The 72,089-nt window shown below is 37.6% G+C and overlaps 1 protein-coding gene across 1 annotated transcript; it reads left to right on the top strand.

Annotated features, from left to right (window-relative positions):
- The first annotated feature begins 15,135 nt into the window (after positions 1 to 15,135).
- On the top strand, positions 15,136 to 67,635 carry TAFA2 (TAFA chemokine like family member 2). The gene is made up of 5 exons (XM_082062289.1): positions 15,136 to 15,242; positions 44,874 to 45,026; positions 46,066 to 46,190; positions 60,354 to 60,601; positions 67,463 to 67,635. The coding sequence occupies exons 1-4, from the start codon at positions 15,137 to 15,139 to the stop codon at positions 60,363 to 60,365; spliced, it is 396 nt and encodes a 131-aa protein (XP_081918415.1). The 5' UTR covers position 15,136; the 3' UTR covers positions 60,366 to 60,601; positions 67,463 to 67,635.
- The last annotated feature ends 4,454 nt before the right edge of the window (positions 67,636 to 72,089 follow it).

The raw sequence follows: 72,089 nt of genomic DNA, 5'->3' as shown, positions 1-72,089 counted from the left end.
CTGTTGCTGAAGTACTTTTTTTGGGGGGGTGGGGGTGGTGCATTTTGTGTTTGCATTGAGCAAAATATTTGACCAAAAGAAAACATCTTCTTTTACGGACAGTATAAAATAGCAAAACAAAGGTCTACTGTTAGTCTTCAAAAAGGAGAAGAAACAGCTGCTTCTGTACAAAATTACTTTAAGACATAAGTAACCTGTGTTCAAATATCTTTTTTGCCTTCAGAAATTTGATTGTGCAGTGAAGATGTGAATGGCTCACTCCAAAGGTTATCCCTTGATGCTTTTTCTGTTTTGTATCAAACACAGTTATTCAGAGAAAGAGTGACTGCAGACTAGTGGGCGGGACATTCACCTAGGAGGTAGATTTTTGATGTTCCAATGAATAATAAAGGTTTCTAGGAGCAGCATTAGCTAAAGAATCTGAGATTACCTTACATTACCGCATACTCATTGGGATATTTTTCTGGAAGATGAAGGTTCATATTCCTTCAGCTGCCTTCAAGGACTTGAATGTGGATTTTCCATAATCTGGGTGAATGACTTATGCAATATTACCAAATTAAAGTTCTGTTGCCCTGTCCTTCATTTTGTGTATTTAGTTTGATTGTTTTTCCTTCTCACAGCTAAGTGACCTCAATGCAAATTTCTGCATAATTTTTAATCAATGAATCTGTATTTTTTCGACAAGCGAGCTATAGAACTTTCCTCCTGCTATGAAGAAATAAATTCCTTTCCTCTTGTAACGCATTTCACAAGTTGAAAGGAAGAGTTAGGGTGGTTTTGAAATTAGTTTGAACTAAAATTCTCTTCTGGATTTGAAATTTATTAAAGCACTGTGGTTCTCTGATCTCAAGTTCTAACATATCTTTATTTTCATCCCCTACTTTTCAGGTCAGTATGCAGATATACCTATTGGCATCGCTCAAGCTAGAAGACAACAATAATAAAATATAGTTTATTCATTAAGTTTTAAATTGTATTTGGCAACTATCATATTTAGAGGAACAGGCCAAAATAGAACAAAAATTTATACTGGGGCTCACAGAAGAACTTTTTTGGATGTGAAGGGTCATTCTCATACTGTCTGTAGATGAGTATTTCTGAATTACAGTAGTCATAAGAAATGTCCCATTTATCTTTTGCTTCGTATAAAAAGATGTTCATTGTAGCTGAACAAAGAATTAATATTTGATGAGCTTTATCTGGATGACAGTACACTGCAAATATATAGTGGTTTGTATTTATGGGAGCAATATATTTTAGGTGAATTGCTTTCCCACTACATTCCATTGTTTTTTAATGTATATGCTTTGCACATCTTGCAGTTAATGAGATGACCGGTAAACTTTCAGGTCATGACATACAACTTAGGTTCATCCGTTCTATTTTATCTTAGGTGAAGCACAATGAAAATTTAGGAGTGGAAAAATGCCACTTGTCTCATTTATTGTACAAAGAAGCATTCTTTAGGCACTTAGTTTCTTTCAACTAGACTTTAGTCCTGGTTCTACCAAAGAAACGTGAATTGCCAGCATCAAACACAGTATATTAGACTGGATATACAAGAGCAACCCAACTACCACTGAAAATATGTGAAGACAATAACTTCACAGATTCATGGCTCTTCTTTTTTTTTTTCCCAGAAGTATGTCAAAGAGAATTCATCCTCATTCCTGCCAGCCACAGGAGACTTAGCAGCCACAGGAGTCATAGCAGCATTTAGGCTTGACAGTGAAAACAAAATATTCATTGCTCTGATACCAGCAAAAAAGGAAGGGTACCTGCTATCAGCTATTAAAAATGAAGAAAACAAAACAAGCAGTCTTATTTAGCACACTTTTATTTTCTTCTGTCTTGATTATTCCATTTATCTTAATGGCTTTTTGTTAAATATATGCATTTCTGCAGTAGCTAATTTACATTGTTTAGGCAGCATGTTTTAACTGTCTTTTGGGCTAACCCATCTTGACCTTGAAATCTCAACTTCGTTTTTATCTGTGAAATTTCAAAATTACATAGGGAAATGAGGAGAAAAATCCCCTTTCCAGAATTTGGGTCTTGTTTTATGCAAATTCTTTATAGTCCCAGTTGGGCACTTATATTTATTAGATAAGAACAACAATGATGTAAGTGAATTTATCAAAGTTAATGTAGCTATTTAGAATAAGTATCCATGCAATATCTGTGGATAATTTGAAAAAAAGAAGCATAAAATAAATACATAACCCCCACTGGTTATTTCCAAAGCAAAAATTTGGCAATACTTGCCAAATCTGATTGTCCAGAAATTTAGGTTCATCATTCTCAAGTTCTCAAAGCTTTAATCCATGAGAATGGATTCTTTTTTTTGCTGCCTTTAGAAATGACTTTTTCTCCGCAACTACAAAGGATAATTAAAATTGCAGTTCTTAGCTAATTATTGGACTCTGGGAGCTTTCAGAGAAATGCCAAATGTCAAAGAACTCAAGAAACCACTGAGGGAGCTGTGCTTGCTTCACTGTGCAGTATGGTACTGAAATGGAGGCCCATCGTTAACAATCACAACTGCAAATTATACAAGGAGGACTATAAACCCAGAAAAATCCTTCATTGCGTCAATGTCATGAGACAGTTTTCACCTTTTACTGGCAAGAATTGTAGAAAATACAAGGCAGATAGCTATTAAAATAAAATAGAATTAACTGACACAGAAGGAAGTACACAAGTTGGCTTAGACTGCATCTTGTTTCTCTTGGAGTTATAAAAGCTTTGGTGATTTTTCCAAAATTATAACAACGTATAATGAACTACTGATCTCAGTATCATACATACAGTTTCCTGCAAGTCTGGCAAACACATAATCATTTCCTTTGGTGGTGATGGCAGTGCAACATCTACAATTGTGACTGTAGTGGTACGGAAATGATATTATATCAGTTTTTTCTTATTAAGTAATGCATGTACAGTATTATGCCTGTGCTTTAGTAAATTATAATGCTCTGTTATTAAAATTAAATCATGATTTCATAGAAACAACATTCTAAACTTTGTATCTCACCATTTATCTTTAGAAGTTTGGATACTTTTCTACTGTCATTCATTTATGGCTGTTCTTGTGTTGTACTAGCTAATTCTCATTCACATCTAAAGATGCTTTTCAAGACTTGCACATTAAGAGAATAATGCCCTCTTAGTACAGAAGACACATGGAAAGCCTTTCTAAGACAGCAGTAAAAGAATTGTAGTGGACTATAGGGATTACGTACATTACCCAGTTTAGATTGTTACTGACAGCAGAATAGTCATTACTTGGCTTAGTTCCTAGACAGTTCCAATTAATTATTATAAAATTAAGAATTTTTTTAAAAAGGCTCTCTCTAATCATAAGTAGTACAAACATGGGCTGTAACCCCTTTTTTTGAAAGAAAATGCATGGAATCCTGAACATCCTTGTGACTAATAATGATGCTGTTAATGCAATTTTTATGAAAATATAATGATATAACTCTTTTTAATAATGAAATACAAATGAAAGTAATTTTTTTCCATTAAACATTCATATGAGTAGAAATTCAGAGTTTGTTAGAAACAGTTAATCCTGTGGTAAATATGGTAACATCTGAGGATTTTCTCGGCCAAATCTGTATTACGGTACATAAACCCTCTTGAGTCAGATTTAATTTACTCTAATAAACTTCTAATTTAAGGACACTTTACATTTCTAGGCTGGAATAAAAGACTTTTAATCTAATTATTAATATGACCTTTATTGGGCTCAGTCCTTAACTCAAGTCCTGCCCTCCAGGGCGATATGAAGCCATTGCCCTCCCTATAGGCCAGGGGAGGTGGGTGTCCTCATGGGATGGGCAGGACAGGTCCTTACTGGCCAGGGCCTGTCCCACCTCCCACCTTCTTAGGTTTTCCCTTTTGACCTGTCATTTTCTGTTGTTCACCTAAAAGGCTCAACCTACACACCTTAAAAGTGTGGTTATTGGTAGCTTGGCTACTAGACTCAGGGAAAAGCTGTCAATAATTAATTGCCTGAAAATGGCAGATAGGGAGCCAGTAAAGTATTCAGTTTGGCAGTTATACAATGAGTTCTATTTTCCTTCGGCAGTAAACTTGTTTGTAGATTAGGTAGTACTCAGTGTGAAACAAAGACAGCAAAGCTCTTGTCTTCAATTTTCTGCATTGAAAGACAAAGGATTTGCTGTTTCACAAAAAGGAAAAATTCACTGAGTAATTTGAAGTAATTTATTCTGTACTCTGTGCTCTAAATTAGGGGGTTGTACTCTAGGTAGCTGTTCCCTGATTTTGGCACACAAACTGTCCTTCTCTTAGCTGTGGTGTCACGGTAGGAATAATGGCTCTAAAATGCACATCAGAACTTGTTTGAAGGCCTCCTGAGTGACAGGTCCCTTTCAATATGCTGTTGAGTTTTTCTCAGGATCTGAAAATGCTTTTCAGATTAGTCAAAACCAAGAGGGCATCTTATCCAAGCATAAAATAATGATGATAATTATCTCCTTCCTCATGAGATTATAGGCTGCATCTACATTAGCAGTTTATCCCTGCAGAAGTAATTTTCTAGATGTTGTTGTTTTGTTGTTGTTGCTGAGGGCACGATGTCCACATTATATTAATTTAGTGGAGAAGGAGGTTGTTTTCAACTAGCTCTTGTCCCCTGAACTGAACACCCTTAAACTGGTGGAGTGCATTAGGTGTGCTCCCAGGCTCATCTTCTGCTTTATTTTCATCTAAAAGGGATTAATTCCCTGTATTCCAGAATCATTCAGTGATGTGATCTAGATCATACCAGATCATAATAAATGGAGACAACTCAAAAATTTGTTTGAGAAGTAAAGTCCAGCTCCAAGCTAAAATGTTAACATAAATGTACCTCATAAAAGTCTCTGATCCAGGACACTAGAGGAAGAGAACACTATTGATTTGTTTGTCATTCACCCTCCTGTTGTGCTCCAACTGCAGATCCCAAGCTGTGTATCATGCAGCAGGAAGCTGGGTATAGATTTTTAGGAAATGAAGGTTATGACTGGCTTTTATTGAGCTCCTGGCTGTATTAAAATGCCATTGCAAGGCTGGCATAGTACATGCCAAAGTGAGTGCATTGTTTCTGGAGGTACACTCACCTGGATGAAACTCATGACAACATGGTCAATATGGCTTTTGTGTAGCTGCTGGTATCTTTCAAAGGAAGGTGTTTGAAAAGGTGTTGAGAAATGGATTGGGTATTTCAAGGAAGTCTGGATATCACTTAGATACTTCAGTCATCATTAAGCAAATTCTGACCTGACTTGAATCCATTCCTAGCAAGCTGTCACACGAATACTCTGAATTTCTTTTGTGTATGAGCTGGTTATTAGTAATTTCTTACTATATCAGAACACTGATGAGGAAATACTGAGAGGACACTTCAAAATTGTGTGGCAGGATGATTCTTGAGAAAGCATTAGATATTAAAGCCTATGTGACAGATTAGATAGCATGCCAGGGCCAAAACCTCACAGTATTTTTGGGTTTATACCTCTGCTGAGGTATTCCCAGGTACCTGTACCTGGATTAGCTGCTGGACTTTGTCTTCTACTTCCCAGATGGCAGCTGAAGGTTGTTTGTGCAACCTGGCTTCCTTCATTTATCATTTCTCAGAGAGAAAGAGATCTTTTCTTATGCACTAGCTCTGGAGTAGGGATTTGCATTATGTACCAGATCTGTAATTTGGAAGAGTCTGGTCTAACTTTGATCTAACTCTTTTTTTTCCCACAAAAATGGTGCCTGTGGTGGCTGTGATGAATAAGCATGTTATGACTTGACATTAAGAGAGTGGAGGAATGTATGCCAACTGTGTTTCAACTAGGTTTGCTCCCAGTCAGCAATGTGCTATGTGAGCTTTTAGAGCTATTTTGGTCATTGCACAAGCAAGTTTCATATTATTCTGTGATTTGAGCAACCTGTCATTTTTTTATTTACACTTGAACCCTTGCCTTCAAGTATAGCTCAAAATATGTAGGAGACAGTTATAAAACATAGATTGAGCTCAGAACTACCTATTATTTGTCAGAAGTGCTACTATCTATTGACAGATATAATTGTCATGAGAATAGCATGGATGAGCTTCATCTGAGTCTTGCTTCCCTGTTCATCTGCAGAGGTCTGTCACAGTGTTATTTGCCGGAAGAATTTTTTCAAAAACCAAAATTTAACCGTCACTAGGGAAGTTATGCAGTAGAATCTGAATGGTTCCTATGAACATATTAAATTTCAAGTCTGGCAAGATCATATAATATAACCATAGCACTTAATCCATATTCTTACATCCGGGTAAGAATCCCAGAATTAGTCCTCTATTATTGCTTGAAATACATTATGTTTAAGATGATAGTAACTTTAAATGGATTTAATAGCAACAAAAATTTTAAAATTAATATATTCACACTCTTGAAATACTTCTAATATTATTGTTTCTTCTGTTTATATCTTAAAATGTTCAATTTTTGAAAGGAAATAGTTTTTGTTTTCTACAGTTGGACTCTTGAGGTAAACAAAACTCCTTCATAACTTGACAACTGTGATGCCTTCCAGTTTTATTCTTTCATGATGTCAATGTTATAAACATGATGGCAATAAGAAGATTTTCAATTTAAAGCAAGTGTGACAGAAAAGAGAGTAAGTTCCAAAGAAAGTGAGGGAGTGTTAATCATGGAATGGTCACCCATGTTCAACAGTATGACTTCGATTCACTGAGGTTATTAAAAAATAAATTTTCGTACTCAGTTGTCCACCAATACAGTCCTGTAATGCTTTGGGTCATCTCAAATCTTATAGAATTGTACAATCTATGACACGAAGATGGCAAATATGCCTTAAAGATATTTAAAAATAAGGACAAATATTAATCTTAATAAGATGTTCATCAGCATGGCCAATTTTTCTATGGTGCCCAGCATGCGTTCAGGTCATTAGTGAGGACCCTCATGGTTGTTTTCACATAGGATATCAGAGGGAGAAATGCTGTGATGTTTTTCAAGGAGAGTGAAATAACTCCAGAAAAAATCACTACATTAATGCACTTGGAAAGAACTTGCCTATAGTTTTCTTTGTGAAAAAAAATAGGACTTGACTTCTAGTGCTAATGTACAATAGGGGATCATGACATTGATGTGGAGACAAGAATGGAGGAGACTTCCTGAATGATTAATCTGAGCATCTTGATCCTGCCAGTTGGCAAGATATCATCTAATCCATTTCGTATGGATATGTTTCTTGTCCTCACTATGTTTATTTCCTTTCTTCAATCTCTGTTTCCCTTCAGCCTTTGTTTTGTGCCTGTGTTTTGCTCCACAAGCCAAGCTTTTTCAAACTCCTGCAGTGGTAACATCTTTGTTCCCGTGAACATCAGAAGAGACTGTCACTATATGTTTTTTGCGTTTAGTTTTTCTTTTGTGAAGATGTTTTACCAGAATTTTATAGATTATAATGGGTAGTAGTTTAAGAAAATACATACTCATTCTTCTGTGTCTTTATTAGAAATATATAATTTAGTAATTTATAGGATTTACCTTTTTGACAGCCATCTCATGTCACATTGATACTGATGTACTCTAAGTGATCAACTGAAAAAAGTAATTGTTATTACACTTGTTGTTTCAAATGATAAATTCACAACAGAAATGCTATTAATCCCTGATAGTCCCTTTCAGTACTACTCGCTGTTATCACACCTGGATTTACCTTTCAGTTCTTGTAGTAATCCACAGAGTCTCTGGCTTAATGTGTAAGTTCCGAAGTGACACTGTGGTAAATGCTTTATCTAAATCCAGACAAATTATATCTACTTCATTTCTTTGTCTGGAAAATCAGTTATCTTATCAAAAAAGCTGTCAAGTTAGTCTGGCACAATCTACCTTTGGTAGCATTGCTGCATTTTATCCCATGTTCTATTTACTTCTCTGTCTTTAATTTATCTTTTTCTTCAAAGCTTGTTTTAAGCTCTTGCAGACTGAAGAGGTCAGACTAATAGGCTTATGCTTGCCCGGATCATTTTCGTCCTTGCTTTTAAATATGAGCACTTCAGTCACCATTCTCCACTAATATTTGATGCTTTCTCTGCCTTGATAGATTTGGAGGCTTATCTCTGCCACTGCAATGGCCTCTATGAAATCACAGTACACCTAGTGATTCAGGTCTCAGTGAGACATTTTGTTCAAAGCCCATTGAAATGTTAGCTTTTTTTTTTTCTCCCCAGTTAAACTTTTGGTTGGTTATTGAGATATGAATAAGGAAAATTTGAATTACTATCTGCAAGAGGATCACAGGTGAGATATAAGCAAATACTACTGCCACGATGATTAAGTGAATAGATAGTAGCTCCTACAACTTAAAGCTCCCTTAAGCACAGAAACTGGGAAAGAGTTTAAAGTGGCATAGTAATATCAGAGAAAATTATGTGAATTAGAGCCGAAGTACCTTCTAATACTGAGCACTTTAACTGTGAGAGCTTATTTCACAAGGGTGTAAGACATCATTGGGCAGATGAAAGATATCATAATATCTTGGATGTTTAAATATTCTGTAATGTTTTATGTTAGCACTTAAAAACACAATGAATTGGATGTGCAGGTCTGATGCTAGATTATTAGTGTTATTTTAATATTTTCATAAATACATAGAAGTACAGAATCTAAACCCACAAAAAATCATGACATTTTCTTTCTGAGTTCTTAGTAATGTGTCAGCATTAATGCTCATCAGATGAACACTCTTTTGCTTGTCCTGATGAAATGACCACGAAAGCAATTTAATATATACAAAGTTCAATACATCTGTATTGTTTGAGTTGAAGCTGGTTAGGAAGACAGTGCATTTCTTGTTTACTCTTTCTTTGCTTTCTTTATTGCTTTCAGTTAAATGTTGCATCTGAAAATTAATGAAGGTGAAAATTACAATCAATAGTGTTTACAAAGAACTGGTGCTAATCTGGAGGCAGGGGAGATTAACATTGATAGCAGTTTAGAGGGAAGGCCATTCATCAGTATCATGTGAGTTTTCAAGGCAATATCATCACAACCGTATATACTCTTCTGCAAGAAAGTTTTCTCCATAATCTCTCAGGGATTCTGGCTGTGAGGTGGCCTGCAGCTAGGTGGCTAAAGCATTCATACCTCTGGCAATTTAAGCACCCATGCTTATCAGATTTTGGAAACAATAATATATATGTAAATTTCACATCCAAATGCTATGAGATACTGCAGGCAAATGTAATTACCTGTATGTGCATCCATCTCCAGCTTCCCGCTACTGGGAAACTAATTGCACTATGTAAAGAAAAATGGCTTTGGTTTCCTGCATATTTTCATAAATTACATACTTTTTTATTTTTCAGATATTTGAGACATTTTCTTTTCTTGAAACTGTCTCTTCTTATAAAAGCTCACTTGCTAATCATTTTTCAAGAACTCATGTTGTGTAAATACATATCTGTTTGGGAAAGTATGTGCTTAAATTCAAGCATGTACTTAAGTCACATTGATTTAAATAAAAGACAAATCTGGGCATGCATGTCAATCATATGTATAAGTACTTTTGGGAAGAAGAATTCATTTGCCTCAGTGTCTTAAGCCTTTGCATGTAGCCTTTCAAAAGCCCTCCTTCTGGCATTAAGCCTAAAAGTCTCCAATCTGCTTCCATTGGTGCACTTCAGCTGGAAGTAACAGTGACAATCTTATTGTACTGATCTACCATCAATGCTTTAACTATTTCCAAATATTTCTCAATAGTGGGGCTAAGCTTTCTAGGCTACTTATTCTGTTATTAAAAGGTCGACCCTGGTAAACAACAACATTTTGAAGAAAACTGCACCCCTTTTGCTTTGCATACAGAGGTTTCCTGTGTGACTCCTGTATAAGACCCGTGTGCTTTGCCAGGCTAAATGCCTATTCTCTTTCTTTCCTTACCCATCTAGATCAAAGAAAGGACCTTATGAGAACAGGTTTGTATTTTCTCCCAGCTTTGTTTCAGAATCAGAATGCACTTTGTGTCTGTTACAAGCTGTGATATATGAAGCAAAAAGAAGATTGATTTTCACAGGCTACCTTGTACCTGAAGTAATGAGTGTGACAAATTACTTGGTCACTGAGCAAACATGACAGGAATGTCATAGAGGGAATTTATATATATGCAAACACACAGGGGTCACACCGGTGTTACTTTTACAAAGTGACCGTATCCACCTGAGGAGCATTTTTAAATCTGCATTAGCTTACATAGGAAAGACTAAATGAATTGGCAAATACCTGCACTGTATGGGATGTAGAAACTAGCACAACTGAGAGATAATATAAGATCCAACACAGTGTGAGACATAATTTAAATGGCTGCATTATTTCTGGACAGGAGATGGGGTCAGAAGTGATTTCTACTACTCATTTCCAGTTTCTCTGCAGTAGCCAGTAAAATATTTGTTGCAAAAATAAAAGTAAGAGAATGTGGGACTTATTTTCTATCATGTTTTCTCTCTTAAACATTTCATCAAGATTTAGCGAAAAAAAGCTTATGGTTCTCTTTATGAACACTTGCATTCACAGGGTGTATGTGTTTGCAGAAGACAAATGGATCTAACTGACACTGAAAGGTTCTACATATGCAGAGCAGGAATGTATGAATTTTGAACAGCTTCACAGAAGCTGATGTTTGTAAAGAAAAGAAAGAAGAGAATCAACAGAGAAAAATGTTGTTACTCCTAGGAAACAGATGAGAATTTTATTAGTACGATTTCTTCAGGAAAGAATGAAAGCTATTATTTCCTTACATTTTTTTTCTCCTCAACAATAAAGATTATGTGAGGTTACACTTCACTTAAAATAGTAAAACAAGGCAATTTAACACTTCTCTGTTTCTGAACTGTTGGAAAGGTGGCTGCTGTCAAGCCTAGAAGCAAAGAAGGAAGAAAGCAGAAACTCAAAAGCTTATGGATGCTACATTGCTGCAGTGAAATTGAAAATACACATCCACGCATGGCAGTTTCAGTTCAGCTGCATAGTTGGGTCACACTTGCTGTTGCAGGGGGAGGCAGGGCTGAAGGTGAGGTGGAGCAGCAATGAAGAGAGCCTGTGCAACCTGTTAGTGTATTCACAATTTGCTTCTGATGAGCAATGGAGGCCAGGGAGAAGCAGTTTGTGAAGCTTGTCTACAGCATCAGATGTGGTTTCACCCCGAGGAAAAGAAAAAGCCACTTTTAAACCTTTTTTTTTAAATCACTAATCACCAAACCAGTCTATTCTTGAGTCCGTGATACCAGATTTGTGATGGTCACAAGGAATGCACTTCGGGCAAAAGGAATCCTATGGAGCAAAAGTAACAAATCTTATGAATTTATTAATTGTTTTACAGTGTTAGTGAAGGCCTTGTCACAGCAGAGTCATCTCACACTCAAACTGCCTGTTTGAATTATGTGGGTGACATTTTTTGTTTTATTTTGAATGTGTCTCTGGACCGCAAAAAAAGCCATATTTTTTCCCCTTGCCTCTAAGCACATTGAAAAATGAACTCAAACATGGCAGCCTCTCATGTCCTCTTTTGCATGAAAGTGCTGAGAATTCTCTGGGTTTATTTCCAATGTGTTTGGATTAGAAACTGAAGGAAATTTCTGTTGCACATAAAGTTTGTATTTCTGTGTAAAATTGATTTTAAATGGAGGCATGTCCTATAGCATGGCTATTCTCGGTTTTGATCACCTTTGGCTGATGTGGCATTATTGAAGACTGTAAGGATCACAGCAAGGGAGATGTTCTGCAGAAAGGAAGGTAAATAGAAGAAGAAAATGTCTCACAGAGAAAACCATTCAAGTTAATAGCTATAGTTTGTGAAGCTCTGCATCACCTCTAGTAAAAGCAGACCTCATTTCAGAGCTCATTTGTTCTGTTTAACACAGCCTGTTATGTTAGCGTAATAACAGTATGATAATGGACTGAATTTTATTTCCTGGATGTATTTACTTGACATGGATCAGGGTTGCAAACTGTGTTTCAGAGCTGAGGTCAAATGCTATCTAGTTCCAGTGTCTTCACAGTGCTATATCACAGCCTGTTTTGCCAATCGACAAAAAATAACCAGCATCACAGTTTCTGAGCCCAGGTGATAATGCGTGCACCCAGATAGTGAGCATATCTCATGGTCTTCCCTTGTTATCCAGCTGTTTGCCTGCTTTGCTGATGAGACACATCTGTCCCTACTCCCTGAGTTTCCTGGACTATAAACCCTTCAGTTTTTATTTCTGGGGCTGTATTCCTACAGTGCGACTTCTGTGCATGTACCACCACTGCTGGGAGCAGAGTGCTTCCTACCTTGTTTGTGCTTACGCAGCCACTTGTCTGTCCTCGGACTGAGCATTGTTGAGTGGCCAACGCACACAACTACAGGTCTAGTGTTATACTGCATAATTTGTTTGAAACGTAACATCATTGTCCAGCTTTTTATTCGAGCTGCTGTATGTTATGAATGCTTTAATGCCAAGATTTTTTTTGTACTTTTGCTGATGGCCTCTGACCTATTAGTCCCAAGGTAGAACCGCTACTTACACTGACTTTTCTGTCAATCGTGCCTGTTATGGGGCTGCTAAAAGAGAAAGTTTGTTTTTTTGTCCTTCTAAAGGTGAAAGCCACAAATAAATAACGCAGAATAGTGTAACAGACTTGTGGTAAAGAAATGGTGTATTTTTTTTTTTCTTATGATTGTAAAACCTGGCAATGGCATCGAGCCCAGATTTTCTGCGTCAAAGCTGAAACCCTTCCTTTACTTTGCATAACAGTCTCTTCTGTATTCAGTGCTGGCTTACTCCTTTTTGGTATGCGGGGCTGAGGGCAGAGGTTTGTATCTTCACTCTGCCACCTACCCTAAGGGGCTGCTGTTCACAGGCAGATAGGTTGGTTTTCTCTCTTTCTCCCTGCAGCTACTGTGTTTCCCTATGTATTTGCATTTTCTGCTGAGCATTTGCTGCCAGCCTTGCAGCACAGTGAGTGAATCTGGCATCAGCAGAGTACAGGAAAAAACTGTATTGGATTCAACTTAGCTTAATGGTGCAAGTCCCACTGGGTTTGGAGCACTTTTAGGTAGGTGAGGAAAAAAAATTGATTTTAATGAGAGATGACTTGGCACCAGCATCATAACAGGTGCAGTATGAGAATCCAGGAGTGAAGGAGTTAATTCATATTCTGTTCACAGACATGGCTGTGAAAGAGCATATGCTGAATGTGCATTCCAGCTTCATTTATTTTGTTCTTATTTACAGTGAAAAATAATATACTTCCCTTTTGCTTTGAGTGCTTCATAAACCTGGAGCTGATGATGAATATGCAGTTTACACTCCAAAGGCACTGGAATCAGTGCAAGAAGGCCGAGCTTGGTGTGGTTCATAGCATACTGTGACCTCACTGTGATAATTAATCAGTCAGGCTTTCAGGGGCATATCCACCATCCTAGACACAGCACTTGCTTAGTCCTCTCTCTTTTTCACCGATAAATGTGATATCTGAACCTCTGGGAAACACACTGTATACATGGGACTTCTGTCAAAGGATGTTGAGTTCTGTTTGCTCTCAGCTGAGATTTAAAAGGGCTTGGTACACTCCTCATTGAGTTCTTAATCTGAGTTGTAGTGTTTTGTTACAGACAGTCTGGTGTGGAAACTTACTGGTGCTTAACAAGGTCTCATCAATCTTCTGGATAGCAAGATTGGCAGTTTTGAGGGAAGTGGTCTGGTTACAAGTCTGGAAATCATGAGTGGAGTTGTGGCATGCAGGGGAGGGTTGCCTTATCAGTGTGTGGTGTTCTGTTAGGAAGCAATTTGCTCAGAGGAGTTACTTCGAAGGAATAGAAAGAGATTTGGGATTTTGAACAGACTGCTGGCTAATTCTGTATTAGAACAGTCTGCCTTTCACAGAATTGTGGTTGCCTAAGCCAGTGTTGTAGATGAGCAGAGCAAAAGAGATGTTCTTAAATTCCATTAGTCTTCTTATGAACATAATAGGAGACAAATGTGCAACCATACTGAAGCAATGCATTTTTTTTTCTGTTCAGAAAGGTACTTTTGTTCCTAGCATTACAAACTAGCATGATTTCATTCAAATTATCATATTTGCAGGTTTTCTATTATAAGTGATTTACAGTAGGCATCATCGTCCTATTGACCTATCAGCAGAAACATGACCATTGTGCAGAGCTGTTTCTCAGCTGGCTCCCTAGGGCTCTTCTATAGAGAATGAAAAGTGAGACAAGGCTTCATTATTCTACCTCTTGCCACTCTGCACAATCGTAATCCTTAAGCACTAGAGCCTACATTCTTGAACTTGTCATTTTGGGAGGTGGAGAGGTATTTTGTCTTTGGAGGAGGTTACTGAGAAATAAGTCATGTGTTACCTTAAGCCACCATGGCTAAAGCCATCATGGTGTCTTGCTGTTCACGGCAAAAACATCACTGAGCAAAATGAGAGCAGCTGTGTGCAATTCCCCTTGGTGCAGTAAATCGAATATTTTCATTACTCAAAGATAGACAGGAGAGACACTAGTGAATCTGCCCTGCTCTAGTCCATGTTTCCAAACTACTCGTGTCTTCCTAACAGGATTTCTCTGTGGGAGGGTTGGTATATGTGCTGGAGATCTGTTTGAATATATTATCTCCTTATGGCTTGTGAGCAGAATCCAAAAGGAGTTGCAGTCCCAAAAGCTAAAAACTCCACTGCATGGTCAGAGAGGATCACATTGACCATGACTGGCCCCAAACACACTAGTGGCACTGCTCTGTTCACCAAAACCTGCAGCGCAGTTGCATGGATTCATCCTGCTTGCCAACTTTGGAGTCTGCTGTGGTTACTAACACTACTTGTGCCGTGAGAGAAACATTATGAGTGGAGGTGTTGGATTTTCCTCGTGCTGACCAGGGTGGAGGAACACTCACAGACCATGGAGAGAGGTTAAACTGATGGTCTGTGTGATGTGCCTCATATAGAGATAAGCAGAATTTAACACTTAAGGTTTGTCAGCTGGGCACTTATAGAAACTTCTTGAATTCTCTGTACATTAAGACAAAAAAAATTAAAGAAGTCTTAAGATGAAATACTTATTTTTGTGTGTTTTTCTTTTCAGGATGAATAAAAGATACTTACAGAAAGCAACAAAAGGAAAACTGCTAATAATAATATTTGTTGTAACGCTGTGGGGGAAATTAGCCTCTGGGGCAAATCATCATAAAGGTAAGAAATTCTGTTCTGTTCTGTCCTGTCCCGTCATACTCTTGTGTCTGTGGCTTCTGTTAACAAATTCAAAAGTGTCTAGTCTGTGCAACCTTTTTTCCTTATGTATATTTGTGTCTCCTGGTATTAGTCCACTAGTCAATACCAAAGGAGGAGAGTTTTCAATGGATAGACTTTTATTAATTTTTTGCGAATGTAAGTATTTCAGTCCTCTTTTCAGCATTCTCTGATCGTAGCATCTTGTTGGTCATTTTGTAATGACAATACAGTTGAAAAGATAGTAAAAAGAGATGGTAAAAAAACCCACCACCAACAATAAAAAAACCCAAATAATAACTGCTTGTCTCATAAAAATAGAGATATCAGCACAATGAACACCACAAATGAATTCCTGGAAAGAACCTTGGAAAGAAACAACGGTTAGTAACATACATGCTGCTTACATTGTGTAGTTATCTGTCAAGGCTAATGTTGTGGATAGTCTGTGCTGAACGTGATTGATTCATCACCAAAAAAAGATGGTTGCTTTGCAGTGTTGTCTGTTTTCTGTGCTTCGTTCCTAACACTGAACCAGGAACTCTAGTAACTATGAGATTTGTTTTCTCTTGGTCATTTCAGCCCTTAAAATGTATACACACAAGCAGAAGGTACAGTTGTTTATTGAAACTTCTAAAAAGCTGCCTTTTTTTTCTCTGTGTGTGTGTGCATGCGTGTTTCTGTAACCCTGGGATGCAAGGAACAGGCTGAATTCATGTTCATGTCTTCTTATAAGCTAATACAACTTGAAATGTGATCTGCAGTGTAACATGATTTTGAAGTCCACTCCTCATCTTCATATAGCATCTGTTAGCTGTTTATCTGCTTATTCAAGGTCAGAGTAAACTCTAACAATTTGAACAAGGTTGGTGCAGGACATGAACATTACTGAGAGATGAAGCGTTAAATACTAGGGAAGGATTCCAATAACACCAGTGACTTCATCTCTCCATGTTCATGTGCATTTTATATTATTCACTCTGATGACACAATTTCATAGAATCATGATCAAGTATTTTATATATCCAGCTGCGAGATATTTTTCTGCTGTGTGAAGATATCTTTCTTCAAAATTCCTCCCTGATTAAGGACTTCAGGATGCAGAGACACTTTCTGCAAAGTCTTCTGCGTGTTGCAATTTGGCTGCAGACAAAACAGATTCTGATGTGGTCCTGCAGGCCACCAAAGATGGGCATCATGCCAGACAGGAACTGTGCTGACACCCTTTGCTCAGCCTTTGTTTCCCCCCGAACAGAAATATGGATTTGAGCTGTGGCTTGCCAGTTTAGTTGTCTATTGGAAAACAGCCAAGATATCCTAGCCTGGTTTCAGAATTCTTTGCCTCTGATTGTCTTTAAAAATCAAAAATCCCATCTCCACACCATTTTGATTCCATCCACAGAGGCTCGTCAAACTGTGTTTGCCGCAGTCCAATTCAAACTTTGCCAAGTATGCTCACTACTGTTTTTTAAAAACTAATAAATAAAACATGTCACCAAGTATTTAATGGAAACAAATTATAATCCTAAGGACTATTTGGAGAATCAGTGCTTCATAGCTGAGAATCAAATGATGCCCCACCAATTTTAGCTTTCAAGATGAATTCATGCAATGGAAACTTCAGCAGAACTATACCCCTAATTATCTGGACAGTACTTGGTGTTTAAGCCCCAAAAATAACTTGAGAAATCTTGAATTTGTTGGTTTTAGATAAAAAAAATGTGCACATGAGTACCCTTGCAAAATCAGGTTATTAGCAGTATGGAATTCTTTACATACCTGCAAGTTAACAAAATACTTTGGCTCTTCTTTTTGTTTAAGCTGTAACTTTCCGTGCCTCTAGCAAAATATATGAAGAAGTCTTGCAGGGAACAATAATACGAAGAAGCATGACTTTAGTGTTTAATTTTGGAAAGCAGCTGTTTGTACATGTTCAGATTCTTTTGGAAAAAAAAAATCAGAAGGATTTTGGCTTGTGGATTTAGTAGGTCTGCAAATCAGCTGCACTCACTGTATATGGGGGATTTTTTTAAAAAGCAAATCAGAGTTAGGCAGCTCAACAACCATTGATTTCCACAGAAACTGGGAGTTTAACTTCCTGTTGTGTCAAAGAAAATCTTTCCTCTTGTATAATAGAAGAAACAGAGCTATGGTGCATTCGAGGAAAACTTGACACTGTTCACCTTTGCGCGTAGTTTCCAAATATTGAGAAAGGTGTGAGTTTCTTCACTGATAATTATCTCTAGCATCATTAATCTTCATTTATAGAAGTCTTTACTAATATATTGACATGACAAACTCTAATGACTTTGAAGGACCCCCTGCAATTTCAAAGATCAATAATCTACGTTTAAAAAAAATCTTTAATTTCCTATTGACTTAGTCATACTATGCATCAGTTGCACCAACTCTTAAGCCCATCTCTTTTTCTGAAAGTGATTGTAAAAGAAAAGAAAAAGAAGGAAAGGTCACCAATGTGTGAAAAATTGTTTAATGAGCATTCTGCTCTCCAGACAGACTTCAACAGGGATATAAACAGCTAACTCTGACAGGCCATCTCTAGGCTTGTTGCACTCATTTCAGTGCTATGGCACAAGTGAGAAATCCCAAGTCAGCAGCAAGAAAAACAGAAGCTGAGGTAGGGCATAGGGAACCAGTTGAGCAACCACCGGGTTACAAACTGGGATTTCAGATTGCAGTTTTTTGGTGTCAGGTGCGTGGGCACCAAGTCCATCCTTCTTTCTCTTGAGAAGACTAGTATGGGGACACTTCTGCTCTTTATTTTGGCTGATTATTAAAATTTCATCAGTCTGGACAGAAAGTCCAAGAGTAAAAGAGATAAGCACTCACAGTGTTTAAAATAAAACACAAAATTGACTTTTTTTTTGCCACACACGGGATTATGAGTTCTCCTAGTCAGTTCCTATGAGTGCACATACTTATATTCAATTTATCCTGTCTTCTGGAAAGAAACAGGAACTCTGCACTTTTTTTTTTTAATTCATTTTTCCCGGGACCCTGATACCCTGGCCATGTGCGCTTCACCTGAACACATGCACCTCTGAACCAGCCTGCAGTACCAGATCCGTTCGTGCTGCAGTAGCTATGTATGATAAGACAAGTGAAGAGTGGAATATCAATCCCCAAGAGGACGTTGACAAGGTTATGAGTCTAAAAGCTGATAAACCTCAAGGATGGCTGATTTTTACCTCAAGAATTCCATAAGGTTATTTTATTATAAGACTGCTCCTGATCCTCCTACTCATTGCTAGCCCTTGGAAAACAAATAAACCTGTGCAAAACATATAGTGCTCACTGACACATATGGCAGGCAGGCATCAGTTCAGCATCACTGCCTGTTTGCTATTTCTGTCATAGGGAACATGAATTGATTTGATTACTTTTGTACCACAGCCTGTGTTTAAGGTTCTGAGTGATGGACTGGTCCTTTTTAGGAAAAAATATATTGATAGCTGCTTACGAGCATTCCTTTGTAGACAAGAGGCTACTGCAAGACAGAGTTTCTACCCTAAAACTAAAACCTCTGAAATCTCTGATTTCTTTGAGTTTTTTAATGATTACTAATTTTTTATGTTGATAACACAGCAAGGTGATCTAAATAAATTAAGGGTGTCTTTGAGCATAGTTTAATATTCCTAAAAATACAAGCCAATAAACTTTATATTAAATTTTAAATGCCTGGAAAAATAAAAAGCTATTTAAAAATACGGCTAATCATGAATGCTTGCTTGCCAGAAGGAATTTGCTAAGGAACCAGAAAACATTCCAGGTAGATAAACAAAGTAGTTGAATATTTTTGGGCTTACTAGATGAAAAGGCATGATAATTTACTTTAATTTAAAAAATTTCACTCCAAAGCTGAACTTATTAATCTGATGCCTATTTTATAGTTAAAACAAACTAAACTCTTTATGGTTTGTGATGCTGCTCCTGCTTGTCTGTGGATTGGATTAGAAGTGTGAGGGAATGTCTCGCTGTTCACAAGTAGAAAATGAGTCTCGGTTTCCCCTTGCAGAGGAGCATCTGTTGTGAATCCCCGTTGAACAAAGGAGCCACTGAGCCTCTAATGCTGCTGGTTAGGTGACCCTCCCTGGATGAGTGTGCCTTTCTCAGCTGCCTTGCCAGGGCAGAAGCAGTGCTGGCACCATTGTTGTGTTGTAGGACATGTCCTGTGCCACACATGTGCCTGGAGTTTGGGGATGGGCATGACCATGAGAAGCAAGAATCCCAGTGGCAGCAGTGACATGCTTTCAGGTGGTTCTGATGTGTTTATTGATGTGAATGGACTTTCAACAATGGTCATCCTCTTCCTTGGTCACCAGGTCTCTTTTTCTTTATTTTGTGAAAACAGTACAAAGGAAATGTGCAGGACAGTCCTGGAAAGGCCTGTCTGAAGATCTTAAATCTTTGTGGAAGTGAGTTAGAAGTGCAGCTGAATTGTAAACATTGTCCCCAGGTGTCTTATTTTCTTTGGATAACTCATAATTTCTGTTTGCTCAGGAAGGGCTTTTGATTCTTATGTCTAGATTCATCACGATTTCTATCAGTAAAATGAACCAAAATGTGGCAAGCCCTGAACAAGGCTCCATATAGTATAACACACATCTTACATGTGTTTGTCTTTGAGCATGTAATGTTTTTTTTTAGGGGAAGAAATCTCATAGCAATGAACAAATTTAATCAAATGTCCAGTATGGGCAGTAGTGCACCTGGTTCTGGCGAGCAAGTGGAAGGACTCGTAGCATTCAGCGAGGCTCTTTTAGCAAGTGCAGTGATGCTAATGCTACACTGAATAGGCATGTGACAGGCTTCTGGCTCTGCCTGAACCCTGGGCTGTGCAATTGATTTGTTCTGAGGAGAAATAATACAGCACTTTATTAAAAGCTATGGTGATGGCCTGTGTGCTTTGTCGCAACACCTTCATGCCTGTTTTATGCGCAAGGGCTGAAATTCACTGGTGAGTTAGGACACCCGTTTAAACAGCTTAATAGGTGATTTATGTGAGATACATGGTTTGAACACTTTGAGCTGAATAGGACACAAAATGCAGATCTCCCAGTGCCATGAGATGGGCTCTGATATACATGGTAGGCAGCAGCAGTATCCTTTTTTCCTCAGTTTGCAGTTTTTTGAAGTGCCCGTACCATAACATTTGGTAAAGGATCTGACCCCATGGGTAAACTGTATGTGTTCAACGTGCACCCTCTGGATGCATGGGCCCATCAAAGGATTTAAGAGTTTTTTCTGCATATTCCCAGGTTCTTTACTGGAATTAAGTGGGAAAAAACTGTCTAATATTTAGATGAGGGAAGTTGCATGCATGCAGAGAGGTGTCTGTGGATGCCTTAGTAGCTACCGGGTGAGGCTGGAAGATGTCAGTGGGGTCTGACAAAACATTGGATGGAGGCTTCCACTCATCTGTTGTTGATCTGTCAGGCCTGCTTCATCAAGCTCTTTTGTCATATTTGCTAAAGGTCTCAGAGATGGTTAATCTTATCTCTTGTGGAAGTTTGTCCCAGGGATAGATTCTCTTAAATGAGAATGCTTTGTGTGCAGCTTTCACTAACTTAATTCTGAAGTAATTAATGTTTAAATATAGAAACAAAGGAAGATGATAGTCATTTTAGCAGACATGGGGAAGAAAGATATTAGTTCTTATGTTCTTATCTAGCTTGGGCATTAATTGAAAGTTTCAGTTATATCAGGATCAGAACCTGATCCCAAAATTGCCATTTGCTTTAAGATAAAATACAACAGTCAGTCAAACACTTTCATATCAGTATCTGTCAGTGCAATCTAAAATGTTAATACAATATCTGTTAGAATTCAGTAGATAACATTCCTTGGCCTTCTGCCAGGGTATAAAAGAAAATTATTTTCTCTGATTGCCAAGATGCCAGTGGTTCTGATGGTTCACTGGGACAAGGGTGCAGAAATCATGGTGATAGTAGTTATGCCTATTTATTCTTTATGCTTCGAGCTCCATCACGGCAAATGGCTGCCTTCATTTTTGCCCCCTTTCCGATCACCACCTTGGTGATGAAACTTGGTTGTCATGAAGAGAGAGGTTAGAGGGTCACAATGAGATATCATGCATTTCCTTTTCTACTGATCACTTAAAAATATTTCGCAAGTATTATGATTTCTTTATGTTTCACTAAGACAAATGAGAGGGAAGTGCCTAGCTGTTCTTTATTTTGGGCCTGACCTTGTAATCCTAATGTCAAATTTTTATTACCTTTCCATGAGTGAGTACCTAGGATCCTTTCTTATCTTCCCACCAGTGGCCCACCAATTGGCTATATTTTAGCTCACTTTTGTTTTGTAAGATTAAGCTTTCCCTTGCTTTTTTGTTAGGAAAAGATTGTAAGATGTTAGTACTGTAAAAACATTGATAATATGCTTACCCTGCTGTTACTGTTTCCTACCATGAGTAAATGTAATTTCCCTAATACTGGAATAAGACATACTTTTCCAGTTTAACAGTCTTTAGCATTATTGCTGTTGATTTGTTGTGTATATTAAGTAATGCATTCTGCTAAATTCCTTTATCCTTCAGTCTGAGAGAGCTGGAATTGTTCAGCCTGGAGAAGAGAAGGCTCTGGGGAGACCTTATTGTAGCCTTTCAGTACTTAAACAGGACCTGTTAGAAAGATGGGGACAGACTTTTTAGCAGGGCTTGTTAGGACAGAACAAGGGGTAATGGTTTCAAACTAAAGGGGGGGAGATTCAGTCTAGACACGAGGAAGAAATTTTTTACAGTGAGGGTGGTAAAACACTGGCGCAGGTTGCCCAGAGAGGTGGTAGATGCCCCATCCCTGGAAACATTCCAGGCCAGGCTGGACGAGGCTCTGAGCAACCTGATCTAGTTGAAGATGTCCCTGCTCATTGCAGGGGGTTGGATTAGATGACCTTTGCAGATCCCTTCCAACCCGAACTATTCTATGATCTTTATACCTAGGAAAACAAAGTGCTTACATTTGCATGTCACAGTTTTGACTAAACCCATTAAAAAACCAATGAAAGAAATTGTTAGCCCTCTAAATAGTTGTCTTATTCAATTAATTTTGGTTTAATAGTACCACTGTCTTGGATCTGTTGATCAGAATTTTCCTTATTGTTTCATAAACTTGTTAAGTGCTCAATTAATGTCGCATATATTATTATATTATTGTTAGCATTTACAGTTATATTCTGATTTTTCATTTTCCTATATGTATATCATGTCATAGGTAAGGTCTTATATAAACTTTTCCTTAGTGTAGAACAGGGAATCAGTGGATGTTAGATGCTGTTGTGATCAGGGAGGAAAAGAAAAGGAAGAGAAGGAGTATTTAGTGACCCAGAGACTTCATGAAGCAGGATGCTCTGCTGCAGTGAGCTGATGGAGTTGCTGCAGCTGCCTGTGCCCACTGCCCAGTCCCTTCTCCCTTTCTGAAGTAATTTTTGCTCATTGGCTACACCGGCTACACTGTCTTTAAAGTACAGTTAGATAGAATAGGAGCTGTAAATGCGAAGATTATTGCAAAATTTTAATAGGAAATATCAGAGTGCATTTACACAAGTAAAACCTTTTGAGGAAATGCTATTCTCTATTTTTATATAAATACTTAATGCTGGTAACAAGAGGCTACTGAGTTATTCCAGAATGTGAATCCTTATGTGCAGGTTTCCAGCCTCAGAATTTGACATTGTGGAAGAGCTCTGTCATCTGATGGCTTTGGAGCTCAGGCGGTAGGATGACCTTGAGTTAGATCAGAAGGTCATGACTAGTACAAAGTTTATGTCCAAGACTCTGAAACAAGCTTTCTTTGGTGGAGAAACCAAATAAGTTTTTCTCCACTGGCATGACAACTTTGTTTTTTCCTGTCTTTTTCCTCAGAGAAATGCTCATAACATTTTATTAATGTCTGGGACTATCAAACAAGAATATAATTGAAATGAAAATCTGAATAGTTTACAGTTTCCCTTACAGTATGTTTCCTCCAAATTAAACATATTAAGAATGTGTCATTTTATAGGTCAAATATCACAGCATAATTACAATCTGATCCTTAACATTAGCCAGATATGTACGATTATTGTAATAGCAGAATTAGGGCCATTTCTGTCTCCAAAGTCTAGATCTAGTTTCAGGTATGGAAGTCATGTATCCCAGTACAGTTCTTAAGGTTTCCTGCACCGTTCCTCTGGCTTTCCAACATACAATCCATACAGGCAGTGATGGCTGCCCCATACGTATCTACCCTTGTAATATTGTTCACAGGATTTCATGTATTCAGGTTGGGAGGTTTGTACCAGGAAAACTGCATCCCATGTGGAGATTATTTCTCTCGTGTTCACATGATATGTTAATCTAACTTTCATCTGCATTAATTTTCTGCTGATGATGTCTAAAGACTATGCCCTTCTCTCTTGACACTCTTCACTGAATTTACTCTATAGCAATGTTTAGGGATTGCTCGTACAATGTCATATTTTACAACAGCTGTTCTTTAGTCATACAAGTGCCAAGGAAATGTTCAGAAACAGTCAGCTATTCTGGGAAATAGCAGGACAAAAATACTTTATGTGGTTTTGGGTAGCAATTTATAAAGTTTCTTATGGAAACAAAATTTTTGCTTTTATTCTTTGGGGGGGGCTGAGGGAGATTTACCATTTTAAGGCTCACTGGGGCAGTCCTCCACTGTAGTAGAGATTTGTAAAAGAGCCTCATCTTTTCAGAAGATCAGGGAATTGATCTGAGCCCAAGCTGCACAAACCAACAGCCCCAAAGCAGAAAAGCCTGTATCTGTATTGTTAGGGAATATGCATGCATATGCAGGCGGAGATATGAGAGACTTGGATGAAAGAGAAAAATGCAAGATCATCACTGATGAAATAGCTTACGTGGACCATTGGAGTGTTTTTAAAATTCTTATCATTTATTTATGGCAGCTTCACAAAATACTAGGAGCTTTTCAAACACAATTGAAAACTCTGGGAATTTTCCACAACATCCAGTTTTAGGCATCTCTCTTAGGTGCTCTGAAACACCTTCAGAGCTCAGTCCTTCCACAAACTGGGAACTCAGTCTTTCAGTGTAGGTGTGAATACTTCTCTGAATTCATATACCAAAAAGTCTGCAACCTACGGGAAACCTGGAACTTTTGGAAAGTCTCTTAGCAGGAGAACTCAGTTTGGATATTGTTCTTTTATCTGCCTAATAACTATTTTCCTGTATCAGGGTGATAATGTCCAAATAAAATTGTAAAGGTCTTATTTTATTTCTGCTGTTCAAATGGAGTCTCATGTTGCAGTTCAGAAGCCAACGAAATTTGGTCTGTGACAGATCCATTTATATCTGCATATCATTCTGCAAATGTCATTCTGTTGTGTTAGAAAAGGTTGGGGTGTAAAACCCGGATTTGGCATTTGCTGCATATCTCCATATAGAGCTAAAATATACAGAAGGTCATGAAGAATTCTTGAAATTTGCAGAGGGATAATACTGAAATTTTGACCTTCCCATTAAAGTGTGAACCTACTATTTAACTGTAACCAAGAAAGCCACTTCTCCACACAGACAGGAGCAAAGCCATGGCATACTTACTGGAGAACTGAGGCTGGCTTGGGAGTACAGATGACAGAAAGCAGGAAAATCATAAAAGAGCAGTCTGCTTTGTGCAGCTTTCTTCTACCAGGCTGAGCAAGAATTCTGTCTGTAGTGATGAGGAGGCTGAGGCAGGAGCTGCCAAGTCTGTCTTGTTCTTTTTTTCCCCATAGATTTGTATAACTCTTGTACTCAAATTGTTCTCAAGTAAATGCAGTAGACTTAGAATTCTTTTTGAAAAATACTTCTGGCTTCAATATCAAGTGTCCTTGAATGACTGAAGCATAAAGCTGAATGTGTGGGTTATTCTGGGTGAATGCGATGCTGCAGAAAGGATATGCCTGAGAAAAGTGTTCTGTCAAGACCAACACAAATCTTGGGTACATTGTGCCATTGTATTTTTAGTTGCAAGTTATTAGAATTTCTTCAGCTGAGTCTGTGCTCCAGGACCATGTGTGAGAGGAGATTGAGGGTTTGTAGGAGATGAGGCAAGTTGCTGGGAAGGTCAGAATTGTTCTGGATCCAGAATTTGAAGCCAAGACTATGTATGAGTCTGATGAGAGGGGAGCAAGGATGAAGAGTTAAGTCTGTAATTCAGTCTCGGTGAAAAGAATGAATCATAGAAAAGACTGAAATCATAATTAGATTCCTTCAGTGAGCTGGAAGGCTAAGGAAAAACAAAGCTAAGTTTTAAAAAGATGTCAGCAGAACGTATGGTACCTAGGAACGACAAAATGAATGGATTTTTAAAGTAAAATACTTTTATAAAACTTTACTTGGTTTTGTTATGTTATGTAAATTTACTACTGATAGGAAAAAAAAAAAAAAGATTACTGGTGCTAAACTTTCATCTAAGATGCACTGGCATGTGTCAGATTAACTGTGGAAATTTTGTGAAATCGAACCCAGAAGGTGTGCTAACTGCAAGACACCGCAGCGTGGAAAGTAAATATATTTCCACTGAGTGAATATCGAGAAAATAAGCATCTGGAAGAAATGGGTATTTTGGATTCTTAATTGCATCATTCACCTCAAAACATCTGCTAGAGATATTAAGAGCAAATATAACTGTATCTGAGAGAAGATATACGTTTAAATAAGGAAGGAGGGAAAGTAATATTGTGCCATCTTGTTACATTGCTGCACACTGTGTATATAAAGGCTGTGTAAATTGCTCTTCTCCTTTTGGTTCAAAAACAACTTAGGAGAATAAAAATATAGTTTCCATGCCTATGTTTACCTTTTCAGAACATGCGAAAATGAAGAAATCTCATTTATGGTAATTAAAGAACCCATATTTCTGCCTGTTTTGTCCCTCATCATAACTATGTGTGTATATATATATAAATATATATATACATATATATACACTAGAAAGGTGGATTGCAGAAGACAAAGGACATCTTGCAGAGATTATGCCCTGGAAAAATCTGAGGAAAGAAGCTAACCTTTCATCCTACATAAGCCACTCCTGTTCATAGAATAGTTTAGATGAACACAAAGGCTTCTTTCCTCTTTGCTGTCACACCAGCCTCGGAAACTGCTCTTTGGGGTTTGCAGGAATGAAGTGCAGTCAACCCCCCTGCCTAATGGGTAGGGAAGAAGATGGGATGGGATGTAAACAGCTAAAAAGTAAGGAATTAGGAGGATTCCCCATTATACCAGTCTTTATCTCAGGCCTTTCTTGACTCCTCAGTTTTTGTCCTTGTCGTTAGATGTGCTTTCTGCTAAGCAATTTAGGGACAGTGCATATTTCCCACACTCCTTCTAACACAACATTACTGTCATGATGTTTTCCTGGGTTTACTCTGGAAAACAGCTTGTGTAGAAGAAAACTGGAGAAAAGAGCTTAGCTACCAGAAGGGGGTTAGGTATATTGTACTCTACAAACCCAAAGTAAAACCTACATTTTAGAGAAAAAGAATTTTTTAACTGGTGTCATTTTAATTTTCTTTAAAAAAATAAATACCTGAAAGACTACTGCATTTTATTGCCTGTAAAAATGCCATATTCTAGAACAGCTGTTCTTTAGTTATCGAAGTAGTCCAAAATGTGCAGAATCAATCAGCTACTTTTGGAAATAGCAAAGCATAAAAATCTTGTAATTATTTTGAACTAATACCTCCATTAACAGATCATCAACATTTTATGTTCATGTTCTAATTATTTAGAACTTGATTTTTTTTTTTCTGCAAGTCAAAGCAAAACTAAATTAGAGTAGTCTGAATGGCATATGAAAATCACACTCTTATTTTTTGCAGTTCAAGTGGTTTATTTCATCACAGGTGACATTTTACCCTCATTAATTTTTCATCTTTCTGAAATAAACAATTCTAGTCTGTTGGGTACTATTGAGAGTAAGTACTGGAAATACTTTTAAAAATAAAGACACTGTTGAAGGAAATACCTTCCTCAAGTCTAGTTCTTGCTTCTACTTTCAAATACAATTTATTTTAATGAGCATTTTTTTAGCCTGTATATACAATAAATCCTGTGAAGAAGCCACATTTAAAACTATCATGGTAAACAGTGGTATAAGGAAAAAAAATAATGTGAAATGTCCCACTTACTAGACTGATCGTGTCTGCCAGGAAAGCTCTCCTAAAAATCTGTTCTATTGTCCGAACAGATCTGTAGGAGTGATTATAAACTAATTTGCTCTTCTGCTGAGTGCTAGGAATACAACAGTCTACAATTAAGCAGCATTATGACCCAGATTAAAAATACGAGAAAATGCCAAATTATGGCTTATCCTAATAGAGTCATTCTAGAAGAGGAGTGTTAAACTATACAATATCACTCAATTTTTCATAACAATGATCACTGGGGGGTAACATTTTCAATAGTTTTTAATGAAGTTTTTATGTTTGGCATTTATCTTGTACTTTATTTATTTCATGGAAAAATCTCCTAGGTTCTTGCACAGCAAAAATGAATAATTAAGAAGGAGACAGATGCGGCATGTGAGATTTCTTTTTTACAAACAACCTGCAGAAAAATGTGGAGATGTTATTTTACAGCTATAGAGTGAGATTTATAAGCCTCAGACTATTTCTATGTTCCTTTATTAAGTGAATTGTTTTCAAGGAGGAAATAAGTCAGTTATGTATTTTAAATCCAATAAGTCTGTCAGAGACCTCTAAGTTTGTTTTGTTTTGTTTTGTTTTCTTTGAAGGAGAAAGTTCATTGTTTAATGAGAGCTTTGTAAATCAGTCTAGATCTGCTGCTACCATAACTAGTAACATTTTAAAAGCTCCTGAAATAATAGCTAGGGGAGTATGTTCCTCAAATGTCCTTTTGCTTCTTCCTCTGACTTTAGTGTTATATTTGGATCTGAAAGTCACTCCTCTGCTGAGTCCTGGCAAATGTCTGAGATCTTAGAGATCAACTTTATAGTGGAGGTTAAATCAGTGGATGTATTTTAGCTGGCTTTAGTTCTACACATACATTATCAGTTCTAAGGCAGACATGGTCATAGAACATTGACCTTCTGTTAGGTGTGCTTCAGTATTGTGATAATGTCAGATTCTCATGAGGGTGATCTTGCAAAAGAAATTATTATCCAGAGACCAAGTCATGTCTCTGCTGATGTAGCTCTTTCCCTTAGGAAGGGATCTAATCTTGCAGACTTAAAATTCTAATATTACCTCCCAGGGGTGCTTCTTTCTCTAGCTCTGCATTGATTGCCCAGGGATGTCCAGCTTAGGTTAGATGCCAAAGCTGTAGATATACAACATGTGGTGACGTGTCTTTGCTTTTTTAGAGAACACTGGAAACCCCACTTGCTTTATTGTTATAATAATAAATGATTGTATAAATTTCCAGAAAGTGAATAAAAATGTCAAGATGTTAAAGTTTTGTGTCCTTCTACTTAAAGACAATTTCTTGTATGTCATTAACTGTATGTGTATTTTTGTTTGTAGAATACCTGAAAAAAATAAGCAGGGACAAAACTCCAGCAGGTCTCTCCAGCTTCCAGGTTCAGACACTGCTGAACAGACATTGCTTTTGGGGCTCTGATCCAGTTTGCTCTGATCTGCTGAAATTTGCTTTTTGTTCATTCAGCTGGCAACATATTCTTGTAATATGTGTGTTGCTAGAGTCTAGAAATGACTGTATGGGAAAGGAAATGTGGATGAATGTGCCACTCCCTTAAAGAGGTGAGACAGAGGATCAGAAACACTTAGCTAGCATCCATATTATGCAATATATTTGCTAAAGTAAAAATCAAAGAGAAGAGCAGTAACAACCCACAAATGTCAGAGTAGTTGTGTGAGAAATAAAAGGAATTTCACAGTGTCCATATTTACTTTTCTGTTGTGGGTCTTGTTCCTTAGAAATTGTAAGTGCCCAGCTGTAATATAACTCCTAGACAACGCACCACTTTCACATAAAGAATTAGGTGTTAAAGCAAGACTGTACCACTGAAGTCAGGGAGGGTTGGCTCACTGCTGCATCTTCAGTTTCTGATTGCCCCATCTTTTTATTTTGTTTTACAATGCTCTGCTAACTACAGCTGCACCTGGAAGATATGTGCTAGGATTATTCTGAAGATTTCTCTGACTTGTAAGCCCTATGAAGATAAAACTCCCGCTAGATTTGTGTATGCGATCAGACAAGGCATCTAATGAATGGCATTTTGTCAAATCCTACCATGTATCCCCTTGCTGTTCAGCTTTTAAGGTGGTGAATCGAAGGGGAAGGCAATTCTTGTTTTGTGACAGTCTCCTACAAGCTAAAGAAGATTACGCTTGGCTCCCTTCACAACATATCAGTGCTGTGGACCTGGGCAGTTATTTAACGCTCATATATTTCTCCTGGTGTGCATTTTAGAACTAAAATAGTAAAAACATTTCATGTGAGTCAGTGTAGATATTCCTAAAGAACCATGGGTGGTTGGTTATTTTCCCATAACAATGTCCTCTAACCTTGAAAAGAGGTATGACCCTACAGATATTTATAAATGGTCACTTGTCTGTTGTCATTTTTGACATGTTAGGCACTGGAAGACAAATACACTGTACTACTCTGGTTGTACATGGTGTTCGGCTTTCACTTGGGAATTTTGAAAGAGTATATGCAAACTAGCCCACAGATAACTGCTTCTGAATCTACTTATTTTTCAGGTATTTAACTAAAATTCACTCTTCAAAGTGATCTGGGGGTTGAAGTTTTGAGGTTCTAATGCTGCCCTCTGTGAGGAAAATCCTACATTAAAATAGCAAAAAAGATCAAAGAACATGCAGCCATAAAAATGTATACAGCCAGTATATCTATGCTATCATTTTATATGCAGATGGTCAGTCATTTGCCTATACATTAAGTGTTTCCTTGCAAGTTCCTATTAGCAACATTTGAATTAACATTTGACTGTCAGGTGGCCCACCCGCTCCTTTCACCCCATCAACCTTTCACAGTGGGGAGAAAGATGTGAGAACTGTGCACCCAGTTCAGGCTCTCCCTTTGTCACCAGCAGTCTCTGGCACTGACTCAGTGCCTTGGAGGGTGCCTCATTCCCAGCAGCTGAGGGAGCACTGCTCTGGCTCTTGTGGGGGAAAGATGGAGCTGGGTGTTAGGTAACATGGCAAAGGAGAAGCTGTGGGAGCTGGAGCTGATGAGGGGTGTGAAGCTTGCCTTGAACAGTGCCCTCTTCACCACCCCTTTAAGTATCAGAGCACTGTAGCCTTCCTTCTGCTCCATGCTACCATGGTTGCTTGGCTGGTCTAGGAGTCTCATGTTCAGTGCAGGTGGCTTGACCAGTCTAGGATAATGTAAAATTAGTCTACTAATAATTTACTTACATCCTGTTCCAGGTGTGCTTTTTATGGTCCTGGAAAGCTCATGCCCAAGAGCTGCCCAGTGAGCTCTGCTGCACTCTGCACTTGCATCTCAGCAGGGGTCTGGATACATGAGGTGCCTGGCTTATTTCATGGATGGGCAGTAATGGAAAAGGATCATGAGCTGCGTTGGTACTGCCTCTTACATCCCTGGATGCAGTCCATGAGCTTCTGTAGACATACAGGGTAAAATCCCAAGCATTAAGCCAATTCCTTATTCTCCAACAAAGTCCCTGAATAATTATGATTTTTTTTTTTCCCTATGTCTTGGTTTTTAGTAGGTTTATCTTGAAGGTGTGAATTACTTCAGATGCATTCATTACCTGTCAGTTTTCACAAAGCAGGCTTGTGGAGTTCTAGGAACTGTGGTATTTTTGCAGCTTCTGACTTTGGATAGAAATGACAGTGCTGTATATGTTTCTTATTAACAGCTTCTATTAATCAGTTCCTTCCGAAAAAAGTGCTAGGGAGTCTGCTAGGAACATCTTAAAAGATACCTTTTCAGCAAGAAGAGATATCTGAAAGTATTGTCTAGTGGGAATCCTTGAGCAAAAATATTCTTGATAGCACTGATCTGAATGGTTCACCTGGCGGTTTCTCCTCTTTTCCTTTGGTTGTTTTCTCTGTCTTGAAGAATAGCCAGCCTCTTCCCAGGCCATCCAGTTTCAATTCATAGACTCTGTCTGGATACTTATTGATTCATCATGTCCATGGCTTAGAGACTTGCTATTTATATGGAATCAGTAATGTAGAGGGAAGGTTGTAGCAGGGTAGATCACTCTAAAAGAGGGGATTTCACAGGACTAGACATGTGCCTTGTTAGCAGTTTTTTTCTAAAGGACTGAGTTAAGTTCCTCCCCTGACTCTGCACTTCAAAGAGCTTGCCTGAGGCTCAACAAAAGCAAGCTGAAACTTAAAATGGAGATCTTGCTTTCAGATGGTGAACTGTGAGCTGGGGCATCCTACAGAGTTTCTCTTAGCACATGTGGGGGAGTCTGAAGCACTGTGGGGAAGTCCTGGAAGGCAGGAGTGGAAAAGGAAGAAGAAAAAACCCAGTTACATAGGGTTTTTTTCAGAAAGGCGAGTATGCATATATGTGCCTGCAGATTGTGGGAGGACTATTTCAAGGTATATTTGATAATTTGGTTTAATTGACAGATTAAGTAAAAATGCATTGCAGAGCTGCAAAATGGAACATGATTTAATATAAAAATACATTACAGAATTAAAGAAACTTTAAATTAGTATAGATATACCATTCTATCCAGTCACAAAAATAGATAAGGCAAAGCAAAACAAAGCTAAACAAACCCCGAAAGAAAAAAAAAATGACACACCAACTAAAACTCTATTGGTAAAAAACAACTAGCCAATCAGCCAACAAACGAACCAACCAAGAAAGCAAGCAAAAATCTTCATACCTTGGTGAGGTTTTAAAATGTGAAATTTCAAAAATTAAATGCTTTTTATATATAGACAAGTTATTTATGTGATGAAAGTACACACACATATGAATGTAAAAAAGTATTTTTGGACTCTTAGAGTATATTTCTATTTAAATATCCTTTCTACATGAATGGCTGCACAGGTGTACATAACAGCCTTTCTGTATAAAAAGGGGATATAGAGTGATGCAGTACTCTGAATATTATGTTTGTAAAAATTCTGCACAATGGGAATCTTGAAGTTGGCAGAATTTTTGGAAGTCTACCTTGACCTCCCGGAGCGGTTTCTATCAGGTCATCACTAATGTGCCAGAGTTCTTCTGTTATAGTGTGTATTCTAGGTTTGATCAACTTAATAGTTCTTAAGTACAGATATTAAACAAGTGGTGTTCATATCATCCTCAGAAAAAAGATCTTTGCACTACTTACTTTAGAAGTCATTGCTTTGTCTTTACTCTTCTTTTTTTTTTGGTGGAATTTATTAAAGATTTTCTAAACAAATTTGGGTGGCTGTTGATTTTCTAACCTGAAGAATCTTAGCATGGGGTGAATAAATGATGCTAAGCATAATTTTTTAAAAATAAAAGTGGACTAAAACTTAAAGACTTTGATGGTGGAATTAATGGTGACAGTCAGGTGCTTAAATATGAGTTTACCTTATTACTGAGATCTATTATGTAAATAAGTTTCTGCACCTTAATAAATAAATAACTAAATAAATAAATAAATAAATGCCTTAAATGTGGAAGCAAGATCACGCATAAGCAGCTAGATTTGTGCTGAGATGGATATAGAGCACAGGCACCCAGCTGCATCCTTCTTTAGGCAAGCCATGATTGTTCTTCCCTAGGCTTCAGTTGCTGTCTCCACAGAGGCACCAGAAGTCCACAGAGGTGCTTGAGCTATTTTCTAATAAGCATGAGAAGCCTGAAATCAGGATGTTCAAAAGGCTATTGAATTTACCTCTCCGCCTTGTTACACTAATCCTATTTCATAGAGAGTCCCATACACAGCACTTAAAACATTGTTTCAGGTGAGGGTTGTGTGCCAGAGGGTCATTCAAATACATGGAGGTAGAAAACAACTTTTTTAAACAACTTTTTTTAAAATATTTTATTGTCTTCTTCTTCTTTTTTTTTTAAATTTAAATTTTTTTCTTCTTCTTAGGTGTCCCTGGGAACATGTTAATTTGTCATCTAATACAATGTGACCTGAGACCCTTTGGGTCAGCTGGAAATAAAAGAAAATTAATAATGAGAGTCATCTAAGGAAACAGGAGAAACCCATTCCCCATAAATTGTGTAACTACAGGCTTCTGAAGCCATGAAACTGACAAAAAAATGTGGGGTTTTTTTGTATTCTGTCAGATGCTGAAGGCTGCTCTGAGACATGTGCTACTGCTTCTTGCTGAGTCGAGATATTTGGCAGGAGGCCCACAGAGAGAGTAGGAGAGAATAAAGTCTTTGTGCCAAATGTTCTTTTGAGTGCCTGAGAGCTGGTTTGGTCTTTTTTTTTCTCTGTGAAATCATATAATTAGTAATCTCAGACCTCAGCCTGTTAATTTACAAAATATCTGCACACTTTAATATATCGTTTGCTTAACATGTTTGATAACAACCTCAGAGATACTGGGGCTCTTGACTTGTTGTTGTAGTTATAAACTGTGCCTTGCCCTGGGTGTTTCCCAGCCAGCTCTACACAGGCTGGTCTCATGGATGGTGTCAGCTCACAGCTGCTAGAGAAGGAGCGTGGAAAGTATCTTGCCTGCAAAAAGCAAAGTGTCTCCATTTCTGGCCCATAGGGAAGCATGCAGCCTTTGCTGCTGTCAGCGTCCTCTCCTGCCTGCTCCCTTGCTCGGCAAACAGGGCGGCCATGGTGCAGCAGTTCCACCCTGGGCACCTGCCTCAGGAAGCCCTGAGAGACTTGGTGGGCTCAATGCAGCTGGGGAGCTGAGCTTCTGGTGAGGACTGAGCCAATGTCCACAGGCCTCTGCTTCTCCTCCTCTTACAGCAGGTGAACCTATAAAGAGCTGCAAGATGCTGAATGATCGCTGCTCGTGATCTTGTCTCTGAACACTCTGTGGTTTCGTGAACCTAGCGATCATCTGATTTCAAAACTGAAAGCAGGACCTAGGGATGGAAACACTCTATGCTGAGAGATGGGTCATATGAAGAAAAGGAACTTCAGGCTAACTGAAATTTAGTTGTGTTTTTAGTTCCTGTGCCTTTGGCTAAAAGTTTGGCGTGAATACATCATTTGTAGCCATTGCCATGAAAAGGCTCTGACTTTTGTGAGAGAGGAGAAAAGCTTATTTGAGTTAGACTGGCTCACTCCTGCCAAAGGACTGATTGAATAAAATTAGCCTTTGTAAGGCCAGCAGGATTAAGTCAGATGGCTGTGAGCTCTCCAGGTCCAAGAGATCCTACATGAAACACTCCATCTGCAGTTTTATTTTTGTAAAGATTGTGTGACCAGCTGGGACCGTGCCAGCTTGCTGTGTTATTCCCACAAGTCTTTTTCTCTCTTAGTGGAGATAACCCAATCCTTCCATCCATTTCAGTGCATAAGTTTTGCTACAGGAATGTCTGAGGCTTGATGTCACAGGATCATTAGTGAGCTCTTCTCAGGGGAATGCTTACATTGTAGTTTTCCTTGATTTTTTTCCAAAAGGGATAAGGTCTTCCCACACAGATGGCTGTAACTGGTGTCTGGCAGACAAGCTGATGGATGAGATTTTTCTTTGGCACTGTGCAGTAAAGTACGCTTGGCAGTGTGACTGTGGCAAACCATTCATTAGCTCGGTTTTTAAAGGCTACCAGAGATGCTGTCTGCATAGTGCTCTGCTCACCATCCTTCACCCAAGTGGACTAACTAGGTTAATTGCATGGCAGAGGCAGCCCGATGAGAGGAGCTGGGCTAATATCTGCAGAATAAACACTTACCAAGAATTAGTCTTGTTAATTTGAAATGGTGGTTCTCTCAGGAGAGAAAACACCACATTGAATCCAAGAAGCCTGGGAGGGGCTACTGTTAGCAGGACCTTTTGTCTATATGCTGCCTACAGGTGGCACTGCAAAAATAATCACTCCAAGCAATCAGCTCTGTTTTTTAACAATTCACCTGAGAACCTGTCCCAAGATGCAAGACACATCAGAGTAAAAGAGAAATGAAAAGCAATGCTGTACTTTAAAGCTGAGCTGATTCCCCATGGGTCTAAGTAGAGTGTAGTGGGTGATCTGTCTATCAGGACTTTTTCAGTGCCCAAGGAGACCAAATGACTTTTAATAGTTATAGTTGAGGTGCAAGGCATGAAAACATTAATGCAGTAAATAAGACCTCAGAGTCCTGTCAATCAGATGTGTTTGTAGGGGTTCAGGAAATATTTGCATGAGGAGCTGTCCACATCATTACATTACCCGAACCAAGCAATGAAAAAAAAAATGTCTGCATGGCCTCTGGCATGGGATCCACTGCTCTCATCGAACAGGGCAACTCTTCTACTTGACTCACTGCAGTGTTTTGGCATGTGCATCTCTACAGCTATATGATCTGCTGATCTAGCAGGTAACCCGCCTAATAGAAGAGAATTATCTTGACAGTCAAATGCTGCCTTTTTTCTTTTTTCTTTTCTTTCTTTCTTTCTTTCTTTTCTTTCTTTCTTTCTTTCTTTCTTTCTTCTTTCTTTCTTTCTTTCTTTCTTTCTTTCTTTCTTTCTTTCTTTCTTTCTTTCTTTCTTTCTTTCTTTCTTTCTTTCTTTCTTTCTTCTTCCTTCCTTCCTTCCTTCCTTCCTTCCTTCCTTCCTTCCTTCCTTCCTTCCTTCCTTCCTTCCTTCCTTCCTTCCTTCCTTCCTTCCTTCCTTCCTTCCTTCCTTCCTTCCTTCCTTCCTCCCTTCCTCCCTTCCTCCCTTCCTCCCTTCCTCCCTCCCTTCTTCCCTTCCTTCCTCCCTTCCTTCCTTCCTCCCTCCCTCCCTTCCTTCCTTCCTTCCTTCCTTCCTTCCTTCCTTCCTTCCTTCCTCCCTCCCTCCCTCCCTTCCTTCCTTCCTTCCTTCCTTCCTTTCTTTCTTACTTCCTTTCTTACTTCCTTTCCTTCCTTCCTTCCTTCCTTCCTTCCTTCCTTCCTTCCTTCCTTCCTTCCTTCCTTCCTTCCTCCCTTCCTCCCTTCCTCCCTTCCTCCCTTCCTCCCTTCCTCCCTTCCTCCCTTCCTCCCTTCCTTCCTCCCTTCCTTCCTCCCTTCCTCCCTTCCTTCCTTCCTTCCTTCCTTCCTTCCTTCCTTCCTTCCTTCCTTCCTTCCTTCCTTCCTTCCTTCCTTCCTTCCTTCCTCCCTTCCTCCCTTCCTCCCTTCCTCCCTTCCTTCCTCCCTTCCTCCCTTCCTTCCTTCCTTCCTTCCTCCCTCCCTCCCTCCCTCCCTCCCTCCCTCCCTCCCTTCCTTCCTTCCTTCCTTCCTTCCTTCCTTCCTTCCTTCCTTCCTTCCTTCCTTCCTTCCTTCCTTCCTTCCTTCCTTCCTTCCTTCCTTCCTTCCTTCCTTCCTTCCTTCCTTCCTAAAGGTTTCTAATGCTTGTATCTGTTAGACATTGGTGAATACAGTAGCTTTACACATGTGAAGCTACTGCAGCTCCTTATCCCCAGGCTCTGCCACTCATGGGGCTGAGTGTGTAAGCTCCTTAAATATGTATGGATGAGCATATAGACACACAGACTGAAACATGCACAGTACATGCAGAACCAACCACATAGATCAATGAAGACAAAACAAAAGGTTTTTCCTGGCACACACAGCAATCACACAGTGGATGGCCCAGTCCTCATCCTTTTCCCTGGCTGATTAGGATTGAAGTCTGCTAGTGGAGGCAGATACATATATATACAAATATACAAAATGGATTGCTCCAATAGCTGGTCTTAGACACTCAACCTGACTGGTAGCTGGTCCAAGGTGTGCCCATATTACCAGTTACTTTCAGTTGGATTCATGAGGTAAACAGATCTCTTAATCTATTACCAACTTGTCTGGCTTAAATTTCCCTAGCGTTCACACATACCAACTCAGAGAAGAAAGTTCACCCACAAAAAATATAAAAATGGGATTTAATGAGAACATAGCATAGGCTGCAGTGTTGGAGCACAAGGTTCAGCCAGGCAAGTGAACCGATCAGTTCCTGTTTAAACTTCTCTGTCTCCTCTTATCCTGTCCCCTTTATTGACTCATGCTTGTTCCTCCCCAGTCTGCCCTGACCCCCTCCCATTCCCTGCACCTGATTCTTCCACTGAAGATCCCATGATGAGTCACACATTTCCACAAAATGTCTGATGGCAAATTTTACAGTCTCAAAATTCTGTTCCCCCTTCATCTGATATCACATCCTATACTCCTGTATTCAGTAACTCCCTTTAGTCTGCAAGGCATTCTGGGGAGGCATTTTCTTGTGTTGACTCATCTCAGTGGGTTTGCCACCAGGCCCAGGGCTCCCCATAGATGTTCTGTTGATGTTCTTTAGTATCCTGGGTCTCCTCTGGACCCTCAGGGTCTCTGGGTTCAGCCAAGGACCATGCTAAGGTGAGGGTTGACACATCCTCAGTTCTAGGTATTTGGAAAAGGGATCATCAAGAGACTTAGAGACCAGCTTCTTGCTACAGGAAATTCTGTCTTTAGAAGTTAAATTGAGTATTCGCTTTATGTTGTAGACTACTTTTGGACTACCTGAATGTTTTAAATGTGTGTGGCATCGATGGAATAGAGAGATAAATAAGTTTTTAAGTACCCATGTGAAATGTAATGATAATGTAGAATAAGACAGCACAACATTATCATTTTTTTCCTGCTGGTTCTATAGCGCAACCCCACGTGTCATCTGGAAAATAAAGCAGCATGAGTGCCTTTCCTGAGATGGACCACAACTGTGGCATGCCTCATTGTCACCACTGAGGACAGAATAATTACTACTGTGTCTGTAATTGATTTTTCAGTTCACCGGCCAACGAGGAAAAAAAGAAAAACACTTTTTTAAAAAAAAAAAATAAAATAAAATGTTTTACTTTGTTTTGAGATTTTTTATAATTTAAAAAATCCCTTAAGTTTGTCATAGCAATAAAAATATTGTAAAAAAACCCCAAAACAACAAAAAACAAACAACGTGGAAACAATTTTTTTGCCCTCCTCTGAGGATGCCTACTCTTAGGTTCAATGTGTAACCCAATTTGACTATATTTCAAAAATAGTTACACTGCTTGGATACTGTGCTTTTAGTAAATGAACTATTCAATGGAAAACAAATGACAACTCTAATGATGGTTTAAAACCTGATTTAATAATCTTAATTCATCATGTTTTTCAGTCACATATCTAGACTATATGTCATCATTTGGTCAGTCACTGTAATACTTGCTAGGTATGCAGTCATCAGAATAAATATCTCAGTTGCACATCCAGGTGTTACCTTTATCGAAAATAAAAAAAAAAGTTGACATTCTCATCAACCTTTTATTTCAAAGGGTTTGGAATCCAATCTCTAAAGGATGTGTTCAGTAAGGTTCCTGCCCATGTGTATCTACCGGTACTTCTTTGGGAGTCAGTGGCTTGTAAAGGTGACGAGATTATGACTGGTATGGGAGATGCCTCTGCTTTTCCTGATGTCTGTGCTGCCAGTTCTCCCTCTGGCCCACGGAGCCGAAATGAAGGTGTGCTTTGTTTTGTGTTTACACAAGCAAACTGAAGCTTGTGTTCCCAAAAATCTTGTCTCCTTTTTTCCCCAATTATGCTAATGACTGATAAAATGGAAGATTTTTATCTTTGACAAAAAGCTTCACATTGCTTATGTTCTTAGAACACGCAACTACAGCAGTATCACCACCATTGCTGATGGAGTATGAATAAACCCAATTTAGGTTTTTCCCTACCAGCTGTTAGGTGGATATAACAGAAAATAGTGAAAAATATTGAAATTAATTGAATGAAGGAACTGGACAGTGTATTTCTTGTCATATATCTTTGTCTGACATGTAAACAGAGAAAGCTTAGATGGAGAACCTGGTTTAGCTGTGATTGCATAACATTTTGATTGTGACAGCTACTGACACTTATTAAACCATTGAAGAAATGCAACAATACTGCATGTGAGTGTTCATTTTTGTGTGTAAGAGATTTTGCAAGTTTATTTGTCCTTCCTATCTACAGTGACACACTAAGACTGATATGACATATTGTAATTGCTGAAGTGTAACAGAAAGATAACCTACATTTGTTTTCCACGTCAATCAGTGTGAACAAAGCAAATAGACTATGTGAATGAGAAAATCCACTTTTTTTCCTGGTCATTTAGAAGCAGGACAGTGATTTAGAGCCTAATCTGGAAAATGATAAATTGTAAATAAATAAAAGAAATAAAATAGATAAAATAAATAAAATAAATAAACCACTACTTTTATTTATTTTTTTTCTGATATCAATACTCGCCTCCCATTTGTTGGAATATTGTGGTATAAAATAGTGACTAATCGCTCAGGGAAATGTGTAAAGCAGGTTGATCATCTGCTGAAATATTGTTTTTCCTTGCAGATGGTTATTAAAAAAAGTAGTTCCATTATAGTTCTTACTGCAATTACTCATGTGGATATGGTTTACATGAATAAAGCCTGCTTTGAAAGACTGGGTCACTATGGTATCTCATATAGGACATCTTCCTGATTATACTCAAGATGACAAAAAAGGCCAAAGTTTTTGTAATGTTAGATGTAGTATGGATTAAAGCTCATGACTAATAATAATTTCCTTATTGCTGACCTGTTGCTTCTTATTTCAACTAAAGCTTTGTTCTTGAGAAAAGCTTTAAAAACCACACAGACACAAGCAAACAAATCTTGGCACACTTTGCATAGTTTCTCTAACCTCAGAGAAATTACCTGAAATGGAATAAAAGAAGATACATTTACTTCATGTAATTGCAGAGCTGTGGTGCTTCTAAGCTCATATAGGATCTGATTTCTGCAGAAGGAGGTGATCGGGTGTCTGTGGCTGCCTGCTTCTGCTGCTTCTGTGTGGCTGAAACTTCTCACTAGTCTCTGCACTCAATTGTAGGAACTGAAACGGTAGAGAACTAACCCAACAAAGAAAGGGGACATTTTTCTGCCAATCTATGTCCCTGGCTTACCGTTTTCAATATCAAATGACAGTGTTCATGCAAGCAAGGGATGAAAGTGCAGGAAAAGGGATAAGGGATCTTCTTTTTCTTCTAGTAGCTCTTAGTCACTAGATTGGTTTAGCTGTGTCACCCAGTTGTGCCAATGTCTTTCCAGAGAGCATATAATAAAACATTTTGATTTTTTTTGAACATGAGCCAACAGTGTGCCCTGGCAGCCATGAGGGCAACTGTGTCCTGGGGTGCATCAAGCACAGCACTGCCAGGTGGGTGAGGGAGGTGATTGTCCCACTCTGCTCTGCACTGGTGCGGTCTCACCTGGAGCTCTGTGTGCAGTTCTGGGTGCCATAGGATAAAAAGGATTTAAAGCTACTGGAGAGTGTCCAGAGGAGGGCTGTGAAGTTGGTGAAGGGCTTGGAGAGGAAGCCATATGAGGAGCTGCTAAAGTCACTTGGTTTGTTCAGTCTGGAGGAGACTGAGGGGAGACCTCATGGTGGCTACAGCTTCCTCACAAGGGAAGGAGAAGAGGCAGGTGCTGATCTCTTTTCCCAGGTGACCAGTGACAGAACCAAAGGGAATGGCAGAAAGATGTGCCAGGGGAGGTTTAGGTTGGACATTAGGAAAAGGTTCTTCACCCAGAGTGTGGTGGAGCACTGGAACAGGCTCCCCAGGGAGGTGTCACAGCCCCAAGCCTGACAGTGTTCAAGAAGAGACTGGACAAGTCCCTCAGACACACAGTGTGATCTGTGGAGTTGTCATATGTAGAGACAGGAGTTGGACTCGATGATCCTTGTGGGTCCCTTCCAGTTCAGGACATTCTATGATTCTATGAATTTTTTTTCACTGTTTGCACTGTGGCTATGGCAATGATGGGGATCCTGAAGACAGAAACAACTTGTGACTTTATTTCATCGAGTCCATGGCAACATGATTCTTTCCTCTTTGTTAATGGCCAGAAGGACCCGTGCAACTTTCAAGAAGTCGAAGATTCAAATGACCAAACAGACAAGCGTCAGAATTGAACATGAGTGTTTAAGTGGCAAGGCTAGGAAATGGCCATCATAACAAATAATTTAATTCAGAAGACTTTCCTTGATTTAATGCTACCTTTGTGTATATTGTTGCATCTACAGTGAAGATGTTATATTTATGTATGTCAATTGCAAAACAATCTTGAACAGTAACTTCATTCATTTTTATGTTAAATGAGGAATAATAATTACTTAGCTTTATTTTTTTCAGAGGTACGATTGTGAACACTTAAGTTTTTGGTGTACCTATTTCATACTGATTTATGAGATAGCTATTCATGATTTCACTACATGAAAAATGTTATAAAAGTGGCAGGTTAATTACAGGGTATACTGTTATTGGGTGAAATATGGTTATGTCTGTTTTCCAAGTTACGCTCTCATAATACAGTGTTACATCTTTGGAACATAATATGTACATATGTTAGCATAATCATCAAGAAAAATTCATAATCTGTACACATAGATATCTCTGAGTCTCTTTCTTTAGTCCTTCTTTGTTTTGAATTCAGGAAGGATTACTTGCATTAGCAGAGAAGGCAGCACTGAGTGTTTGCACTGGTTTTGAATAATGAATTTCTGTAGATTCCAGAAATGACATTCAGCTCCTCAAACATTTTCTGCAAAGCAAGCAGAATACTTTGAAGTGTGTGCTAAGAGAAAAAAGAAATAAAACCAAAATGTGAATCTCCTGAAGTGCTATCCTCCTTTTGTGGAATGGTTCAGTAGCTTAATGAGGTTAATTTGTATTAGGTTGTGGTAAATCCTTTATCAACTGTATAGCGGCTTTCATTTCACATGAATGTGACAGATATGTACTTACTGCACTGGAACTTAATTATTTGATATCATAAGGAGCTGAAATCCCTACATTTCCTCTTAAGGAATATTCATTGCATACTCTAGATGGTAAATAGAAACTAGATGATGGTTGGCCTAGATTTTCAGTGTTTGAAATATCTCTGTATACTTTTCCAGGTTGTTTTGGTTTTATACCTAGGAAATTTCAAAGCAGCTTTATTAAAGATTCCCAAAATACTATCAATAATATATGACTATATTTTGTTCTCTCTACTTTTTCACATATCTTTTCACCTTTTGAAATGCTTTTCTGTATTGTACATGAATTTAAGTAATCGTTTCATTTAATTACACTATTTTCCCAGAAAAGTCTTAAAATGCTTGATTTTCTCTCCCTAATTACTACAAGCCAAATCTTTCAAAAGTTTTGTTTCAGTATGAACATTTGCCTCACAGCATTTTAGAACAGCTCTTTGAACTAGCTTCCATTCCGGATGGCTGCTGGTGCACATAGTACTTAATTTTCTCTTAGCAGGTATATGATGGCATTTCTGTAGACCTGATAGAGCTGTGTCAAGCTATTTAATAAGACAATGAGGAGACAACTTTTCAGGATCGGTGACAAACATCAGAATGCAAATAAGAAGTAAAAACGAATATGGTAAAAAAATAGGTGGGATGAAGTTCACGTCCTACCACTAAATTTACTTTCCTTTCTCTACTCAGTGTCTGGGTTTTTTATAAACCTTTCACAAAATACAAATAAGTTAATTTGTGTTAAGATGTGTGGGTGTAAGATGTATAATTGCCTCTCAGAAATTAATGTAGACTTAGAAAAGCAGCATGTGTTTGGTCTACTACCTGTTATACATTTGAAATATATCCTAGAATATTTTTTATGGTATTCACACACACACAAAAAAAAACTTAGAACAGTTTTAATGAGAAAAATGAATGCATTTAAATTGTTTTATTGATATATACTAATGAAATTGTTTAGAAAATAATTAATAATAATTTTTACAGCCAGCTGTGCTGGTAGCTGTAAAAATAGTTGTTCATCATCAAACGTATGAAAATATCAGAGACTGTAAAGTTCAGGTAGATAATATAAATTGCTTTTTTATGCAGAAAAAGATTTTTTTTCTCTGAGATTTCTGATTTATATGTAACATTTCAGTGTATCACATTATGATGGATTATGGGTTAATTGCTCGCATTATGTTAAATCATTTCAGCTGTAGTACAGCATGATGTGATAGAGTATAATCTAACCTGACATAGTATGATGCAGTGAGTGACGACAAAGATCACAGACTGTTCAGTGGACTTTGTTCTGCTGAAAAATGCATAATTGCCTGAAAGAAATGTTTAGTAGTTTATGTTTTCTTGATGTCTAATTGCTGCCTTTGGCTTTTGCCTCTAGGTACATTCTTGGGGTCCATAACCTACATCAAATTTATTTTATTTTCTCAGCCCTTTTGGGAGCTGATAGTGTGCAATAACTACTGAGTGGATCCAGGAATCTGTGTTGGGCTCCTGAAAACCTATTAGTAGGGCCTCCTCCTCATGGAAGCTCTTTTGTATTGTTTTCTATCAAGGATATAAAAGGTAGCTGAAGTGTTTAGTACACAAGCTTTGCATAAAGCATGCAACAAGTTAAACAGCAGAAGAAATAGAGGGGCTTAGCGTTGCCGTTAGAATATATATTGCTTTGTGTAATTTGTATTTATCCCTTTATACAGTTGTAGGTTAATACGAGCTAAAGGTTCAGATTTCTTTCTCCCTTCTGATGGAAATGAACTATCCCCAGAAATATCTGGTCTTGTATCAGTAACCCCTGAAAGTTCTGTTTAAATAATATTTTCTGAACTCTGGATCCTTTGGTAACTGACTGCTCAACCAGAAAGGGTAGTTTGGTGGTTCTTCTCTTATGAAATTGGACCTCTCATAGGACTCCAGTAGCAGGATTCTGGTGATCAGTTAGAGCAGCATGGGTGGAGGTGATGGGTACTGGATAGGGGATAATAAAGATTGTCCTGTTGCCCCCCATCTTTGAAAAACTTTGACTTCCTGTCTTCCCAGACTTCCACTGCAGTGCCAGACAGAAAGATTGAAGATTTCGTTCTGTACTAGATTTTATTTCTGTTTTTCGTTCGGGGGCTGTCCATCTGTAGGAAGGTTTTGGGGTATCATACAAAAAACTGCATCTGCCCTGGACATAAAGTCTGGAGACATAGATTCTGAAAACATATGCATGTATGGGTAATTTAACATTGATACTCTTCCATTTCAGGTTTCTCCCTTAGCAGAAAGAAAAAAAAAAAACTTGGTAGAGATACAGAGCTGTTTATGGGAGTTCAGAAATTAATATAATTTCCAGTTTAGTTTTATAATGTTTCTGCTTCTTGCTTCACTGGAACAGTCCTGTATGCAGCCTTCTCCAATTGTTCTTCTTTAGCCAGTGTTTTCTGCCTGAAACAATTACACTACATTTGACAAAGAAATCAACTTTACATTCTAATGTTAGTATCATTGTAATACTAGTTTCATACATGGCAGATTGCCTTACAGAGCCAAGTTTAATGCATTTCTAATTAAAACCAACCGACCAACCAAAAACCCAACCCAAACCAAACCAACAAAAACCCAACCAAACAAGACAAACAAAACCAATACAAAGAGTGCGATAGTACCTTGCAATGTTATCAAATTGCTCACCTTCTTATTTTCACAGCTCACCATGTTAAAACTGGGACCTGTGAAGTGGTGGCACTCCACAGATGTTGCAATAAGAACAAGATAGAAGAAAGATCACAGACGGTGAAGTGCTCCTGCTTCCCTGGGCAGGTAGCAGGTACCACCCGGGCAGCTCCTTCTTGTGTTGATGGTGCGACTACTCTATTGTTTCCTTTTGTTGCATGCTCTTAAGAGGTTTTGCTGGCTTAATATCATCAATGAGAACCACACCATTACAGTTAATTATTTAAGATAAGAGTAGGAAGGCTTCTACATTTTGAAGGACATGGCCAAGGTGAATGTCAGGAAGATGGGAAAAATGAATTATTTGCTATTACTCTGTGGAAATGCTAAGCAAAATTATTAGATGCCAGTGAAAGAGACCTCTTGATAAGCTACATTTCATCTAACTAACAGGGTGCCCTTGGAGTTGTATGAAATTCACTTAATTAAAAGTGTTTATGCAAAATCTATGTGAGCATATCATTTTCATGTGCTGCAGTCTGTGTTTTATTTATATATTTATTTTTATCATACAGAAACAAACAAGAAGAGAAACAGAACAAAATTCTGGCTGTTTCTTTAAACCAACACTGTTTTCCTATTCATAGTACAATATTAATGCTTTACTTAACAAATCTGGCATAAGGCTCATATGTTTTATTTGGGAAAATACTAGCTGATTTTTCACATCTCTTTCTCTGAAAGAAGAGCAGGATGGATTCACCCTTTACATGATCTCCTTACTGTTGATATGTTGTTGGCTGTCAGTGAAGCTGTAAACATGTCATCACCAGGGAATAAATTTTATCAGGCTATGCTAGACTATATAGTAGATCAGGCAAAATATACTAACTTCAAAGAAGAGATGCTACTTAAAACTTTGAAATCTGGCTAAGCAAGAGAAAATTAGGGTTGGAAATAAATGCTGTGAAATTAGTTCCTGAAATGCAGTAAATTAAAAAACAATACAAAATGAAACAGAGTACAGAGATTGGCTTTGAAGCATATAGCACCTTGTGCAAATTGAGACCTAATTTCTTGTGAAGGTTCTGAGCTGGCTGAAAATCACAGGCTAGCTGCCAGTCAATGTATTTCTAACATTTTCCTGAAAAATAAATGTTACAACATAATGACATAGTAAACTGTCCATTTCAACAACATGCAAATGTGTTTGTTTTCTCTTGTAGCTTCAATAGTGGAGCAGAAATGGTGGTGCCACATGCAGCCATGTCTTGAAGGGGAGGAATGTAAAGTTCTTCCAGATCGTAAGGGATGGAGCTGTTCCTCTGGGAATAAAGTGAAAACAACTAGGGTAGGTATGATACGAACCTTACATGTTACTAACAGGTGAAAAAAAAAAAAATAATAATTGCACACGGAATTGTGTGCTCATGGAAGACGTCAGCTGAGAAGACCAAAGAAATGTGGGAGGAGAGACATTGGACTTCCTGGTCCTGCACACTTTTCTCAGCATACTTTGCAATAGCTTGAACACGGTAAGCAGTGTGCCAGACCTTCTCAGGTAAGTAGTGGAGATTACAGTAGAGCTGATCCCTTTTACAGCAAAACAGTGGTGATCAAATGTATTATAATCTGATATGTATTTCTCTCTGAAACTAGTTGCACAAAGTCTATGCACCCTGTTAAGCTCTTCATTCACAGGAGAACAAACAAGTGTGTTTTTATCAATAGCATGGAATTACCATGTTTCTACATAGAAACTGCTGAGTATGGTAAGCATTTGATGTGTTGTTACAGTATGATCTTCTGGCTCTTTCTGTTTTGTACAACTGGGATTTCTAACAAAATTTGGACAAAGTTTCAGTGACTTCCTTTTCTCCATTTGTCAGTTTTTATATTATTTGTTCAAAACTACATCAACAGAAATATGTCTAAAATTCATCATATGCCAAGCCTGAAAACAAAGTAAACATGCTGTCATCTCAGCTTTCTAGTGGCTAACTGAAACAGAAGAAAAACAATTTCTTCAGCTAAGCATTGAGGGTGCAAACTTCCTAAAATTACAGTGTCGTGTATCTATAAGGTCAACACAGTTGTTTGTCAACATAAACAAATTAAAATGCACTCTGAAGACACTTATGCATGTGTGTAAGCATAAACACCTTTACCGTTACACCCCACCACACACACTGATGACTGCTTTTGCTTGTAAATATTTGGTAATTGTTTGTAGTGTCAGGCCATAATTTTCTAATTTAGTGTTTACTCTGTGGAGGTGTTTGAGTGTCCATGTCATTTGACTGAAATCTTCCTTGAGCTAGATTTCTGGTACGCCTTGGTTGTAGTGAAAAGTAGTGTGCATTGATTGAATTATATTCCTTCTATTCCACAGAGTGCCCTACATATCTCAGTTTCTGTATGTGTCTTTAAAACATTTTGACATTCTTTGAAGGAAGGATACTTCCTAAATGTTTGATACAGCATTCTACTCCCGAGCCCTCTTTCAAATGTTTCTTCTGAATCTAACCTTGCTTGAATGCTGCCCACACTTAATGTTGTACATGCCAGTGCAAATCTGATTATATGCATGTAAAATGTATGTGCATGTATAATATAACCAAACAGATCCAGAGAGAATTTAGTAGTAGTATTAGAAACAAAAAAATAATAATGTGTGTGTGTGTTTTGAAATCAGTCTTGGCTACTACTACATGGCACTATTAACGTTAAGGAGTGTACACCATTTTATATTTAATGTGTTTAATAAGCAGGAAGTAAAACTGTGGGTCTGATTTACACTTCTGTAAGAAAGAAAGAGTTCACAAAAGGGGGAGATATCAATTAGAATTGCCTTGAGGAGATTTCTTCCTAACATCTTGTCAAAAGGTAGGTTTTTTTGCATTTGTCAAAGTTATGAAGTTCTGTCCATCATCAGGTATCTGCATAAGCCCAAGGACCTTGTCCTCAAGGCCTTATACCACTGTTGCCAACTTCTGGGTCTGGCTGTTTGCAGGAGATGGCCTTTTCTTGTCCTCCATGGATGGTAGCAAGCCTTAGGACTCACTTCATATTTCTTCAGAAGTGAAGTTATGAAAAAGCCAGTACTTTTCTCTATTTGCCGTCATACTCTCTGGCTCAGTACAACAGCTACCATAACCTGCCTGAAGACCTACCACCAAGAAAAGGAAAATACTAATCCCCTTAAATCCCCTGCTATTTGTTCTGCCTTCTAATTTGCCCAGATGCTCTATGTTGCCCCCTTCTTCCTTAATTTTGCACACACATTTGAGACAATAGCAAATTTGAGTTCAAATTCCTGACTGAAAGTTGGTCTAAGTCATTGAAACCAGATGGCAGGGGAATGAAGGTCTCTGTCTTTCTAGATGCAGGAGTCTGAGATTTTAATAGACATCATTCTGATGCCCAGAAAAATATTCGTTGCTATTGGAAGTGTGAGTGATTCTTTGTGTTAAGAGAGTAGCTCATTATCAAAAAGCAAGTACTTTCTCCTAATATTTAGTGACTACAATATTTCTGTATATCTTCTTTCTGCTTGCCACAGTCTATAAATAAAAGGAAAAAATCTAAATCTAATCTGTTGTTTCAAAACCTGTGTTTTTTTGCAGAAAGTAAAAAGAACTGTACAGAGAGTTAGTATTAAGAAGCCATGAATAATAAGTTTCTGATTGTCAAATGGCATAATCCATATGTGATTATCATGTATAATGTAAAAGCATAAAGAAACACAGGGAACTGAACAGCTTGGGCGATTTAAGTGTATTGCAGAAAAGCCTTGTGAAGGCTTTCCTGAAAGGCCTAAGAAAGTCTATATTCACCTGCAAACATCTGTAAGTTTGCCTCCTTCATATGCAGAAAAAGTAACCCAATTAATTGCTGAAGTTCTGCTTTCTCTTCTACAGGATACCAAGTTCAAAAGTAGCACCTACGTTTCATATTTCAAGCTGTTAATAATTAAGCATTAGGTTAGAGATAAAACCAGTGGAGGAAGGAGGTATTTTGCTAGTCCACTTCTGTTAGCATATTTAATCACACTATGTTACAAAATGATAATACCAACTTCTTGATACTTATGATATCAGTCACTAAGCAAAAAGGCCATTGAATAATGGGAGAGAACTAATCGATTTTTAAAAATGTGGTCTACTTGAGGTTTTACAGTTTGTTCAGATATGGCAATCTAATAAGGTATTAATAATACATGAATAATGAATTACAAATAGCGTAAATGTTACTGAGGATACTCAGAATGCATAAGTTATGAAAAGCCAGGCGGAAAATATTTATCTTCAGAATGCAAAACTAGGTATTATGGAAAGATTAATCTATTTTTCCTAATTTGTCTCCATATTAGTGGGAGAGGGCTGACACTAGGACTTAACCCTGGAAAAAGAATGAATATGGGGGGAAAAGTTTGTGTGAATAAGCTGGGTACTGTGTTAACTTGTGCTGGCTTAGAATTGACTATTTTGGGTCTGTGTAGCCTGCAGGAGAGGAAGGGGAGAAAAGGCAGTGACAATTTAGCTAAAACAGTATTTTTTTTGTCTTAATATAAAGAAATGCATGTTTGTGTTCCTGAACATTATACCAAAAAAAAAGAGGATGCTCAGGAACACATTAGGAGAATTATGAAATGATTATGTGCATGCCTGAGATTTACCAGGCACATTGTGGCATTCCCCCCGACTGAGGAACTGTTGTGACAGGAAACAATTGAACTTTTTCCTACATGGCTAGGCTCAATGTTTTGATAATTAAACACAGACATTTTGTCATGTTACTCCCTTCAAATGATGACAAAATTGTTTAAGAAAAGGGGGAAAATCCGAAGAATTTTATTTACATTTGAAATATCTTTTGTCCTTACCGCCTTTTTCTAATATAATTATTTTCATTCAAAAAGACCCCTAAATGTAGGTTTTTAAGCTCAGATCCAGATACCAGGCTTTACTCATATTTTTTAAGAACAGTACATTGGCCGTTATCTTTATAATAGAGGCTGACTTTAAATGAGAGCACCAGGAACTGCCTGTAACCCGTATGAAAGTGCATGCTGCAATGCCTCCTGGGGCTAGCTTGGAGCCTGTTGTGGCTCCTGGGCAGCCCGTAAGCCCATGTGTCTTTCCTGCAGAAACTAGAGCACAGAAACACAGGGGAAGTTGTACATCCTGGTTCTCATCTTGAGACCTTGGGCTTGTGACATGGCTGAAGAAGCATGCACTTGCACCTAGGAGTAGGGAAGTGTCCCTGGGTGGATATTTTAGGCAGATGTAGAGAAATATGCATTGATATTTTTCATGTGAAATATAGTAGAATAAAATAGAATAGACTAGTTCAGTTGGAAGGGACCTACAATGATCATATAGTCCAACTGTTTGACCAGTTCAGGGCTGACCAAATGTTAAAGCTTGTTGTTAAGAGCATTGTCTAAATGCCTCTTAAAAACTGACAGGCTTGGGGCATCAACCAGCTTTCTAGGAAGCTGTTGTGACTTAACTTGGTAGGGAGCTAAACACCACACACAGCTGTTCCCTCACTCTCCACCCCAGAAGGATGGGGGAAAAAATTGGTAAGAAAGGTAAACCACCTGGGTTAAGATGAAAACAGTTTAATAGGACAGAAAGGGAAATAATAATAATAATAGAATATACAAAAACAGTGATGCACAATGTGCAAAGCCTATCCCTGAGCAGCAGTCCCCCTGGGCAGCTTCCCCCATCATACTGAGCATGACATCATATGGTATTGAACATCCCTTTGGCCAGTTTGGGTTGATTGTCCTGGCTGTGCCACCTCCCAGCTTTTTGTGCCCCTGGTGAGAAGCTGAAAAGGCCTTTACCACTTAGCAACAACTAAAACATCAGTGTATTATCAACATTATTCTCATTCTAAACTGAAAACACAGCACTGTACCAGCTACTAGGAAGAAAATTAACTATCCCAGCCAAAACTAGGACAGAAGCTTGTTCCAGCATTTGACCACCTTATCAGTAAATACATGCTTCCTAATGTCCACTATAAACCTCTCCTCGTGCAGCTTTGAACCATCACACAGTAATGAAATAAAACATTGTCCTTAAGCTTTTAGTTTGCTTTGGTAGAACTTCTTATGGAATAAGGCACAGTTTAATGCAAAGTACTCAGTTCTATCTAAAATGTGTGGAGTGGAATTTAGGGGACTTTGCTTAGGTTAGGACTTTCTAGAGTGAGATCACTAGCCCAAACTCTAGCCTGTCTTTTTAGTGTTGGAGAGAATTGTGCAGTTCCAGAGGACAATTAATTTTGTCCTAAGATAAGTCAGATGAATTACCTTCTGGAGGTGCTTATGTCTTCCTGGTAACTCCAAAGGAAAGCCACGATGACTAACTCACCACCTGACATTTAGATACTTAATGCTGAATAGGAAGGTGCTGATTCGAAGGCTTTACTCTCTTGGATGTGGTCTTCATTAGGAAGATGATAAAAAATCACCTTCATTCTTTGTCTTTTTTTGGGAAGCTTTGGACTTTGACCTCTATCAAATGCAATATAAGAGAAGTTTCGAAAAGGTCATGTTGTGAGGATACACAGCTATAAGCTAAACCAGTGAATCATACTGTGATGAGCAATGTATCCAGTCTCTCTGCAGCAAAAATTGGCAACTGGTGCATGTCTTTTAGAACTGACGCATTGGTATAATACGATGAAGAATGATAATAATAATGATGATATAAATGATAATATAAATATGATATGATATGATATGATATGATAAATTAACCAGGAAGATCAGATGTAATGCAGAGCATGTATTGATTATGAACCTCTGAAAAACTCAAGAAGGTGCGAGGGAACAATGTTTTCCTATAAACAATTGAAAGTAGTATTTTTAGACAGGTCTTAAAGGGCCTTCATTTGGAAATGGGCATTCAACTTCTGGAATAGCGGAGCACCCACACTTTTATGAGGAGCAGAAGGAACTGCAGTTGTCACTCTGAAAACTGGCTATCATTTTTAATATGTGTGGAAAAGCACACTGCAGAACAGAAAGGAATCAATATCTAATATATTACTATGTAACTATATGCCAAACCAATATTAGAAATAGAGTACTGTAAAAAATAAAATACATATTACAAGGACAAAGAGAAATAAAAGAGAAATATTACAGGGCCAAAAATAAATCCATATTGAGTATATTTATCTACATTGCAAATCCAAATCTGCTTTCCAAATCAATACCAGAGACAGATGACTAGTGTGAAAATAACAGAAATATTGCCAGGATGTAGAGAAATCCATACTGAGAGTGTTTATCTACTTTCCAAAACAATATTGGAGAGAACCTGAAGTCAGATATTTGTAATATTCCATTTAATCTAATTTTACATTATGGCATTCAGAGTTTAAAAGAAACTAAAAATTGAATAACATTCTTGGAAGAGGGAAAAGTGTACCATCCAAACACACCAACTGGCTGCACACGAAGCCAAATGGCGTTCACTAAGTGCATTGCACTACTCTGAATCAATGCAGTTCTGTTTCTATCTATAAATACTGGTTACATTTTTACCCCATCTCCTCTCTCTCACTTGCAGATGCTGGATTGTTTCTAAATTAGTCACCGTTGCTGAAAGGAGAGACAGTAATTTTATTTATGTTTCAGTTTATAAAATAAGCTGTTCATAACCCTTTCTACACAAGGAATAAAAAGACATCTGTTAGATACCTTTACATAGTAATGCTTTGCAGTGGGGTACTGAGATTCCCAGTATCAGGAGGCAACATTAGTGGTGACTCATCTACCACCGGCACTGTCACAGCCACTGCTTCAGTAAGACAACAAGAGAGCTAAAATGTGTCCCTGTATATGAGAAGAAAACAGTATTTTTTTGTAACTGAGCCTGACATCAGTGTTACCAATGCAGCTACATTAATTGTTGATCTGTGCTTCTCTGCCTGAGCTACAGATGCACAGGCTCTTTAAGCAGCAGCAGAGTGCAATAAAATGGAATAAGCATTGTTGTTTTTTCTGGCAAAGTTGAAAAGAAATATTGTCATTGTGGTAGCCTGAAGCATAGGAGGTTCCATCTGAATATGAGGAAAAACATGTTTACTTTGAGGGTGCCAGAGCACTGGAACAGGCTGCCCAGAGAGGTTGTGGAGTCTCCTTCTCTGGAGACATTCAAAACCCACCTGGACACATTCCTGTGCAATATGCTCTGGGTGAACCTGCTTTAGCAGGTGGGTTGAACTAGATGATCTCCAGAGGTCCCTTCCAACCCCAACTTTTCTGTCATTCTCTGATTCTGTAGCCTCTTCCCTTCACATATTTATTCCTTTTCCTCATTCAGGCTTTTCAAAACCAGCAGTAGTAATGGCACATAATTAGAAAAAGCAGAAATTCATCATGTAAACATTGTTTATACGTTATTCTAGGATGTTTCCGATAGGTCAGATGCATACTAGTTGTGGTCAGTCAGTGCCAATAAGGCAATGTATTTCTCACACGACATTTTTTCAGTGTAAAACTGCTACTAACTTCCATTACATGAAAAAAATTGCCTTTTGTTTTGATCACTGTGAAATATGAAATACTTACAGGATAAATCAATCATCTACCATGTTTCAGTAATAATGACAGGAAGTGCTTTTCTTAACATCCTTTAAGGCTCTGTATGAATAAATTAAGAAACAACCTCACTGTAAAAGTGCTCTATCCCTCTGCCTCACTTCAGAGCCTCTGTGTATAGAATCCTCACCTTCTACCTTAATTTCAGTTGAAGTTTTATAGGAATAATACGTATCCATACAGTGACTAGCAATACTTTGTGGTTCATAAAAAGGATGCAATTACAATAGAAGTAAGTGCACAGACTGTAGCAAAATATTACCCATGGAAAAGAGTGATTGCAATTGTGACAGCCTCTTTGTTGCTATGGTATCTCTTTCCATGCCTTTGGCTAATCTGTCACTAGGAGAAATTTGCAGCTGTCTCAGTATGTTTCTCATTGCTAACTCAGAGACCCTGTATCTAACCTGTCATTAAAATAGCAGTAAATGGTGTGTACACATTTTCCTAAAATACAGACAAGTTTCAGAGGGCAAATGAGCTGGTAATGGAAATAGGGTATTTTCTGGGGTCAAGCTAGCTTTTTGTATTAGTCAGTAATTACTGTTTTGATCTAGCACCACAATTCTTTCATATTGAAGGTCTATTTTTTGTAGGGCACCTAAACACTAATCTTTTGGGACACTTGGGCATTTTGATGAAAATAGTTAGCATTCCAGCCAACACATGTTACAAGAAATCATCAGTATTCAGGGCTATGCAATTCAATGATGTTCCTAAAAATGGCTGCTACATACCAAATTTACTTATTTAATGTGAAGTTGGTGTGCCTAATTCTACCCTATGAAGTCTACATTTGACATGAGTTTAGGCCTATAGCTTGATGGTCACAGAAATCTAGACAAGCCTTAGTCCTTTCCCTGAAGGCAAATGTACTTAAAATACCCACAAAAAACAGTTATGGTGGAAAAGAATAAAAGAACAGGTATTGTGGTGTGAAATGATATAAGTCACAGACTGAAAGGACAGTATAACTTTTTGGGCAGGTGAGGATAATCCAAACATTCAACTCCCAGGAGATTTTCAGTCTCAAATTTTGTTTAGTTTTGTTCTGGCTTCTAGTTCTACGGATACTGATAATAAGAACTGAAAGTGAGGAACATCAAAAGAGAGAATGGGTTAAAGGCACTATTCATAGGTACAGCTCTTTTGGAAAGAGGGAGTCTGTTAATGCATTACTTGAAAGAAAATAATTTCTAAAAACAGAATTGTACTTTTTTCTTTATTAGCAGCTTTTGCCTAGGAGGTTTGTGATTTTTCCTTATTTTTTTCAATCCCTTGATGCATCTCTTTGTGAGTCTTGTTTCTAGCTATTCAGAAGGCTTGCTCTAAAGTTTTTGTGAGTAGACACACTGTACAAATCATGAGAAATGAAATCTTTTGCAATCCCTTCATCACACTCAGAGATTGTTTGTAATATATGCTGTGGTTTATACATTTTTATGAGGGAATAGTTTTTCCAAAGGTAAGACTGCAGCTATTGTAAAACTTCATTTTAGCTTCTGCAGAACCTGAAAATTTACAGAATTACTCTGAAATGAAAGGCAAATATTTATGCAATATTTAGAGCAAAATGCAAATGGATTTCAGTTGTATGTCATTAATTAACTAATCAGTGATTTTTGCAAGCATTACTTTCTTCCACATGGGAATCCTCTACTCCATCAGTCCAGCCAAGAGGATTTCTGCCTTTGTCCCAAAAGATTCAACTTGTGATTTATTTTTCTTTCTTTTATTTTCCCCCAATTTGTCCTTTGCTGGCATGTTGAGATGCTGACCTCATGTCTGAAGAATAATTTTCTGCCTCTGTGATGGAAAATAAGATTGGGTTCCAAACACTGTGTGTAAATTACTGTTTTTCTCCACTTCTCCACAAAGTGGAGAAGTCCTGACACCAAAATCAAAGATGTTTCCACTCTCATTTGCAGCTCCATTCTGCCCTTTCACAGCTGTCCAAGATGGGCTCTTTGAATATCTAGCAGTCCTTTTCAGTTTTCCTGAAAAATCTCTGTCAGCTTTTACTGCCTCACAAGTTACCACATAGGAAGATGATATTCAAATGCCAGTATAGTGTGAGTCATGCTGGCGTGCTCTAGATCTAGTGCTTCTTCCTTGTCTCACCCTCCTTTGCCTTCTGTGAGGGCTTCTTTGGATCACTTCTGCAAGTCAGAAATGATACATTTCAGCTCAGAGGGACTGGAGTGTTCTGAAACCTCACATTACCTGCTACCTAAATAGCTGCAGGCAGAACTCTTGCCTCGTTTCATGGGTGTTTGGCACAAACTGCGCATGGATGCTTAGTCACAGAACTGAGAGGAGGGAGGGGAAAGGTGGCCCCCAACTGTCCAAAGGTATGACTTTCAAGTCTCTAAAATTCCACAATTTTCTTGAGGTATTTCCTTACTCTTTAGGACTATTTATAGAAAACCTCAGAAGTACCGCCCGATCTCAGCTTTGCTTTTTTGCCTTCTAATATGGAAGGAAGGAAATGGATAATAATATCAAGCAGAGAAAGTCAGTCATACAGAGCATTATGCACCGTCACCATTGGAGAAGTGAACAACTCTCAAACCAGTGGACATCATATTGCTCAGATTTTATTCCCTTGCAGAGCAAAGTGAGCTTCATGGTGAATCTTACTTATTTCTCCGTAAGAATAATGAAGATAGTCCTGTTCTATCTGAGAACTGTTCAAAATGAAGAAAAAAATTATTTCAGGCAAGAAGAAGTGGAAGATGGATGTCTAGGACTATTAAAAAGAAGAGGATCAACTTTGAGTTTCCTTCTACTGTATCATTAGCACACACAGATGATTCCTTCTCAGATCTTACAGTCCTGACTATCATTCATCCTCTTCCATATCTGCAGTGAGAAAGGTGATAGAGCTCTGTAGTAGAGATTCTGGATGAAACTACAAGATATCCAGTTCATCATGACTTATTGGTATGATGTGACCTGTAGCATTATGCTGGCAAGACCTCTAAAACCACAAGTGAAGAAAAGTGTGTCTCCAGTTTATGAAGACGGATATGATCTTAAGGATTGTGTCTAACCAACATGTATCTACAAACTCAGTACTTATAGGGGAGTTGAGAATTTTAACAGAGCTGCATATTTTAAGAGGTCCAAAACAGCTTTGCCTCTTCAGGTTCAAGAATTCCAGAAAATATCTTACTGTGCCAGACAGAAGAACAACAGCTTGTTTCTTCATCTTGAATTCAAGCTTTGTGGCTCAGGAACATGTCCCTCCCAAAAGAAGATCAAAAGACTTTACCTCTGTTTGTGCAGTTATCAAGTCAGGCAAAGGCACTGAAAAATCAGAGTAGTAGTTTTTCTAGAATTCTGAGATCCCTCTGTCCTGCCTCCTTGTCATCTTTTCAGAGTGACCTTGGAAAATGAGAGTATAGGAAATTTATCATCTTCAGGACATCATTCTACTTCCAGTTGTTAATAATTATTGTTCAACATTTTTAAAGTATGAAAAAGGAACAGGAGACTTTTTCTTAGAATGCAACTTGACAGATTTGAAGCTGATTACTTGCCAAGCAAATTTCTTTTTCGAGGGCCAACCAAGAAATTACCAGAGTCCTTCTTCTCGCTCTTGACCATAAGGCACATTATTGGTACTTACATTCCTGAAATTTGAAGGCAACAACCTCTTCAGAGCCTTTTGGTCTTTCCTTCATTACCTGAGATTTTAGATTAGTAGTCTCTAGTTGTTATTAGCTACTCCGACTCATTCATACTTACCTTTTCTTGGGTCACATACTAGTCAGAAGATAATGAGAAGATGCAAGTATGAAGACAACTGGCCAGGTTATTTAACAGATATTAAACTGAATACCAAAGCAGGTTCTTAGTTAAATTTCTAGAGTTCTTTTTTTTTTTTTTTCCTTTGACAGCATGCATCTTTTCTCTGTACTGTGAAGTTCAAAAACAGTATCAAGATGATCCCCAGTACAGAAGAGCTATATGAAGCTGTAACTTTCACCAGGAAATCTCCATAACACACAAGCAAGAAGACATTTCTAATCAGTTCAGGAATGATGCTAGTAATGTGCATCAAGTTATCATGAATTTAGGGCAAATGCCAGGAGAAAGCATCAAAACCATCATCTTCTGGAATTAATACCACTATTATGCTATCTTCCAAGAATGAAATTTTGTCATCTACATGCAACTTCAAGCATGGATGGCAGATATGCTCTCTGTTTTGTTTTGAATTTATTTACTAATTAAGTTGATAGTACTAGTTTCTCTTTTGCCTTCTTTTTCTGATGACCAAGATGACTACAACTATTAGCTGGGAATCAGCAACCATAATCTTGACAGACTTTATGTATTTTGCCCTGGGCAAAATTGTTCATCTATGACAGCTTTTAGGTGAAAAGGCCTTGAGTCTTCCTTTTCCTCAGTTCTATTAAGACTTGAGACAGAGTGACATGGATTTTTTGGAAATCCTCCAAGTCTGCCACTTTTCTTCTGTTTCTTACCTCTATCAGAGTGATGATGTGGTGGGTGTTCCTGCTGGAGATAGTTAAAATTAGATTCCCTTAAAATAATTTTATATTCTCTGAATGGGTACCCATTACTCTGTCAGCACCCACCACTTTTGCTGAAGTCTTTTCTTCATGTGGAGATTCTAAAAGGATGGAAACAAAGATGAAAATGATCGAAGGGTTTCAAGTTGATGACTGATTCATTGTTTTTAAACATTTTTTCCCTGCCTGGATATTGCTCTGCTGTTTTCTAACTTGTTTTTTAGTTGTCTTATATTCCCTCAGCTGTGGCAGTATTCCTGGAACCTAATGTGAGTGCACTACCTCAAAATGCCAGCAGTGGAAGCTGGTAGGCAAATGGGGAAAAATCACCAGAGGAATCTCTGAAGCTTGGGACAAAGGCAGAAAACACATCAGTACTGCACTAACAGAGCAGCAGGTACCCTCATAGAGAAGATAAAATTACAGGTAAGGAAATCATTTACATTTCTATTTTTATCTAAACCAAATGGCTTATTACTCTCCATTCAAAATCCCAGAAAAAATAGCACACCACAAATATCTGAAGAAGAAAAATATTTCAAATGTGATGAATTTAGACTACCTGATTTTTCAGTGGGGATAATTTGAAATTCAATCTTATCCAATTTCTGGAAAAACATATTAAAATATGAAAATCCATTTTACCTATTAGGCGATTTAAAACCCTTACCTGATTTTAAAATAAGGCTGCTTTGTTTTGTTTTTATTTTTAGAATATTAAACACAGCAAACTGCTTGTTACAGGTTTTCCTTTCCAATCAGGAACAACATTAGGCTTTTCTTTAGGTGAGGTGAGATAAAGCCACAGACAGGAGGACTCTGTTCCCATCCCTCCTCCCCCATTTACTTTCTCACAGTTGGAAGGGTAGTGTAACTATAATGTGTCAGTTTCCTCATCCGTAAAAAGGAAGGAGGTCATTTTTATCTCCTGCTTGAGATTAATAGATGGAATGAGTGATGTAAAAGAGAAGAAAAATACATTTATTTAATTAATTGTCTTGCAGTCTTTTATGGCGCCATGCTGCAGTCCCTCTGTGGAGCTGTGATCACCACAAACCCTTCAAGAGGACATATCCTTGTCTGAGTTGCTACAGTTATTATCTGTTACAAAAAGTAAAATAATGTTTATGTTTAAGTCTTCTTTTAATATAAAACTGTTATGTCTAAATGAAAAGTTTTGTGAAGTCAAAGCAATTCTATCATAAACTTAATTTCTTTGCTGGGTTACAGAAATGTTGAGAAAGTTTAGTTATGTGCATTGTAGTGGTACTACCTTTTAGAAGAAAATAATGATGAAGTACATTTGAAAGACTAATTAATTTGATTTAGCCTTACATAACTTGTATGTCTTCATCAGTTATATGCTATGGTAATTGTCCAATTGTATCAATCAAGTTTATTTTGTAAACTATCAAGGAAATATTAATACAGAACTATAAAAATTTGTTTCGTAGGATTTAAATGTATAGATATTTTATTAAAGTAACAAGTTATTGAAGCTACGAGTTTGATCTTGTAATGTATGTTTCTGATGATTTGCATCATGATGTTTAAATTAAAATCCTAAAGGAAAAAAGAAAGAGAAATAATAATCTTTTCATAAGCATTATTTAAAGACATTTAGGTGATTTTGAGGTGTTGTGGAAGCTTTTTTTGAAGTAATCATTATTAGCAGGTCGAAACACTACCTCAAATATCTAGTTAAGGAACTAGCTATCTGAATTGAATATTGTCTTTTGAAATGTGCCGTCTGTTACTTTATGGTGTTTCCTGTAACCTACTTACCATAGAAATGAATGTAAGTGGAGTTATCCTCAGAATGATCACATTTTACAAGCTTTAAACTTTTGGATTTTCATTTATTTATTTAAGTATTTGTTTGTTTGTTTTTAGTTTTCTACTTTAAACATGTATGGGAAAAACACTCAAATCTTTTGTTTAGAAGGAATTGTATTCCGACTTCATGGCTCTTTTCTATACCACAGGTCTATCCATGGACTTACTGTCAAAGAACTTTTCAATTACTGTTTTATCATAGTTAAAGATTGCTGATATACTTGCAAAAACGAGTGTTATTATCAATTTCTATTGCTTTTTGGTGACAAATCGATGAGTTTGAATTTGAGTTTGTTTAAACCTTTACTTTGAGGTTACTGTTATTGCTTGGGCGTGTTTTTGAGACTATGGCCTTTTGCTAAGAGAAGTTTCTTTGGTTCTGAAGTATGTTTTTTCCTGTCATTTTGTACTTTTCCTTGTAAGTTAAAGAAAATTCCATCTATCCCAGTTTTGTTTTCTGTAACTAATTCCATAACAGTGTAGTACTTGACATGTGTTTGTTTCTTAGGCAAACGTGTAAAACTCCTCAAGCCCGAATGGAGAAGTAGAGAAAGGAGGTTTCTGCTGTGCCTGATGACAATTTTTGATTTTTCCACATAAACAAAATATTCTGGCTCCACGTTGGAGCACTAGTTGTGATGAATCCTAGTCTTGGTCGGATTCTAAGGAAGGGCCAGAACGTTCGTTGAGGAATAAAGAGTCAAACCACTCCAGAAAATGTGTTCCAGCCCTGGTTTATTACTCACAGAGCAGCAGGTGTGTACAAAAACAGGTTTACACAGTATTAACAGGAATTGTTGTACTTTACTCCTCATTGTAGTTGCTTAGTTTGCTTCAAATGCCCAAGAATCACAGCTTGTTTGAGCAGACGTTCAGGAGCGTGGTTGGTGAGACTCTACATTGTGCTCCTGAGCAGCCTCAGTGTATCAGTCAGATGATTTTGGGAACTTTTAATCATCTTTCTTCACTCACTCTCTTTTCAAAGGTAGACCCAGTTGATGAACTTAAATTACTCACTATCGTGGGAAAGCAACAGATACTCTGGAGAAGACAACAGCCCTTAGAAAGGCAGTATGTCTTGGTACATTCAGTCAGGTTTCACTTTGTATTTGAAAGCTCAGCATTCTGTACTGGATTACTTATAAATTCAGAAAAAGCTGGGAAGGGGTATATCCACTATGTTTCTAAGATATGCTAGATGTTATCTCTTTAATGTTAAAACCATGTATAAGATTAAGAACTCCGCCATTTTAAGGAAGGTATGCTGTGGTCTAAAGTATTTTTCCTTTATCTGTTTTTCTAATCCTTTGAGATTATTCAGAGCAAGTGGAAAACACAATTTACATGTGAAAGGTTTCCAAAGCCTTTTAGTTTTAATTACAATTTAAACCCTGACTGTTGAGGTCCTCACTTTAACACCAAAATTTTCTTGCTGAAATAACTGAGAACAGTGGGAAAAATGAAATACAAATTTATACTTCAAATGGCATTGTGAGAAATGAGTCTTCAAAATGTTTGTTTCTCTGTAATGGAATGTCCTAAACACAAAAATTGTCACAAATGCAATTCTGATTAGTCACAGTGCAATAAAAGTATGAAAGAAGTAAGACCTATAGAGTCTTGTGATTATCAAAGACATCGAAAACTTTTGAGTCATTAGGTGTACTGGGAAATATTCTGTTTAATTAATAAAATGAGCCAGAGATGTTTGCTGAAGGACAGACCTGAGGATCTAGAATTCTAAATTGCTCTATTACAGGCTTGAGAAAATAATTAGACTAATACTTTTAACACTGCAGTGCCTAAAATAGAGTTCAGGGAAAAATATAAGGCTCTTAAGTCTTGATATCAAAAGTTTGGGAGGGTCAAAGTGTTCTGAGCAGGAATGAAACATTTGAGGACTTGAAAAGGTGTCTATGAATTCGTCACCTTCTCTGAAGATAAATTAATCCATGTCGTTATCATTAATTATCTGTTTTCCAAACTGCTCACAAATCACTCAAATTTTGCCTTTTGTCATTAGCCCAAATGAAATAGCAGTCTGTGATATTGAAACAAGAGCCTATTTCCTAACTCACAGTTAGGAAAGTGTCTTTCAAGCTTATAAGCTGAACCGTTTCAATGAATAAATAGATGTGAGTGGCAATGCAAACTGACATTTGCTTTCATAAGCCATGTATGAATGATAGTGCATGGCAAACACACTGTATGGATTTTGAAGTTCCAGGAAACAGTGTGCTTACATCTGCTTAAAAGATTCATTTCCAACCTCAATGTCATTCACAGAGGGCATAAGTGGAAAAAATGCGTTGGCAGATGTTTGTTTCTGGTTGTATGGGCCCTTCTGTTTCTGCACTGTAATATTCATATTAGGCTTTCACTACCAAAACAAAGTTATTTATGTCATGGAAAAATATTACTGATACAGCCCTCTTCAAGTCTATTCATTATTAGGAAAGGTATCCTAAATCACTTTGTTACCCTGTTTTTTGTCTATCTACATATAGTCTCAGTAGAATATAGACAATAAGGACGCAAAACGGATGGAAGTGTACTGCATAGAATTAAGGGTGGTCTTGGTATGATATCTCTATCTAATCTCCATGTCTTGGAGGACAATCCATAGCTAGACATTTTTTCAAGCCATTTCTCAGGCTTCTTTCTTCAGGCATTTATTTAAGGGATTCTTATGGTGTTCCCTGTATTTAGCTTATCTTAGGTTTTTCATTAAATATTTTTATGAGACCCTTTTTATTTTTCAAAGAAATCCCTACGGCATTTTTGTTTCCCACAGGCCTTTAATATTTTAGGGAAGAATGCTGGGGGTGCCAAAGTTGATTTTCTTCGTCTAATGAAATTCTACGTAGCTCAGAGCAAGCTACTAATTGCTTAAAAAAAAAATGTTTCATTTCTCTGTCTTATGTATCTCAGTGAAAAAAAAGGTAGCTTGTTGATTCTTGAGTATGCTCAGATGACACTCAGGCTATGACTACATACACAATCCTATACAGTTGATGGTATAGTTCTGATTAAAAAGAAAAACCCCAGTATTAAGTTATTTTTGTTTCTTGTGTTTATTTATATTCTTTAGCAAAAACCTGAAACAGATGGTCCATCGTACTGCTGAATCATCTGTGGAGGAAAGAAACACCGGCTTAAAAATTTGCTTCTTTCTTCATTTGCATTGATACATAGTCCTGATGGTGTTATAATAGGGTTCTCTCCCCCACTAAATTCTGTCATCTACTGTGCATGATGAAAAACAGATAGAATTGGAGTTGCAAGGACACCTGTAGAAATGCAAGTTGCTGACTTTCAAGTGCTTGACTTTGCAAACTCAAGAGTCTGTTTTTCATATGGATTTTCTGTATGACTTGTGATAAACAGAGAAAAAAATGGAAAGAAATGCCAGTCAAAGAAATAGTAATGTACAAAGTTGTGTTATGAAAAGTTCCAGCACACACTGACTTCAATATATAGTATATTGTTATTTATTTTCTTCTAACATTATTAAATAATAATTAATTACATGCCTCATTTGCATGTGTAAATGATTCTGTAGTTAGCAAATAATTAGTGATTCATTTGTTTCTCTGAAGAAACAGATTTGTTATACCTATTTGTGATCCTGTAACTTTGATGCTTTGTGCATGAAAGTAAGGAAAAGTGCTTTACTGTTCAGAAAATATTCACTCAGACATTCATTACATTCTGTAGTCTTGATTTTCCTCCCTTCCTCTTCTAAGCCAGAAGGAAATCTTGACTAAAAGTATCAGGCTGGGTTTTTATTTGGAATCTATTCTTAGGTGATAGATGGTATTATCTGCTGTATTCAGCAGCTGCGGGGATTTCACAAGCAAGGATTTTTTTCACCCATTGACAGCAGCTCTGGAATGGAGGCTGTGCACAAAATCTCTTGAGCTGGTAGCCTTCCTAATGCACTGCATTTGAGGTCTTTTCATCTCTGGTCCATTCTGTTGAAAATGTTGTATCCAAAGACTGAATCTGTTTTGAACATTTAGTGAGCAGAAGAAATGGGGAAAACTTCAGTTGCATTTAATTATATATTGTTGTTTTAAAATAAAACAAGTGAGTTCACATGCAATTGCTGCCAATTTACAGCAGCCACTCACTAATTTAAATTAAAAAGTCTGCAACTGCAGAGTAATTATACTTTAATTGCATATTTAGTACAAGAAAGTGAAGAGTCTAATGCATTGTATTTATGATATAACAGCCACATGAAAAAATATATTAGCATAAAGAGAGTAATTATGTTCTAGAATGAAAAAAAATAATTCAAATCAACACCTAGGATGCTAAACGTTTTATGTCCTTTTGTTTTTTTTCATTTGTATTGTTAAACAGCAGCAAAGTTAATTTCCATACATATTAATTACTAACTGAAAAATTGATTAGACTTGATTTGCACCTATTCAGTGTGTTACTGTTCTCTGAGGCTTCTAAAGATCAGACACATACTGCTATCAGTACCCCCTTTCCTATAAAGTCCTTTGGCATAATAACTTGCTTCCCAGCCACTCAAACCAAATAGCTTTTACTGTATCCAAAATTAAGCATTTCTGGGAATACTGTCACTAGATATTACCTAAAATTTCACTGCCTCATTATAAAGTTGCCTTTAGCATCCGAGAGATCTATTCTTTCCCTAATGTGTATGGATATATAACTTCCATTAATGTTAATGGCTGGTGTGTGCTTGCACATAACAAGCATTACTGTCTTACACAGAGGCAAATGTGGACCACTAGGTGTGTTACTCAGAGTAGCAATGTGTGACCTGGAAGTTTAGACAAAAAAATAAAAGGAAAAAAACCCCAAAACAGTAGGTGGAATAATAAAATTTCTGGCAAGGGAAAGCAGTTAAAAACTCCAATCATATATTCATAAAAACTAGGAATATACAGCTTGGCTTCCTGTGCAGTCTGTATAAGCAAAATGACCTTTGTATATGATTAGACACTTGTTATAGAACAGAGATTTGCATAGCTATATGATTTTTTTTCTTTATATCACCTATTTATTCTATGTAACAGTGTATATTGTTTTTATAGGGATTTTTTCATGACACAATTGTAGAGCTATATGGGCGGAGCAGACAGGCCTGCAGATTATGATTTTACTGAGTTTCTTTGTGACTGAAGAAAACACATTTGCACTTCCAAACAGCCATGTAACTGAGCAGTCATGTCTGTGTGAAAATACTCTTTTTGCTAGCTGCAGTTTGTCTCCTTAGTCCATGCACTGGCAGAGCTGCATGTAACAGAAATAATAAATCACAGAATGGTTAAGGTTGGAAGGGACCACTGGATGTTGTGTTGTCCAACCCCCCTGTTGAAGCAGAGCCACCTTGAACAGGTTGCCCAGGACCAGACGACTCTGAATATCTGCAAGGATGGAGACTACACAACCTCCCTGGGCAACCTATGCCAGTGCTCAGTTACCCTCACAGTAAAAAAATATTTCCTGAGAGGGAACCTCCTGTGTTACAGTTTGCATCCATTGCATCTTGTCCTGTTGCTGGGCACCGCTTGAATAGGTCCTGGCTCCATCTTCTTTGCGCCCTCCCTTCAGTACACATTAATGAGCCTCCTCTTCTGCAGCCTGAACAGTCTAGGTTCTCACAGCCTTTCCTCATATGAAGATGCTCCAGTTCCGAATTCACCTTAGTGGGCCTTTAACTGACTCTTTCCAGTAGCAATATGTCTGCCTTCTACCTGGGAGCCCAGAACTGGTGCAGAGGAGAGGTGAAGGATCACATCCTTTAGACCTGCTGGCAATACTTCGTCTAATACAGCCCAGCATACCATTAGCCTTCTTTGTGGAAAGAGCATGTTGGTGGGTCATGGTCAACTTGGTCTCTCAAAAGTCAGCTGGCACCCTCTCTTTTCAGTAGCAAAGGTCTGCTCTGTGGGTGTGTAGGCAGAATAAAGAATTCAGCTGGCTTCCAGTGACTGCCTGTCCAGTTGTGCCTCTGAGGAAACCGTTCTCTGGTTTTACTTTGGTTTTGGTCTATTTTGTTGTTTGGAAAAGTAAGAAGCTTTGATCCTGCATCTACATGGCCTCTTTGGGAGTCTCACATCCTTTGATATGTCTTCAGAGTGCTTTGCATCAGTTGATTTACCACAGTTTTTGATATATATGTATCAAGTAAAGCTAATAAAAATCCACCTGTGGATAGGATCAGAAGATGTGTATTTTACATTATGTAGCTCAGTGGCACCTGGGTCCATGAGTAGAATTCCAGCTTGTTAAAATAAAGCAAAAAATAAATAGCAATAAGATGCTGTGCCAGCCTTTTGAGCTTTGGTGCAAGGCGAAGAAATATGTTGCCTGACTTTTAAATTAATTCTTCATTATTTTTTTCAGGCAATCTTCCAGTATAGAAGGGGCCACGTGAGGCTGTTTCCAACAACAAGAACAAAACAAAATAAGAGCAGTGTAATAAATAAACCCATGTATCATAAAAATCACAAAGTATAATTTTATCATTGCCTTCTTAAGGGCACTTACTAGAAACAACTTGGTGGAGAAGGCATGAACTCCTTGAACAGTCCTTTTAATATTCTGCTCTACATTTGTGCTCTGCAGAGCCGATGGGAGCTGTATGCAAACAGTTTTGCTGAGAGCAAAAGAATGTTTCATCATTAAGGAGCATGACCCTTCTCTCTGTGACCAAAATGAAAAGCATACGTCCCTTGATGTCATAAAGTGTTATTGTGACTGTTCCAATGAGTTGTTCCTCAAGAGTTGGGATGATGTCCCCTGGTGCAATTTGATATTAAAATGTTACATGATCATTAATTGTATCCACTGACACAGCAGAAATATTCCTCAACTTACGTTTCTTTGATATGATGGTTAGCTTTTTCTTTTCATGTTTAAAATCCAAATCAGACATAGGGAAAGTCTAATTATTATGAAATGCTTTGTCTCCCACTCTTTCTCTGTGGTCCTTCTGTTCCACTCTTGTCTCATGTTAGGCTGGGTGAAACCACTCTAAGTGAACTCCTTGGTAGTTACTTTATACCTTTTGAATAACAGGATATATTTATGTCGTGTTTATGTATGCATCATTTTTGTCCTGTTCCTCTATGAAATGATTCTTGCTTGCTAAGATACACTTAGCCCTTAACAGGACATTGCATTTTAAAGTAACATGCGAAGAATAGAATACATTTCCAGGATCTATCACTGCTATACTCAATGGCTAACATTTTAAAAGCATAGTTGTTACCATGCAGAAGTTCCAACATTGAAAAAAATGAACAAAATACAGAAATTTTCCTTGAAACCAATGCTTTTGACATTTGTGGATTGTTAATTTGTGACCTTCAGACTTTTTAAATTATATTTTTAAACATGGTCACAATTCAATTTCTCCTTGTCAGGTCCAATTCCGACAAAACACTTAAACACACAATTTAAGTTGGGGAGCAATCCCATCTAATACTATTGGGAATTACTCACTTACTTAAAAACAATTGAAAGAGCTTTGCTGGACAGAGATCTTATATTTCAGTATCAGTTTCCAGTACTTCAGAAGCGGATTCTCTATGTACAGTTTTGATTTTCTGATTTTCTTTTTCTTTACAGGTAACCCGATAGCTAAAGACAAATCAAGTCAGTCTCAAGGCTGATAACATTAAATACAACACAAGAATTTCATTCCTCCAGGCAATCCTTGAAGTGAAATTTTATACTGCTGGGTTGTATCCTTCAGCATCAATTGTTTCATAGAGAACCTGGCTTGTAATCAGCAGCAGCCTTGAGATCAAAACTACTGGAAAGTTATTTTGAACTTCTGTATCACAAAGATTTCAACTGATTGAACTGTGTACACTTGTAAAATTGCACTTGCTGAGGAATTTGCAGCTGTAATCACAAGAGTTGATATTCAAAAGGTGCAGAAAAGCAGCAATCTTTCGGATTCTCCATTCCAGACCGGTGGCTTTTCATCTTGATGAAGTCAACCTCCAATATGTGTTGGTTCCTTCTCTCTAAAATGAAACCTGGACCACCATTCAGATTGCTGGTGGGACTGCACACTGCTTTAATTAAATTTCTGTTGCAGAAATCATCCTCTGGCATGGCGCAGTTTTAGACATTTTAATTTATATTCTAATCTTGGAGCTCTCAAAGGTACATATTTCAACATCTTGAAGTTGCTTTTGTTATAGGAATGGAAATATATATCCATTGTTAATAATTATTGTTGACAAGTAATAGTTATCTGAATACATCACTCATATTAGAATGTATAGTCAGGTTGACATGTTTCCCTAAGGCTAACCAACTACTTCAGCTATTTGGCAGTTAAAAAAGTAGTGGTCAAAACTCAATTATAACTTCCATTATAAGGCATTTTATGCCTTTAAAATATACATTTCCATTTAGTTTGAAGGAGATGAGTGTTCCTGATATGTACTTTACTTTCCCAGCCTTTGATTCATTGAAATTCATGGTAAACAGTAAATGACAGTATTTCATCCCTTTTTAAAAAGGTATGCAGGGATGTAAATGAGTTTTGCAATTATGAAATTGGATGGTAATCATTCGGAATTTTTCTCTTTTTATTAAAAAATAAAATCTCTTGCTTGAACCTGAGTACTGTTGGATGCTTATGTAGATGTCTGCTCAGCCTTTTTGCTATAAAGGAAAAAAAGTCCTAGTGCCCTCCTGGATTTACAGTTCATGGGTATTTTGCTTGCTTACAGTCATCCAATTCAGATCTGATCCTTGACAAAATCACATTTACTTTTTTATTTTTTCTTTCAGTAGCAATTTTTGAACTCTGTCATGTGCTGTTACATGAAAAAAATCCTCAATATTTAAAGGCCTTAAGCATCTATGAGCTTTTTTCTAAGTTATTACAGAATGTATAATTTTATACTCCATTTAATGTGTATTGTACCATCTGTATTATTGATACAACAGAAATTTGGCAATTCCCTTTAGTGACACTGCATAAGCATACTAACTGGCTGGAGAGGGTGCGGGAGTTCTGACTGTATGCTTTGGTACAAATGAAAGCCACACACTCTTAATGGTAGTAAAAATATGCAGGGGCAAGCTTATTGAAAAGTTCTGTGTGGCTACCAGACTCCCAGAAAAAGAGGGAAATTATTTTATCATTATAAGCCATTGACCTGGCTAGGTAGTCATATATTAAGTTCCATGATGGATGAATACCCTGGAGTGCTCTGCCTGTCACAGTAGCCCCTGCTGTTTCAAACCCATTTCATTACCTCTGCTGTATTATTGCACAGGAGAGCTTAAATAAAATAAATGACTGTTGGGAATAAAATCGAGAAGTATATTGTATCATTCTGCTGAGAAATAATAAAAAATGTTGGCAGGAAAAGATATTCTTTTCTGATTAAGATTTAATTAGAATAAACTGTTTGTAGCAGCCACTAGGTATCTCAGTATTTTAAGGTGGATTAATATTGTATGGATTTGTGCTGACAGGTACAGGACAGAAGGTAGGATATTAAAGAGATTGTCTGGAACAGTGCAAAGTGTAAATGTGCTGTTTTGTAAAATCTGAATATGGCCTCTCTTTGGTCAATAATCTACATCATGTTTCTCAATATTTGGTTTTTTTTTTTGTTTCTTTGTTCTTAAACAAACACTGAAGATACTGTATTATATACAAGTGTAACACATGCATATCAATAAGTAAAAATAAATGGATTTTCAATATACTGAATAGATTATCTGCAGTAGATTAATGTTGTGAAAATTCATAACAAGTGAATAAAAATTGTAATATAAAATAGATTTCCCTGTATGGATGTGCGCTTTGGAGATGTATTCTGTTTACTCATGTTTGTTTTTTTTTTTTTTTTTTCTTATTTTTATCAGGGGAATAATTATCTCAAGGTTTACATTAATTTTGTATTTCTTCAGTAAAGCTGGGAATATCTTCTATCACTTCGAAAGGTCTTTTTTCACAGGAAACCAATGTGCAGCACAACTATTCTAGAATTGTCATTGGAAATTCTAGTGGGTGTACTGTAGTTTTCAGTCCAAACGGAATAAGTTTTTTTCTTCACAAAATGTTAATCCTGAAAAATTCTCATTTAGACATTTCAGTGACAACAGAACATGATAGAAATTCCAGAAAAGGTAATGTTTCTGGTTCTTGTATTGGACTATTTAAAAGAAAATTTTGAAAGCTAGTTCAACAGTGAATTCTTCTTATCCATCTTGAAAGCAGCTGGGAACCATAGTTCTGCTGTCCATACTGCCTATTTTACTGATACCTTTGAAAATGAAGTACAGGTGACTAGAGCAGTGATGGACATTCATATTGTAGGCATGTGAAGATGAATCCTGCTTCATTTACTCCTTTATTCCTCATATATTGCTTCTCAGATTATTTGACAAATCCAGCTTCATCTGATTACAGAGCTGATCTGGCATTATGATCAGAGGGAAATCATGTTTGAATTCGGTAATCATCAAGAACTCTGAACTGCAGGAAAATATGGTTTCCTATTCTGCAGTTTCATGTGTCAGTGCATTGTCAGGGAAAGAGAACTCACTGCTTTGTTCAAACCTTTCAAAACGAAATGTTTTAAACTGGTTCAAGAAAGCAAAAAGGTAATCCTGATATGAGTCTTAATTTAAAAAAAATAATCCAAATCAGATCTAATAAATCTAAATAGAGCTTCAAAAACATTTAAGACTTTAGCTTGGTTGTATCTGGCTTATTGGTCATAAGTAAGTGCTAGCCTTTGAAACAGCACTGCTGCAGATACAACTGTTACTATCTTTAAATCCAACTATTATCCTATACCCTTTATATCTTCCTATCTACCCTATATCTTTTAAATCCTGGCTTCTCCAGCTCTACTCCAGAGCACTAGTGGTATAGGGTTTCAGTACTTCACCAAGCCAATGCAACTTTGTTTTGTGTAGAAACTGTATGCTTAAAAACTGGAGCCACAGTGCGTTGTATAAATTTGTTTTGAAACTACAAAAATTACCATAAAGCATGTTTGTTAGGTTTCATAAAAATATATGCAGAGTTTTTTTGCTCATTATGGTTGTACAGCTGGCTTTTATAGTTGCCAGGTAATGCATGGATGTCTATAACAACAAAACAGAAAGATGTGATTGGCATCCTTTTCTGTTGATTTACTGCCTCCTCCTTTATGCTTTGAATTTTACACATCTGTTGTTAACCAAGATATTGGCAAGGAAAGGGAACACAGTTTCGGTTTATAGTAGAAGTATTGCGTTAATCTCTAGCTTCTTTTTGCCAATAGTTAGATAGATCTGTATCAAACATGTCACACCCGAACAATCTGGAGGTATTGATTTCTCATGGTTTCAGTGGTATTAAACTGAATAATGAGATTATTCAGAATTATTATTAAACTGAATAATGAGAATTAGTCTTTAGAACACCATTTGTATCCTGAGAAAATTTTCTGTTTATTATTTTATAGAATGAGAAACATTTCCAAATTTCATCTTTGATCTTGCTTCTGTAAGGGGCTATGTAACTTTCTGATACCACTTTACAGTCAGTCATTGCAAATATTGTAGCAAAAATGTCTTCAGTGGCTGTTAGTTTTGCATCTGCTGTATTCATTTTCACTGCTTATGTGGTTATTACAAGAGGTAGTATATGAAAAGGCTGAATTTCCTACAGCTTTGTTTTGGCAGGTGATGGCAAGTGTTGCCAACATGACTTAAGACCATCTGGCAGGAGGACCTCTGATGGTTACAGCTGGAAACTATTGTGTAAGGGAATAACTGTTCTTTCTCAGACTGCTTGTAGTGGGATTCCAGGCTAGGCAAAACCATTGTAGTATGTTTTCCTCACCAGAGATGCAGGTTCTGGGCATGTGGATCCTGCATGGGAGTGCTGGGGTACAGTTGGTATCCGAAAGCTGGGGCTGTGGTGGTGACAGCAGGTCCTTGGGCCTGGTCTCTAGAGTGGTGGAAAGGTCTGTGTCGTGTTTCTCTGGGATTTGCTGCAAAGCCAGACTGCAGAAATGGCAAGATGCCTTGGTGATTTCAGTGGGGTTTGGATAAGACCTTCAGCTGCTATTGAGAATGTTCAGCATTTTGCTCAGAAATTTCTGAATGAGCAAGTTCATATTGTCCCTGTTCAGGTTAGTGGTTAAAGAACCTTCCCTCTATTTTCAGTTCCTCCTTGCTACTACTGCACAAGCAATTCTGTGTGGCAATAGGAAGTGAAGTCCAG

The sequence above is a fragment of the Streptopelia decaocto genome (genome assembly GCF_964273445.1).
Source record: "Streptopelia decaocto genome assembly, chromosome: 1".
NCBI classification, from domain to species: Eukaryota; Metazoa; Chordata; class Aves; order Columbiformes; family Columbidae; genus Streptopelia; species Streptopelia decaocto.
This window is presented reverse-complemented; position numbering and strand designations above follow the sequence as displayed.

Coding starts and splice junctions, on each gene's coding strand:
- TAFA2 (XM_082062289.1), top strand. CDS start 15,137: ATGAATAAAAGATACTTACAGAAAGCAACAAAAGGAAAACTGCTAATA. Junction 15,243..44,873: donor TGGGGCAAATCATCATAAAG/GTAAGAAATTCT, acceptor TTATTTTCACAG/CTCACCATGTTAAAACTGGG. Junction 45,027..46,065: donor AGCTCCTTCTTGTGTTGATG/GTGCGACTACTC, acceptor TTTCTCTTGTAG/CTTCAATAGTGGAGCAGAAA.